The sequence below is a fragment of the Abrus precatorius genome, unplaced genomic scaffold (genome assembly GCF_003935025.1).
Source record: "Abrus precatorius isolate BTA unplaced genomic scaffold, Abrus_2018 Scaffold11, whole genome shotgun sequence".
Taxonomy (NCBI): domain Eukaryota; kingdom Viridiplantae; phylum Streptophyta; class Magnoliopsida; order Fabales; family Fabaceae; genus Abrus; species Abrus precatorius.
In genome coordinates this window covers 8,239,539-8,301,847 of record NW_020874303.1, presented here as the reverse complement: position 1 = coordinate 8,301,847, position 62,309 = coordinate 8,239,539, and the positions used below count along the sequence as shown (strand labels likewise).

The window sequence follows — 62,309 nt, the reverse complement described above, 5'->3', positions numbered from 1 at the left end:
GAATATAATGTCTCAGCTTCTTTTATTTTTGACTTGTCTATGTATTAATGAATTTTTTTGGATAAATTTTATTGTGAACAATTGTGTACCATTAATGGAATGCAATAAAATGGACTATTTATCCATGTTTTGCTACTATAGTTAAATATTTTTGGATGAGTAAAATTGACTTTGATAACAAATTTTACAAAATTTTACCCTTTGATAATATGTTGTCAGTTTCTACATAATTTACCCTTTTTCTACATAATTCGCTTAAGCCATTGTTAATTTGCTTAAGCCGTCCAAGCGAATGAGGCTCATGTTCCCGCTAGAACATGAGAGGATCCAAATCCACCTCAAAGGGCTATTACACAAAGGTAAGCGAGATTTGAGTTAGATTTGATGACTATCATGACATGTTTAAAAGGATGAGTAAAAGCCCCAATAATAAAACAAAAAAGAAGTCAATTATCAAGGCTAATAAGAAGCATGATGTATTTGGTTCGGACCATAGATTGTAACGCCCCAAATTTTAGTAATATTAATTATTATTATTATATATATGTATATATATTCATATGTGTGTTTATTTATTTGATAATGATATTTATGTGTATTAAGTACATAAATGTGTGTATTTATGTGTATGCATGATTGGATAGGACTAAGATGGGCTAAGTGCCTAAGTGCAAGGCGTGATACTGGGTTGTTCTCGCTATAACAAGATGATTCTCGCTGTAGCGAGAGGGCCCTGAGAGGAAGAATCAGAACTGTCATCTTCTTGCTGTAGTAAGAGACGTCTAGCTATAGTGACAGAACGACAGTTTATGGTGCATTTCTAGGTGTAGTCTCATTGTAGCAAAAGGGTCTCGCTGTAGCGAGATTCAACCAGGGTGCAGTTTCGTCTTATATTTTTGCTGCAGCGCGCGATAATATCTCGCTGTAGCGAGAGTGTCGCAACCAGAAAAGGATTTAAAGGGAGTTTATGGTTTGATAAGTTATTTCTCAAAAATCCCTTCGAATCCCTCGACCCAGAACCTTTTTCCATCGATTAAATTGCCTCCAAAACTGTTCAGGAGCTTGATTGAAGGTTGAATCCGTGTAGAGAACGCTTGGAGGTGAGTTTTAATGATTAGGGTTCTGTTTCTCATCCCTTTTTCTTTGTTTCTCAGTTTCTTAGAGTTCTCATGGAGTTTTTTCATGTGTTTTATGCCGAAATCTCTGTAGAGAGCACGTCCGTGGTCGAATCTGAGTGTGGGACGTCAATCCAAGGTAAGGGGAGACTCTACCCTGTCTCAATATATTGTAATTCTTGTGTGTTTTGATGATTAATGCAATTGTGGCTGAGATAGAAGATAGAAATTATGTGTTTGATGGAAATTGATATGCAATGTGATGTGTGATAGAATAATTAGACCCCGTGAGGGTGATTGTGTGTGATGGAATGCCATTAATTGGTGAATTAATGATATTGTGAATAAATGTGGGTTATGTGTTGTGTAATGTGAAATGAACGTGGGCCTGGTGCCGTGTATTTGAGTGCCATGTGTAAGCATGACTATTGCATGCGTGAATGAAATATGTGTGAATAAGCGTGTTAGCGCCGTTGTAATGTGCTATGAATGGTTCAACGAGTGACTCGTGACTGCCCACGTGATATCCATGAGGCGGGGTAACCGGCGACCATTCATGGTGTAAATCTATGATCACAGTACTGCAGTGAATTTGGCTGGCGTGTATATGCATAGGTTTATGAATTATACTTATGGATGTGGCATGATACTTGTGAATGTAATTGTTTAATGTATTAGAAAAGTACTGGAGGTGAGACTCTATATTAACTGCGTGTTTTTGGGTAGTGTAGAGTACTACTCACTTTTACATTCATTTTTCAGGTAATCAAGACGATTAGCAGCAGACTCAGTGAAGGGACAGATGAACTGTTATAAGACTTATATTTTATTTTGAAATTGTTGTAATTGAACTAGTCCTATAGCAGTTATTTGATATTAATTTGTAACTATTCACTTATTTCGAAATCTTTTATGAAAATTTGGTTATCTGATTTGCGAAATTATTATTTAATTAAAATTAAATTTAAGGTGTTACATAGATCCTCTTATTTTATACTTTAATATGACATATTATATTGATAAATTTAAACTATTTAATTAAAAATTAATCAATGACAAAAAATAAGAAGAGATAATTGTTTTACTTTCTCTTTTATTTTGAAAAAAAATAGAGAAATATGAGACTTATTTAGAAATGAAAAACAGAAAATATTGAAAAAAAAGATAAATTAAGATAAACATATCCTTTTATTTTTAGTCAAATTAATTTTTAATTAAATTAAACAGTTGAGATTTATCTACATAATTTATCATATTAAAATAAAAATTAAGAAAATTTATCATATTAAAATTAAAATTAAGAAAATATATTCCTGGCTAATTCTTTAAAGTGTACAATAATAACTTAAGATTAAGATAATGTGAAACAATAAAGGTTAAAAATAAACATATAATTTAACATGTTAGTATGTTAACATTTCTACGATTAAATAAGTAAAATTATTATGAATAGAATTTTTTTTTTGAAATATTTAATATAATTATATTTTTAAAAATGAACTTAAAATTACATGTTAAATTAAAATAATCATACATTAATTGATTCATATGCTCAATAAATTATATTAGCGATTTATTGTTAACACTTTTATCCAATAAACTTTTTATTTTATGTGTTTCATGATACTAAATTTATTTCACATCATATATATTATATAATTTATAACATCTTATATAATAATTAATAAATATGAGAAGTAATATATTTAACCCATGTGACTTACGTACCGTTTAATTGTATTATTTAAGTCAATTATATATTATATTCATTAAATATAATAGTATTAATTAATGTTACATTAATGTTATAATATAGTTAATTTGATTTATATAAATAGATAGACAAGTAGATTAATTTTAAATGAATAATTAAAATTACTTTTTAAAGTATTATATAATTACTTAAAAAAATACATGATATTTTTAAAAAATTACTCCGTGTATTTAATTGATTATCTGCTCTCATGTTCATGACTCATTATTTAACGTACTCATGTTTGTCTGTGTACAACAATAATTTAAAATTAAGACAAAATGAAACAATAAAAGTCATAATAAATATATAATTTTTAATTTTTATATCATCAATAACTTAATATAAAATATACTTTTATTTATTTAACTGTCATGTTATAATTATATCTTATCTTAATATCTAAGTTAATTTTATTAAAATTAAATAACTATAAAAATATAATCAAAATTTCATTATTTTTATTATATTTCAAATATCTATATATATATATATATATATGTATATTAATATTAACTTAATATTTTTAAATCATATAAAAATAAGAATCTTTTTATTACATTTTTATAAATGTTATTTTTTATAAAATTTGATACTATTACATTCATATATAGTTAGAATTTAATGGTTCAATCAATAAAACTTATATTTTGTATAAAATTATTGATAGAATAGAAACAAATATAACTTACATGAGGATAATTTATATACATTTAAAGTATATATATATATATATATATATATATATATAATTATAATAAAAGAAGTTTTATTCATAATATTAAAACATGAATTAGAAAATAAAATGATACAAGTTAGAGTAATCCTAAACTTTAAAGTGTATTGAATACTTTTTCTATATTATATTAATATATTAAAATATATTTATGTTTTGTTTAAATATACTACTAATTCTATCATTAAAATTAACAATTATTATACATATGCAAAAATATAGAATAATTTCTCATTTTTTGAGAACACCGTAAAATTTACTAAATAAAATTCTATAATTTGAAAACCAGATAAGACTGGTCGGTCCGACAGATCATCCAAGTAAGGTTCAAATTTTTACTCTAACTTAGAAATAAAGATTTTAAACACTAAACCAATATATTATATTTTTTCGTTTGAATATAATAAAATATTTATGAAAATAAAATATGATATTTACTATTAATATGTAACAACATTAATTAATTTCAATTAAATATTATTTTATTATATTAATTTTAATTAAATATTATATATATATATATATATATATATAATATTTGATAATTATCACTGGTTCGACCATGATTTAACCACAGTTAAACCAATAAATCATAGACGAATATTTTCACCGGTTTAATAACTAATCCAGTTTTATAAACATTGCCTGTAACTAATTTAAAACAATAACATGGCTTCTTTTCAATAATTTAATTTTAATAATATTATATTCCTTTAACCAATATTTTAAAAATATAAGACAATATTTGTGTTTTCTAATTTTTAAATAAAAATTGAAATAAGTTTTTGATATATATTTACAAACACATTGTAAGAATTATTTATAATAATTTTAAAAACTATATAAAATATTATACAATATAATTTATTAATAATATTAAATATAATAATTTTAATGAAATTTTTATTTATTAATTTTATATATTATATACTTTTAGAGACACAATTAAAAAAAATTTAAAATATCAAAATATTGATATTCTATTTATCAACCTTAACACACGTAGAAATGTAAAGATCCCCAGTAAATATTCTTCGAACTGGCAATGGCCTCATGGGTGTCACTTAGTACACCTCAGCCTTTGTTGTGTGGGTTGGCGCCAATCACTCCCCTATTCTATACTAATTTACATTGTCTTATAAAATTATTTATAGTAGACATGCACCTCGGTCTTTTCCACACCTGCACTTGAAACTAGTCCCTGTCCAAACACAGCAACACTACTCACTGTGATCCTACACTCATGTCTCTCTCACGCTTCATCACTCCTCTCTGCTGCACTTCTTCAACTTCAGGTACCTTTCTGTGCTTGCAAATTGGGTTGTGTTTTTTCCATAAGGGCTATGCTATGCAATATTTAGATGGAGTTCTTTTCCTTTTTAAATTTTCATTGCATGAGTTTCGTGAAGTTGCTACATTGAACAAGTATTTGCAGTTACAAACTTTATTAAATATAATTTTGGGTCTATCAATTGCTAGCTCTAGATTACGTTGTTTATTACTTGAATGGTTGATTCTTTGTTTATGTTCCTCAAATTAAGGGGGTAAATGGTTATGTTATATTAAAAAAGTGAGTTGCATGTGCTATAGTTCTTTTTTTTTTATATTATCTCAGTGATGGTCTAAGCCTTGAGATAGAAGATTATTCTTGGTAAATCTATGTTTTTCTGTGTACACATTAAATCAAAGGTTGAAACTTTGAAGTGCATTAAGCATCGCTTCTTTCAGAATAGTTGATCCCCAAGTAATTGGGATTTGGATATGACGAACCTGAAGTGTTTTACTTTGCATGTTTTCTTACTGCTTATGACAAAGTATCTATTTACTTCTAGGATATCGAAAGTCTAAATTAAATAATTTTACTTCAATGTTTGCTATCTATTGTTCTATGTGCTTATATAACAATGCACACATCTCCTTATAACCATACATGTAAAGTTTGATATGATTTCCTTTTTGACAGATTCTTTGGTGACTGCATCAAATGTAAAGAAGGAAATGAACAGTACAGCCTTGGTATGACATGCACATTTTGGAAATTTATATAAATAAAAACGCGTATCAGATGAAAGAGAGCATGACATCAGTATATCTCAATTACACAATTAAAATGGAGGGTTTAAAATTAAATTTATCTAAAATAATCTTGACCATTCATGTGTGATTGTATGACTGAAATTGAATCTCTACGCGCACAGGACACACATACACACACACTTCTTTGTAAGAACAAGAAAGAAAAGAAAATGAATGTTTTCGTGATTACAGAGCCTTGAAGAATCTAAAGAAAGAATTAGGAACATGTTCAACAAGGTTAAACTTCCTGTTTCTTCATATGATACAGCTTGGGTGGCAATGGTTCCCTCGCCAACTTCTCCTCATGCCCCATTTTTTCCTCCATGCTTGAATTGGTTGTTGGACAATCAACTCTTTGATGGCTCTGGGCTCTTCCTGGTTGCCATCCATTATTGATGAATGATGCTCTCTTATCCACCTTAACATGTATCCTTGCATTAAAGCAATGGGGTGTTGGTGAAGATCAAATTCACAGGGGTATTTTACTCTCCTAGCTATTGCAGCGTTGCTTTCTGGTGTCATCTACATGAATTTCCCTGATATTTCTGTAGGTATTCAGTTTATTGAGTCAAACATTACTTCAATCAATGATGAAAAGCAACACCCTCCAATAGGATTTGATATACTTTTTCCTTCTTTGATTGAATATGCAAAAAATTTGGGCATTAACCTTCCAATTAGCGCCACTACCTTGGAAGCAATGTTCCAAAAGAGAGAGAGAGAATTTCAAAGGTAGTATTTTGGCTTTCTCTTGTATATATTTCATGATTTTTCTTGTCTTTGAAATATTTCCAGTTTTTAAGATTCTTTAATTAAGTTCTAGGTGCTATGAATTTAAAAGTGATCTTATTTTCCATTTCATGTAAATTCCCAAAGCTGACTCCTTTCTTGTACATTTTGTCTTACCTTAGAGGCAGTCAAAGCAACTCAGAAGGGTGGAGAGCATATCTAGCGTATATTTCAGAAGGAATGCGGAAATCAAAGGACTGGCAAACAATCTTAAAGTATCAAAGAAAGAATGGATCTTTGTTTAATTCACCTGCTACAACAACAGCTGTTTTTCAGCACCGTAAGAACGCTGAGTGTCTTCATTACCTCCAATCTGTATTAGAGAAGCTTGGGAATGCAGGTATGGCTTCAGACTTATTGTTTCTCTGAATTTAATTATAGTTACTATTTCTGGTAGATTAATCGGTCTTTCTTTTTTTATTTTTTAAAAAATCAGTTCCAACAGTTTATTCTCTAGATATATATGCCCGTCTCTCTATGATTGATAGTCTTGAAAGGTTGGGTATTAATCATCATTTCAAAGAGGAAATTCGAAGTGTTTTGGATGAAACGTATAGGTATCCATTTAAAGTTGCATTCACTTGTTATGGTAAATAATAATACCTCAGTAACTGCAGTAGTAGGAAAGCAATTATAAATGTATGTGAATGAAAATAAGGAGATACCATTCTATAAAACACTCAAACCTTTGTCCAAGCATAGGAACTTTTCATTTTCATGCAATGATTCTGGGAATTTAATTTGTGGAATAATAATAAAAAAAAAAAAACAGATATTGGCTACAAGGAGAGGAAGATATATTCTTAGACCCCACCATCTGTGCAATGGCATTTCGTATGTTGCGCCTCAATGGTCATGATGTATCTTCAGGTTGGATGATTTGCAACATTTAAGTAGTTTAGAGTTTTTGTTTTTCAGATTAAGACCAAAGAAGCTAATATGTACATTTTGTCTCTGCAGATCCATTTTATCAATATTCCGAAGATAAATTTGCAAATTCCTTGAAAGGGTACTTGAAGGTGTTGGTGCAGTTTTAGAGCTATATAACGCTTCACAAGTCATGGTACATCCAAATGAATCAGTTTTGGTGAGACAAAGTTTGTGGACGAGACATCTTCTGAAGCAGGATTCATCCCCTTTCGATTGTATGCTGATAAACTTCAAAGTTATGTTGACCAAGAGGTAGTTACTTGTCTTAATATTTCAAAATATATACTTGTACAATTTTATAATCATTCCTGATGGGTGCAATGTTTTTGTGTTTAGCTCAATGATGTTCTTAATTTTCCTAATCATGCAAATTTGGAGCGTTTATTAAACAGGAGGTCAATAGAGCATTACAATGTAGAGGAAACAAGGAGTTTAAAAACATCATATAGGTTGGCCTCTGGTAGTTTGTTCCCCTTGTCTCACATTCCCCTTTCTTTGAGATCAAATTCTTGATTGTTAGTATGGTCCAGATCTTGCAATCTTGCAAACCGAGAAATTCTAAAGCTAGCAGTGGAAGCTTCAATATCTGCCAATCAATACACAGTGAAGAATTGAAACAACTTTCAAGGTATTTCTTTTATATTTCTCTTTTTAAATTTTCAAAGATATTGAAAGATCATTATCATAGCTGAAGTTTTGGCAATGAAAACCAAACGTTAGTTTTATCTTTTAAGTGTATCTCCTCATGCTTTTTCTTCTGCCTTGAAGTTATTGTTGAGGAGCCTGGGTTCTTTTATTCATGCTATGACTTAATTTTGGTTTTGTAGGAATATATTCAAATAAGTGTCATGAATTAAGTATCCTGCTCATATTTTCACTGAGGAACATGCACTTTGTTAGACTTAAATGTTGAATGCTCAAACTGGAAACAATTTTTTGAAAGAATTCAGAAATTAAACCAGAATTTGTTGGAAAGAATGCCTAAGCCCTAACACGTAGTTTCCTCCTTCGACCAAACTTTAGCAAATTAACACACAATGAATAAGAAAACTGTCACACGTGCTTAAGAAGCACACACCTAACGGTTGTAAAACACATCACATAACTGTCCTATCAGGTTTCCCCAAGTTTGATCTATCTATACTACACTACCATATGCAGGTGGGCTGTTGAGAACAGACTAGACAAACTAAATTTTGCAAGGCAGAAACTGGCGTACTGTTTCTTCTCCAGTGCAGCTACTCTTTTCTCCCCTGAACTTTCTGATGCTCGCATATCATGGGCTAAAAATGGGGTGCTCACAACAGTTGTTGATGATTTCTTTGATGTTGGAGGTTCTGAAAAGGAGCAAGTAGACCTTATTCAATTGGTTGATGAGTACATTCCTATTCTTAATTGGAACTACGCCATCTCTTGATTTCTATTTGAATCCTATCACAATTTTCCTGCACAAACAGTGATGGTATGGAAATTGAGCTGCAGGTGGGATGTAGATATCAATACTGTTAACTGTTCTGAGACAGTTAAGATAATATTTTCTGCAATTCACAGCACAGTTTGTGAGATTCGAGAGATATCAGTCAAGCGACAAGGACGTAATATGAAAAACAATATTATCAAGACTGTGAGATGTTTTTTTCATGTTTCTGCATACATTTTCTGCTAATATTATTTGATTTTCCTGTACAGTCAAATGTCAACAGTGGTCTGTAGGAGAATATGAAAACCCTGAAACCTTTTTTGCCCCTCCCTTGAATTATAAAAGAATTCTAATGCTAAATAATGTAGCTGCAAACCTTGACAATAATGATATGTTCTGCATATTAGTGAAACATTAGTTTGACACTTTTTAAATTTACTTCAATGACATGAAAATGTACATTGTATCATAAAGTCCTAATGGAGTTCTCTCAGTTAAGATAAGTTTTCTTAACCAATGAGACTTTCTTTTACTTTACAGTGATTGAATTTCATCCAGTCTATGTTTAGAGAAGCTGAGTGGTTGAGAACCAAGACTGTGCCAACAATCGATGATTATATGGACAATGCATACATATCGTTTGCATTAGGTCCAATTGTCCTTCCAGCCTTCTATCTTATTGGACCTAAGCTTTCAAATGAAGTTGCTGAAAAGCATGAGTTGAATTGTCTGTATAAGCTCATGAGCACTTGTGGGCGTCTTCTTAATGACATTCACAGTTTTAAGGTACATAGTCCATTCCTACTCCATGCATGGCCCTGTTCCCTGATGCATGGCCCTGCTTACTGGTATATGGCTCTGCTCATATTACAGATTCAAAATTCAATGTTTCTAGCTTTCAGAACCTTAGGATTTTCAATTATTGAATCCAAAACAATTATTCAACATCAAAATAATGCTAATCCATCATATAAAATACCTAGGGTTAATGTAATTTGGAAAAAACTTTAATGGAGAACCAATCTCTTATGGAGAATCAACTAAATTCACAACCTAACTCTGATACCAACTGTTAGAATTTTTTTTAATCTATTATGTAATTTCTATTATGCAATGACTATTATGAAATTACCTTTTCCCTTTGAGATCTTGAATTACGTTGCTCTCACAACACAATATATGGTTCTCATATAATTAAAAGTTTAGAGAGCACTAACCTGAATCCATTGTTCCTTGATGTTACCTCTCTCTTTGATGTCGTTGATTCCTTGGTATTTTTTCCAACTCTTTCTTCCTCAGCTCCTATCGGATAGTTGAGAGAAAGTTCCTTTATGCATTTATCGTGAGTTCACTCAGAAACCGTGAAAGTGAAAAATAGGGAATGTCGTAACCTTCATTTGGTAACCTCTCTTTAATTTATATGAAGAGAGAGGGGAGGGTTTCTTTATAATTGTATTTATAATTATACCCTCAATAACTCTATATTTTATATTTAACCACCATTACATTAAATCATTAATTAAAGTCATGCTATAAGTTACATAGGCCACTATAATAAGATTATTAAAATAATCTAACAATCTCCCATGTGGCTTATGTGATGACTTGAAGATTCAATGAACTGTAAGTGCACATATCATTAATAATATCAAGTTATCATCTTTTTTAATGATTTAAGTTGATCGGATCATGGCGGTCATAAGTCATTTGACGACATGATTCCTTCTAAGTATTACAAAACCAACTCAAATCAAAACAGTTTTAATCAGTCATACTACAGACTATAACTCTGGTGTGTTTTTAACACTCAACCTGTTATCAAACTCAAACCATACATATACATTAACACAATTCAGATAACAAGTAAACAAGCAGAAACAATACTTTTATTGAATTCTCAAAATGTCTACAATAATATTAGCAAAACAATCTATACACATATATGTGAATCACACAATCATGCTAACAAGGACTTGTCTATAATGTCAATTCTACTAACATGGCCATAAAATATTTTAGGAGGCAATCCCTTAGTTAGCGGATCCGCTATCATTAAATCAGTACCAATATGATCAATAGACACTTTCTGTCTTCGCACTTCTTCTTTCACTGATAAGTATTTTAAGTTCATATGCTTTGCTCCCTTTGAATACTTATCATTCTTAGAGAAGAAGACGACTGCAGAATTATCACAGTACATTCTCAGCGGCTTTTCTATATTATCAACAATACCAAGCTCTAAGACAAAGTTTCACAACCACAAAGCATGAATAGTGGTCTCAAAGCATGTCACAAATTCCGCTTCCATGGTAGACATAGCAATAATGGACTCCTTTCCGCTTTTTCATGAAATCGCACCTCCAACTAACAAGAAAATGTAGACAAAGGTCGATTTCCTTGAGTCTACACATCCAGTATAGTCTAAATCCGAGTAGCCAACCATTTTCCAGTTGACTAGATCTCCTATAAGTAAGCGTGTAATCCTTGGTGCCTTGTAAATACATAAGGACTTTCTTTTCAGCCTTCCAGTGGTCCATTCTGGGATTACTTTGATATCGGTCTAACATTCCAACAGCAAAACTGATATCAGGTCGAGTGCATGTCTGAGCATACATTAAACTCCCGACCACTGATGCATAGGAAATAGATTCCATTGCTTTCTGCTCCAACTCATTCTTGGGACATTACATTTCACTAAACTTGTGTCCCTTTTTAATTGGAACTACCCCTGATGAGCACTTTTTCATTTTGAATCTCTCTAATACTTTGTTGATGTAGCCTTTCTGAGACAATCCTAGTAATCCTTCTGATCTATTATGGAATATTTCTATTCTAATCACATAAAAAGCCTCACCCATATCTTTCATCTCAAAGTTCTTAGAGAGAAATTCCTTTACATCATGCAACAGCCCAACATCATTAGTAGTAAGAAGAATGTCATCAACATACAGGACTAAAATGATGAACTTGTTCCCACTGACCTTCATATAGATACACCGGTCAACAGTGTTCTCTAAAAAATCATATGACGTAATGGTATCATTGAACTTAGGATACCATTGTCTGGAAACCTGTTTCAACCCATATATTGATTTCTTTAACTTACACACCATACTTTCTTTACTTGCGGTCAAGAAGCCATCTGACTGATCCATATAAACTTTCTCTTCCAAGTCACCATTCAGAAAGGCGGTCTTTATATCCATTTGGTGGAGCTCTAAGTCATAGTGAGCCACCAAAGGCACAACAATTCTTAAAGAGTCCTTCTTTGAAACTGGAGAAAAGGTCTCTTTATAGTCTATGCCATCCTTTTGAGTGTATCCTTTAGCAACAAGTCTAGCCTTATATCTCTCAACGTTGCCTTTTGAGTCACGTTTGGTCTTAAAGACTCACTTGTAGCTGACTCGTTTTGAACCTTCAGGCAACTTAACTAGATCTCATACCTTGTTGTCACTCATTAATTTTAACTCTTCTTTCATGGCATTCAACCACTTTTCAGAATTGTAACATTCCATGGCTCGCTCAAATGAGACTGGATCCTTATTAATACTTAAGTCATATTCATGCTCAAGTGAGTAAAATACATAGTCATTTGAAATAGCAGGTCTTTTATGCCTTACAGACCTCCTTAATGCTATCTCTTGTGGTTTACCTTCCTCTTACTCACTTGTGACTTACGCATTTTTAGCTGGTTCATCCTCTATATGTTGTTCTTGTGGGTTTAGAACATTAATTTGTTGTCTCCTTATGTTGTGTGACCATGATACAACAAGAGGAACAATAAGTAGAGAAAAGACACCAACTATAGGAGTTTCTGCACGTGTCTCTTTAATTTCCACCTTTCATGTTTCACCACTCCTACTAAATTGACCATTTTCAATGAACCTTGCATTTTCAGACTCAACTATTCTCATACTATGGTTAGGACAGTAGAATCTGTACCCCTTTGATTTTTCAAGATAGCCGATGAAATAATCACTTACGGTTCTAGCATCAAGCTTTTTTTCATGTAGATTATACACTCTTACTTATGTTAGACAACTCTAGACATTAAGATGTCTTAAACTGGGTTTCTTTCCTGTCCACAGTTCATAAGGAGTCTTTGGAACTGCCTTACTAGGAACTCTATTAAGCAGATACATAACGGTCTTTAATGCATACATCCACAAAGACATAGGTACAAGACTGTAGCTCAATACTCCTAACTATTTATATGATAGTATGATTCCGCCTTTCAGTCACACCATTTTGTTGTGGCGTACCAGGCATAGTATACAGTGCACATATGCCTTGACTTTCCAGAAGTTTTGCAAATGGACTTAGAGACATTGTCCACTTTCATCAGATTTTTCATAATATTCACCACCTCTATCTGACCTCACAACCTTTACCTTTTCTATCGAGTTGCCTTTCCACCTCATCAATGAACACTTGTAAGACATCCAGTGATTGAGATTTTTCATGCAACACATACAGACAACAATAACGTGAGTGGTCATCAATAAAGGTAATGAAATATCTTTCACCACCCCAAGATGGGATGTTAAACGGACCATAAATATCAGTGTGTATCAACTCTAAGAGTTGACCGCTTCTTGTGGCTGCATTTTTTGATGCGTGTTTAGTTTGTTTTTTAATACAACCCACACATAAATTCCAGTCAACAAAATCTAATTGAGGTAAAATTTCACTTTTTATTAACCTCATCATCCTTTCTTTGGATATGTGACCTAACATTTGATGTCACAAGAAGGCAGAGCATTTATTACGCACATTCAAATTACTACTAATAGCACTTTCAACATGAAACAGAGATTCACCACCAAGTATTTTTAGGTATCTCAATAAGATTTGATTCAAAGCATACTGAAACATAATATATACCTTTCCTTTCGCACCAAACCTTTCTCTTCGGACAATCTTTCTTGAAGTGACTAGTCTTCTTGCAGAAGAAGCACCTCTAGCCCTTCTGGATTCAGTCTTCATGAACCTTTAATAAGGCCTTATCCTTCTTGTCCTTGTTGTCCTTTTTACCTGGCTTAGCCTTGCTACTCTACTAGCCCCTTCATGAAATGTGAGATGGACGGAGTGTTCTTTCACCTTCTTTAGCCTCCCTTCCTCCTGAACCAACATGGCCTTAATTTCCTGTATGTTCCATTTATCCTTAATAGTGTTGTAATTCACCTGGAACTGACCAAAATCAGGAGGAAGTGAGTTTAAAATGAACTGTACTAGAAAGAATTCCTTTACCTCCATGCTTATTGATTTCAACTTTGCCGCTTGATTGATCATGTCAATCACATGGTCATGAATGGGCCGTGACCAATCAAACTTCTTAGTAGTTAGCTCAGTCAACAGGGTGCCTGTAATGGACTTGTCAATAATGTCCGAGTGTGCATACTCTTTTACCTTTGCCATAAATTTCCTAGCATTTTTAGTCTTTGGCATTAATGGTTTCACATTTTCAGCCATAGCCATCTTCAGCAAGCTCAAGCTCAGCCTATTCGACCTTTCCCAAACCTCACGAAGAGTTCTTTCCTCTTCAGTACTGGTCTCTGTGATGACTGCAGGCTCTTGTTTCATAATGATTGCTAGGTCTAGGTCCATAACACCTAGCTGGAATCGAACTTGTTTAGCCCAATCATCATAATTAAGCCCATTGAACTTGACTACGTCATTGCTCATGCCATACACATTCATAGAGACTGAAATATTTAACACATGCTTAAACATTTATGCTTTGAATAAACTTAATAGATTCAGACAGTCAACTGTCATCAATTATGCATCTAAGTTTACCTTTGGGTAATGCCTAAATACACAATTTATCTATAATGATGCTAATAAACAACTTTAATTGACAACCAGTCACTCAAACCAATATGCAAGTCATCTTTGGATATACAAACATATTATGAAGTGCTTACATGTCTCCTTAATGTCATTAATCATATGTCATGATTCACTTTTGGGCGATCTCCTAGTGTTATAATTAATGAGCTAAATTGTTCACTCTTTGTTTCCATATAGCATCAAACAATTTTGAACAATTTATAACACACAATTAAATGCTTAAAGAACTTTTAAAACTAGGCCATTTTGGTGACTAACAAGCTACCCTTAAAATTAAGTACTAAATTGTGAAGTTCTCATTATGATAATGTAATTTAAAATTAATTAACTTGAGAATTTAATCATTTTGGTGAGTAAAATTTACTTTGATGTAATTCTAAAATTATCTATATATTTTATGAATTATATTCCTTATTCTGCCGTAAAATTCCTATGCATGGTCGTGCTTTTACTTAATGCATGGCCGTACTTTGATGAAGTAAGGCCATTCTCATTTCTGATGCATGCCTCTGCTTCCTGAAGCATGGTCGTGCTTCCTGATGCATGGTCGTGCTTATAATTGATGCATGTTGTGCTTATAATATGCAAGGTCGTGCTTCTATCATGCAAGGCCGTGCTTCGTTGAAGCATGACCCTGCTCCCTGATGCATGGCCCTGTGCTCACTGATATATGGCCCTGCTCACTAATACATGGTCCTGCTCATATTACAAATTCAAAATTCAATGTTTCTAGCTTTCAAAACCTTAAGGTTTTCAATTATTGAATTCAAAACAATTATTCAATATCAAAATAATGCTAATCCATCGTATAAAATACCTAGGGTTCATATAATTTGAAGAAAACTTTAATGGAGAACCAATCTCTTATGGAGAATCAACGAAATTTACAACCTAACTTTAATACCAACTGTTAGAATTTTCTTTAATCCGTTATGTAATTTCTATTGTGCAATGACTATTATGAAATTATCTTTTTTCTTTGAGATCTTCAATTACGTTGCTCTCACGAGACAATATATGATTCTCATACAATTAAGGGTTTAAAGAGCACTAACCTGAATCCATTGTTCCTTGATGCTACCTCTCTCTTTGATGTCATTGATTCCTCAGTATTTTCTCCAACTCTTTCTTCCTCTTTCAGCCCTCTCGGATGATTGAGAGAAAGTTCCTTTATGCGTTTACCGTGAGCTCACTCAGAAACCGTGAAAGTGAAAAATAGGGAATGTCGTAACCCTCATTTGGTAACCGCTCTTTAATTTATATGAAAGGAGATGGGAGAGTTTCCTTATAATTATATTTATAATTATACCTTCAATGACTCTATATTTTATATTTAACCACTATCACATTAAATCATTAATTAGAATCATGCTATAAGTTACATAAGTCACTATAATAAAATTATTAAAATAATCTAACAGTGACTTTGCGTATAGCTCGTGGCGGTGGAGTTGCAAGTGCAGAAGGTGCCATTGAAGAGATGAACGGTATTGCTGAGGAGAAGAGAAGAGAACTCCTCGGATTAATTTTGCAGGAAAAAGAAAGCTTAGTTCCAAGAGATTGCAAGGATTTGTTTTGGAAAATGATGAAAGTGTTGCACCCATTTTACGTGAAGGATGATGGATATTCTTCACATGACATGTACTCTAGTGTAAATGCAGTAATTAAAGATCCTTTGGTCCTTAATGGTCAGCAAAACCATAGTTCTCTGTTAAGATGATCTTGTTGCAAATGTAATCATTTCGACTAATTGCAGTGACCCAAGACATGGAATCGCTCTTGTAGTAAAACGTGTCTTCGAAACTGCGCTCACCTTTGATTATTGTTACAACCGGTTAATCCAGATTTAGTTCTTATAATTGTCATAGATTTATCTAAATGTTGGTAGTCTGTTACTGAAATTATTAGAAACAACTTTATGTAATTGCTAGTTGTTATAGTTGTTTACGAGAAAATATCAATTTGATTCAATTCTCTGCTATTATAATTTCAAATGATAAAAGATATTTAAAATTTTATTTTGATACTGTCGAATAACCAATCAAACACTTAGTCTTTTTAACATTTTATAAGAATTAATTTGAAGACATATTAATTTTTTAAGAGATTTAATTTATCATCAAGTTAATACTTTTCATCATTTTAAGAATTTTTAAGAATTAATATGATGATATTTAAACTTTTGAGAAACTAATTTGATGATAAATAAAATTTTTTCAAAGATTAATTTGATAACAAAATTTTTAGAGAAAATGCGGTAACAATTTAAATATTTTAAAGCCTAATTAGATGGTACAAAGTACAAGGTAAAATAAATTGGTTATTTCTATTAATTTTACTTTAAAATATATAACTAATCATCATTAATGCATTTTTTTACCGACCTTAGAATATAGTAACATAGGAGTTTTCTAACAGGACTTGCAACACAATAAAGTGACATTGGTAAAAAATTGTTTTAATGTTTTAGTTTTAATTTAAGATAAAATATTGTAATTTATAATATTTAACTTTAATAACTTGATATTGAAACTTCATATAGCATTTTTTTATGCTTATTATACTTTACCATATACTTAGAACATTTTTTAATTAATATTTTATATGAAATCATTAAAAAAATATAAAGTTTATTTTAACTAACTAAAATGCAAGTAATACGGATGAATATGTAGATTTAGGTTCTCAACATATATACCGATGGTATTAAAGATATTATCCAAGAAATTTGAAAATATTATAGACATTTTTTATGTTTATTATAAATTTTTAAATTACGATAACAAAAATGAATATTGTAGCACCTATTCATTGTCATTGTTAAAAGACAATAGAATTGTGCTTATAAAGAATATTTTGGTCATATTTTTAAAAAATATTGTGACTCATTCTTCACAGTTGAATAGTTAATACCTAACATTTGTAAAACCCATTTGTAGATAAACTAACATTCAAATCGGTTAGACTTTAATATCATATTAAAAATTTAAGCTAATTTAGTTTTAAAAATTTACTTAATAGAGAAGAATTGTCTAAATTTTATAAGAGATATTTTAGCTATATTTTAAAAAACATTTTAACTTACGTAATAAATTTGAGTATCACAATATAGTTTAAGTTAAATTATATTCACACTCTTTAAAAGTTAGCACAATTATAAATAATAAAAATTCCAATTTTTTTCATATCTTCTAATCCCTGCAAACTCAAATTTAATCAATAATGAAAGATAAATCTCAATATTATAAAATTCATCATTTATTTATGTAAACTTTATTTTTCATTTAATTTATACTATTTTAATAAATTATTCTTAAACGGGTCATTTAACCCATTTTAAGAGAGTAGAATAATCTATTTTATTATTCCTATTATAAAATTCTTTTAATTCATATAACAGTAACAATATGTGTATCATTCTTTTTTACACAAACCTCTCTTATAAGTGTGAGCATTTCACTGCATTTTAGTATGTAATAAGTGATAATCACATATAATAGAGGATAAATCATTCATCTCTGTCAAACTCTTGTGCATATTTCAATTTTTTATTTAGTTCAGATTACTACTTCTCAAGGGTTATTACATATAGGTGTATGAGATTTGGGTTGGATTTCATGACTACTGTGACATGCTTAAAGAGTCAGGTGAAAGACCCAATAATAAAGTAAAAAGGAAGTCAATTATGAAGGCTAAGAAGCATTGTAATGATTGTATAAGATCCTCTCATTTTATATTTTAACATGATATACTATATTGATAAATTTAAACTATTTAATTTAATTAAAAATTAATCAATGGCTGAAAATAAGAAGAGATAATTGTTTTACTTTCTCTTTTTATCTGTTTTCAAATTTTCTCCTCTTCTGTCCTTTTTTTTAATGCTCCATATCAAATTCATATTTCGCTAAAATTTTGTTTTCAATTAAAATAAGATTTTTATATTATTTTACTTGAAATATTATTTTATTTATTACAAGAAAAAAGAAACGATATATTTTTTTTTTGCTTTGAATGTAAAATGAAAAATTATGGATATGATAACTTTTGTGAAAAAAAAAAAAAAAAGCTTATAGTCAACACCAAGCAATTCAATCGTAGGACAACTCCTTTTATTTTGAAAAAAAAATATATTTTTTAGAGAAATATGAATCTTATTTGGGACATTGAAAAAAAGGAAATTTGATAAAAAGGATAAAATAAGAAAAACATATCCATTAATTTTTAGCCATAAATTAACTTTTAGTTAAATTAAACGGTTGAGATTTATCTCCATAATATATCATTAAAATAAAAAATTAACAGAATATGTTCCTGCCCTATTCTTTAACCTACTCATGTTTGTGTACAATAATGACTTAAAATTAATACAATATGAAACAATAAAGGCCAGTAATAAAAATATGTTAAATAACATACTTGTATGTTAACATTTTTTTTTTCTAAATCTTTGTGATGATAATTATGTTTATGTTAAGTAAAATTATTATAAAGGAAAATTTTTTCTTTAAAATATTTAATATAATTGCAATTTTAGAAGAAATGAACTTGAAATCACATGTTAAATTAAAATAATTATACACTAGTTGATCCACATGCTCAATGAATTATATTAGCAATTCATTGTCAACACTTTTATCTAATAAACTTTTTATTTTATATATTTCATTATAATAAATTTATTTCATCTCACATGTATTATATAATTTATAGCATCTTTATATAATAATTAATAAATATGAGAAATAATACATTTAACACACGTGAATTAAATAAATATAGTGTTTAATCGTATTATTTAAGTCAATTTTATATTATATTCATTAAATATAATAGTATTAATTAGTGCTACATTAATGTTATAATACAGTCAATTTTATTTATATAAATAAATAGGTAAGTAGATTAATTTTAAGTGAATAACTAAAATTAATATCAGGAAACGAGTCGAGTAGTTCTAGTTTTGTAGTGGTTTTAATTGGACTTACGTGCTTAGGTTTGAGGCTTTTTCGCAATGCTTTGTTTCTTAGTTTTTTCAGAGATTCATTCGTACTCCTTTGTCTCCCTTCATCTGTCTATTCTTTTAACCTTAATCACATCATACCAAAGAACATCGTTACTTCTTACTTCCAAACACACTTTGCTTACCTAATCCTTTTAGCTCTAGACCCCTTTGTGTTGCTTTGTTTGTGTTGTATGCCATTTTGCTATTGAAACCTTAGCTACACCTATAAATGATGTTGATGTTGAGAGTTTGATTGCTAAAGGCTCAATTTGCAACAAACCATTGCCCGAGAGAAGGCAAGAAAATACTGCATTTGGTTTTCAATAGATTTACTATTTTAGACTTGAATTCATCCAATACACAACCATGATCGAATAGATATTAATTAGTCTTAATCATGGTACATTCAACCTTAAGGTAGGTAGGTGTGTTGAGAAAAAAGAAAGAACTTCTTTTTCTTACTACTTTTTTTATCTTTTTATTTCCAAACTCAAACCAAACAAAGTACTTGAGACTATAACAAAAAAATTAGTAAATAAAATAAAATAAAATAAATATTATTAAATTTATCTCATTTTAATCGTTGAAATATATAACGTAATCAAAGTTAATTTTCTAAATTTTAAATTTTAATTTTCAAAATTAACAATTATCAATCCCTTTAGTTTTTATCCTTAAAAAATGTTAAAAATGAGTAACAAAATAATAATTTATCATAGTAAATGACATGTCGAAGGATACAAAATAATGTTATTTTAATATTTTTTTTAAAAATAGTTTATTTTCGTCATTAACTTTTAAGATTTTTGAGCAATAATGTCTTTTCCTCTTTTGGTTGATCTTCTTCCATGATGTCTCATTTTTCTAGCAATTTCTTTTGCCTTCAACAATCGAAAACTCCCTATCATCAACACTATTGCCTCAAACCATCATTAACATTTTTTTAGTAGTCTCATCTACCTTCAACCATCGTGAATTATCTTCTTTTTTTTATTAATGTTGTTATCATTTGGTCAATACATTATTGACTCTTTTCCTCTCTCACCTAAATCTCACATCATAAATTACTTTGTCATTGTCGATATTTTCAACACCATCTCCTTTATTTTCAATTACCGCGAACCACCCTAGTGTCATTTAAGCAAAATACTATTGACCTTCTTTCCTCTCTCATGCTTAAGCATTTTGTTTAGCATAATTGTTAGAAGGTAAATGTCACTGCTATGGTGGTTGAAAAAGATGTTATAAAAGAAGAAGAAAAGAAGAGAAACGGACAATATTGTTCAAAAATCTCAAAAGTCAAGGACGAACATAAATTATTTTTGACAAATTTTAAAATGATATTTTTGTATCTTTTCATGTGTTATTTAACGTCATAAATCATTAATTTGTGACTCATTATTAATATTTCTTAATAATAAGGATTAAATTGATTAATTGTTGTTAATTTCATATACTCTAGTTTAAAATTTTAATTTAAAAAGATTAATTTGAATTGTATACTTCAAAAACTAAAGTACAAGTTTACTTAATATAAAAATACGGAATAGTTAGTCAATTTATTACATAAACCTTTTTGTGTTATTTAATTACACAAAAGACAATTACTTATATATATATATATATATATATATATATATTTTGTAATATCCCTTATTTATAAAAAAAAATTCTCCTTTAAATATAGAAATATCAATATGATGTGATTAAAATAAGTGAAAGATAAATAAATATAAGAAAAATTTTTGTGAATGTAAAATCTGGATCACCAAAATAGTCAAAATTAAAAATTTTATACATATAAATTTTGTTCTAATAGCATTGAAGACATAATTTTGCAATTATAAATTTGCAATTAAAGAAAAGCTAAAAATTTTATATTAATAATTAATTACTAAATATTACACCTATACTTTGAATTATTATTTAAAATGATAAATCTTATAAATAACTTTGAATGGAAACTCAATTAATAGTATATTTACAATTTTTTCAATAAAATAAATTTGCAAAGCAGTTCCTTTCTTACCATTCTTTGTAAGTATGATTCTAGAACGGATCAATCACCTTTTTATCACTCCATTACATGAAAAAATTTGTAAGGATGAGCATTCCTCGTCCTACAAGAATTCTTATTTTATAAAATAATAAATAATAGTGCAAAAGCATTTTCTAATACAACATGTAAGAATAACAATGTTCCATACTTAACAAATTTAACCAGACAAATTACTCATACGTAATTCATTTCTTATTTAATTAACCCAATCAAATTCAATGCCACAATTCATACTACTTTACTTATTCATACAATTTTAATTAACAAAAATTATTCATGAATATTACTCCACATTTAACCAAATATCATTATCCAATCTATATCTTTATGCCACTTTATTCATCTCAAGTCTGAATATCTCATCAATTAACAGTACTCTAAGTACTCTCGGGTCCCTAAATCGCTGCCAATGCACACTCCTTAGTTACGAAAGACTTATGTAGCATGGATAGTCGATAGTCAGCTAAACCGCACACGGATACAACGTATGCATTCACAGCCTTCCAAGCAAAGGTATAGTTAGGAGTTCGGTCAAAAAATGTGTGTGAGGCTTGTAAATTACTTTTACATTGTGTACACATTAGTGAACTACATTTACCACTCTCATTTCTACCATATTTCTATAATCAACTTCAGACCCTATACTCCAGTGTATCCCTAAACTGTTCATACAGTATCTTAATAGTGGCACATCAATTTATACCATTCTAATACATATGTTGTAAACACACTAATCGATGCACTACAACACATGTGTTATAATCTTACCTGTTGGTGTATTACAACGCATCTATCATAATGGTACTAATCTGTGTATTTGTAACACACGTACTAGTGTCCCTTTCTCTACACATATTCATCACCTTTCAATTTTCACAATTTCCCTTTCTCTCATAATCAATTGTATACTTTCTTAAAGATTCTCAAACATTCACACTTATTCAAACTTAACCCAACTCACACATTATGATACAATACCTTTTATATCACTCTCACACAACAACAAACTTCTCAATTACGTATATAATCACAAGGTAGACACATATCATCACATAATTACATACAATATGCCGAAAGTCAGACACCCTCAAACTCAGCCCAAATCGTGCAGTCTAGAATATACTGTCGGAGATCACATTCTCTTGGTCTTAATGACTTTAACTTGTGTATTTTTGCTTAGAATATCCTACAAAACTAGTTCAACAACAAAACTACATAAGAATTACTAAAAATAAAAATTAAATTTATTGAACAATTAGATATTTTTGTACAATTTTCATCTTCCAAATTACTCTTTTATATTAAAAAGATCCTAAAAAACTAACTAAAAACTAACAAAATATGGATTTATCATTCTGTAAGACACTTTCACACTGATCATGGGTGCCACCATCGACTCATCTTCTTGTTTGAGTTGGTCACTTAAATCGACACGACTTTGATACCATTGTTGGGGAGTTAAGAAAGGAAAGGAGAGCCTCTAAGTGTAAGACACCATAATGCAACCCATAAACCTTAAGGTATTAGGTGCATGACTCTATCTCCTTATAAACCCTTAACTTGTCCTATCCTATCCTATGTGAGATTTCCTTCTATATTCACACTTGATTCCAACACCTTGAACTTCCACTTCAAGCCCTCAAGCTACAAGACACTTTCTCAATTAGGGATGGCAATGGGTAGGATACTATAGTATCCATTCCCATACCCGCATTTAAAAAAAATACTCGTATCCAACTCTATACTCGCGTAGATAGTAATTCTAATCCTTATACTCATATCCTTTAGATACCCGCCCTTATTACCTGCGTTTGTTTAAAAAAAAAAAACACATAAAAAAGTATGTTTATATAATTTTATATAAGTAGTATAATAATATAAAAGTTTGATATATAATTACCAAACAAAGTTTAAGCGTAGATAGAAAACAAGATCTCTTCTAGACTTTTATGTGAATATTCTCTAAACTCCAAATGGTCCACTACAGCAAGTGGATACTCATGAATTATTATTATATAAGCAAGATCTCTTCTAGATTTTTCTGAATCAAAGTGATAATTACTCAAATAAGTGGATGATCCGTCTACTTTCTTTTGTTCTCTTAATAAAATTGATTGTCTTATATCCTTATATGGCCTTCTCTTGCAAGTTTGAAAGTATTTATGCAAATGACTTGTTCCGTCTGATCTTCTATCTATTAGTTGCTCGTTGCAATAATTGCATATAGTTTTTTATTCTCCATTAATAATTTTTTTTCTTCTTAAAGTGATTCCATACAATTGACATCTTTCTTTCTTTTTTATCATCAGTTGTATCATAATCATCTCCATCTATCGAAATAGGAAGTGTATTAGATTGTGATTTAGATTGACCTCTAATATTAGAATTGTCATCCAGTCTATAATCATTAAGTACACTTTTAGGAGCATTTGCAAGTTGTGTGGGAGTAATGAAAATAATTGGAGAAGAGCTACTTTTAGATTAAGCTGCTCCACATACAATTTTCATTTGTTATTACGTGTATCAAAGCAAAAACTTAAATAAAAAAATTTATTCAACTTAAGTCAATATAATATCACATAATTTTAATCACTAAACATTTTGTATGTATCATATATAAATATTTTTTTTAAAAAGTCTGTCTCATATCAACCATGTAAGAATTAAATTGTATTAGCTTAGATAAATGATATAAAATATAAAATAAATTTTTCTATTAGAAATATGAAAAAAATTTATAATTTACTTTATTGGTAGATATATTTTTATGTTAATCTTATAAAACAAATTTAATTAGATAGATTCTTATTTTTTTAAATATGCATTTTTTTATTTAAGTAACATAAATATTTATATTAAATTTTTTAATCTTTTATTTGGCATAGAAAAATTTTGAAAATAGAGAATTATAAATTGAAAGACAATATTACTCAAAAATTTAAAATAGAAAATTTGTCCATTAAAAAAATAATTATAGCTTATAAAAGAACTTGAATTGAGTAAAAAATATAAGACATGAAATTATATAAAATAAATAATGAAATCATTATCTTGATCAAAATTTTACAAAAGTATCTACAAAAACCTTTCTAAAAACTAAAAGTGAGTTATATTCTTGTTTTCTTAAATTCTTAGTTGCTCCATTGTAAATAAAATATTTTCTTAAATTCTTAAATTTTCAATGACTATAGAGGAGACCTAGCTAAATATATAAAGTATTAACCCAAATTTTCTCCCATCTTGTGTTTGGGTTAAGGCTTCCCTCACATAAATAGCATAATTAATAATTATATATATATATATATATATATATATATATATATAATTACTTGCTAAATAAATATAGGTATGAATATAGGAAATACACACAATTTCAATAGAAATGGGTGCGAGTATGGTATAGGCACCTAAGTACCTATCTTTCACATACCTGCATATATATATAAGTATATAAGTATAGTAGATATCTTCGTTAGTATGAAGCCTTTTGAATAAAGTGAAAAGATAGAGAAGAGAAGAAAGAGAAAAGATAATAATGAGAGTGAACATGAAAAAAATAACTTAACATATGTCATCCGTACTAATCAATGACCAAATAAAAATCATGTAATAAATATTTTTTATGTTAATTATTTTTAAAAAAATCAACTACAGAAGCTGTAATTAATATTTTTCTAAAAGTAAAGTATTTAAAGGAGATTATTTGAGAAAGTATATACGCGGATGGAGTAAAGTCAAATTTGTTTTAAAAATTGAAAAAATAAAATAAAATAAAAGGAAATTCATTTAGAGCAGCGGCACTACAAGCGTGCGTAATTGCATTTGTATCTGTTTGACTCTGCTGTTGTTGTTGGCACCTTCACCACCACCACCACCACTTTTTTCTGTGTTTCTCTCTCCTTTCATCGTCAATTTCACAGCACAGTTAGAGAGAGACAGAGAGTAAGCAATTTCACACTCACACACCCGCTTCCCGTAATTCCCCATTCTCTCTCTTTTCCCCTCTTAACTTTCGAGGGTTTTCAGTTCCCAATTTCAATTTCATTGCCATCGCGAATCAAAAGGTTTCGGGATCGAAAAGGTAGAGTTTTTGTGCAATTCCGATTCGGCAAATGGCGTCTTCGAGTGTAGCAGGCGCTGGATCCACCGATTCCACAGCTGCAAGAAGAAACACCAAGCGACCCAAGTGTAATGCCCTCTGAATCTCTCTTGATTTTTTTTCCTTTTGAGCTCAATTTTCAGTGACCCTTTTTCCTTTTTTGTTGAAGTTTTCCGTTTATTATGGAAATTTCTTAATTTTTTTTATTTGGGGTTAAATTGAGAGTAGGTTTGGTCCTTTGAAAGGAAAGTGCTAATGGGTTTGTTGTGGTTCTTGTGAAGGGTGTGTATGTGTGGTGTGATGGTTTCACTGTGTAAGTATTTTGTCCATGATAATACCTAGATAAGGTATCTGTTGCTGAAATTCTATTTTATGAAAGATATAACACTTCATGAAAGCAAATATCCACTTGATTTTGTTTATTTATTTTGAATTTAAGAGTTGGTATTTGTGTTAAGAAAGCTTTTGGCGTGCATATTGGTTGTTTATTGACCTAATGGAAGAGTTCAATGGAGTTGGATAGTATGTGCTGATTTAACAACAATGCTTTTGTTTTGTGTGTTTTTATTGGTACCTCAAGAAAACTGAACTGAAAAGTGTTTTTTTTTATTTCTTTTTTAAATTTATTGCTTTTTAGATTCAAAGTTTACCCAGCAAGAGCTTCCAGCATGTAAGCCGATTCTCACGCCACGAGCGGTAACACTACCTATTACTTTTTTTAATGCGTGGCTAATGATTGTATATGTACCTATATGAATCGTTATTTATGTGGTGGTAATGGTATAACTTCTGCTTATTTTAAGTCCTTCACTGCAGGTTATTTCGGCATTCTTGCTTGTCAGTGTTGTATTTGTTCCTATTGGAGTTGCTTCACTAATTGCTTCAAGAAAGGTAATGTTGAGTGCTATATTGTGTTGTATTCATGCTTAAAATTATATATAATGATGAGTATGACTTTCATTTTCTTGTATCTATCAGGTAGTTGAAATTGTTTATAGGTATGAATCTAAGTGCATACCAAACAATGTTACTGACAAAATAGCATACATTCAGAGTTCAGCAGATAAAACATGCAACATAACTCTTAAAGTAAGTCTCCTTGACACCAGTTTATCTGTTTCATTTAAAGTTTAAACATCATCTTTCTGTTAACTCTGTTCCCATATTGACAATTAATTGAGGTTATATTGCAACAATCTATTCTTATCTTAAAATTTGCTCTTATAAAAAGGTGGAGAAGCATATGAAATCACCTATTTATGTCTACTATCAGCTTGACAACTTCTACCAGAATCATCGCCGGTATGTTAACCCATTTTTCTCTCATGCATCGCACATTCTTTTTATCTGTTTCAATGTCTCATTTACAAAGTGAGGGAAAAGTGTGATTTTAAGGAACAAGGATCTCCTGGTCCTTTCTTCAGTGGTTCTTACTTCTTGCCCAATGTTATGTTATCAATGGCAGATGGCGGGTCATGGCGGAAAACAGAAAAACTGCCATAAAATTATGGCGGATGCCATGGCGGGTTATGGCGGAATAATGGCGGTCATATATATTGCAAAATGTGATATAAAATTAGAAAACTAACTACATATAAAAAGAAGGTTTTGAGAAAAAAAGAATAAAATGGTTGTACAATAGTGAAAAAAAAACTGAAGTTATAAAAGGAAAGTAGAGAATTAAAATAAATATGGAGAAAGAAACTTGGAAGTGAAAACAGAAAAATAGAATCAAGAAAACAAAATAATAAGGAAAAACGAAAAAAATGGGAGAGTAAAACAGAATGGGAGAAGGAAAAACAGAACTGAAAAAAAAAAAAAAATAGGAGAGGGAAAAACTAAGAAAGAGGGAATAATAAGCTGAAGTTATAACAGAAAAGTAGAGAATTAAAATAAATATGGAGAAGGAAACTTGGAAGTGAAAACAGAAAAATAGAATCAAGAAAACAAAATAATAAGGAAAAACAAAAAAAATGGGAGAGTAAAACAGAGTGGGAGAGGGAAAAACAGAACTGAAAAAAAAAACAGGAGAGGAAAAAACTAAGAAAGAGGGGCAGAGTCCAGAGACACAAAATAGAAAATGGACTTCGGAAAATAGGGCCTTCCATTCACAGTTGCCGGAAAACAGCCGGAAAGGATGTCTTCTCCGGCGAAAATGGTGAAGGAGAAAATGGCTTTAGAGAAGAAGGAAGAAAAACAGTGTAGAGAACCCTAAATATTTTACCCTTCAGAAAATTGACCGCTTGAGAAGAGAAGGTAAACCCTAAAAATTTTAAGTGGAAAGAGTCTATTTTGCCCTTAAAAAACCCTAAAATACATAAAAACAAGGACAAGATTGGAATTTCGCTATCTATTTTGCCCTTAAAAAACCCTAAAATACATAAAACAAGGGCAAGATTGGAATTTCGCTCTCTTTCTCTATTACACTTCAACACGCACACCAAGACACTACAACTAGGGCTTAACCCCTGCGAAGAAATACTTCACAGCAGCAGCAGGTGGCGGACCGCCACTCCATTGCGGCACAACAGCAATGAAGAAAGGAAGAAAATATGTGATTTAGGGTTTGGGCTCACGGATTATCTTTTTGGAGCAGGTCCAATCAATGGCCCAACTCAATTTTTCCCACAAAAACGCCGTTTTTTTACATTTTCCGCCATGGCTGCCGTTACCGCCATGCGCGTAACGGCCGCCATGGCGCCGCCATTGAAAAAGGCCAGAAAACGGTAACGCTGTAACGGCGGGGTCAAAAACCGCCACCGAATTCCACCATGGCGCCGCCATGGCTGCCATTTAACAACACTGTTCTTGCCAATTATTGGAGGGGGTGGGTGGGTGGGTGGGGGGGGGGGACTGCTAAGAAACTGCCACTTTTACTCCCTGTCTTGTTTTGAAAGCTTCTGTCAAGCTTATTCTCTTAACTCAGTCTAGTGAAATTTTGAATGGCCAATACAAAACTAATTTTCCATTTTTACACTATATCATAGTAGGTAAATCCTGGATAAGCAGCGCAGAGCAGCCAAACCCAAAAATGCAGTTATGGTATAGCAGATTACAGAGCAACCCTTGCACAAAATTGCAAATATAGTGCATGTGATTTTAATAGACACATTTAAATGCTCAAAACTCAAAGCTTAGACATTTTTCATTAGTAATATTTATTGAATTTAAGTTTCATTTAAATTGTAGTCTATTGTGTTAGGAAACAAATATGGATATTACAGGTTATATGATTTTATTTAAGGGAAAAGTAGCTGCAAGAGCTATTACAGTGAGGAAACATATCACCAGGGCAAGAGATCCTTCAAAGAATGCAGTTTCACTGCCCAGCCTAATTGTTACACAAAATGATTGACTCTACACCCTACAACAAGCATGCCAAATCCTTCCCTTTCCAGAACCAGAATTCACTACCCCTCCTTGACTAACTGCTAGTCATAAAACTAACTAGGCGGCCCACTTGTCTTCTTCCTTGTACACTTTCCACACCTTGGAGCTCGTGGGATGCAGGGCCAGCATTAGTTGACCATTATCCACTCTCAATTCATCTTCCGTTATAGGTCCTATTCCTCTTGCACTATCATGAATCTAATTTGTCTTAAAATCTTGAGTAGAACTAAAATTTTGAGTCATTTAGAAAGTTATTAATGATGTTTATAACTCAAGTCAATTTTTCTTTATGTAAAATAGGTAGATAGATTATATTAGAATCTATGCCTTTTTTACATGTGAAAGATTAAAACTATTTTCTAGATAGTAGATACTATAGCCTTAGCCTCTCTAGTTTTAGCACTTTATACCTGCTCCGTTAACTTTAGGAGTTATTGTGATGTTAGTAATATCTTAAGAGATAACAAAAAGCAATATTTTTAACGAACAAACAATATATAATGCAAACAATAAAGTAAATATATGTAAGAACAATGTCAATCTATAGAAGGCAATATAATGCATGTGGTTTTGGCTGCCAGGCAATAAAATAGAGCCTCTGATATAACATGCTACTTCACAAACTCAGAAAAAACCTCCACATCCATGGTTTGCAGTGCATACAAAACTGAAAAGGTGGAGCAAAAATGTGTAAAGTACTGCAACAGAGCCTTGGACAAAGCAGAGACCAGCAAACAGAAGCTGGTTCTGCCAGAAAAAGAATGGCTTTGGTTGGAGAACTCATGGAGATGGCTGGAAAATGTTCAAACAGGGGCTGGAACTGCTTGGCTTCCTGTAGATGTGCAAACAAGGAGGTGGGGCTTTTGGGTTTTCTTGAAGATTGAAGTGATTCTAAACCTATGTTAAGGCATCTGCCAATACAGATGATTAAATGGATGATGAACCTCTGCTAATTTGGTAAAGAAGAACATGTTGCCTGGAGCACTGTACCCAAGGTGGTGTGCAGAAGCACTAGGTCCCATAGACCTAACCTAACTGCCACTGGAGAGTTTTGGAATTAGAGGAGGGATAAGAATGTAAATGTGAAGAACCTAAGTTGAATCTGAATCATCTTCCTCCTTTCTCTTCATCTGGAATCTGTCTTATTGCACTCTTTGGGCTCTTCCCTCTGTTCACTTTCCTGATACTTCTTGGCACTTCTAAGTTGGTTGCTTATGATGGGATTTATATGTTCTTACATAAACTAATTTCATAATAAGATCAGTGTGCATCATCTAGTTACATTTATTTCTGTGATCGCTGTTAACAGTTGCTGTTTTTATAAGCATCCTTGCACCATAAGATTCTTCTGATGCAAAGGGTGTAGAATAACCTAGATCGCCCTAAAAATTGGGTAAGCAAACCCCTTAGGAGGGTACTACTGCTCAGTTGTAGTCTGCATGAAAAACACTATGCAGTGGAAATTTTCTAGCAGCCAGAGGCTGCTATACCATGCAATGCCTCTATAGTGGGACAATTTACTTCTGTTAATTACTCTGCTCTATAATTTGTCAAAGGTGTGACAAGTCTGGGGAAAATTTACTTGTAAACAATTACTTTTTATTTCTATATATTTTTTGTTCAAGCATTGTACATCAAAGTTGATGGTTGTGCTCCCCAACCTGTGCCATTTGTCTTAATTATTTTAACAATTAAACTTTGCCTTGCTTTAAATCATTGAACAGTTCTTTGAAACCATTATACATTGCTTAGTGATGGCGTTGGCATGAAAACTTGTTTCTGACTTTTTACTATGCAACAATTCACCTTGACAAATTGGATAGATGGCATTTTATTCCTGTAAAGTTGTCTTATGTCAGACTTCTACTTTATGTTAATAGAATGAAAGTTTCAGTAGTCAGAACATATTAAGTCAGAGCTATGTATCTGTTAGCCCTTGGTTTAAAGATATACAAAATTATATATACAGAATGGACTTATAATTACACAAAGCAGAAAAACAAATGATTTGCCAACTGGCATGAAGTTTATTTGCAAGCAATCATCTAAAGTCTAAACTTGCAAAAATCGTTTTTTAGGTAACAAATTACAAATATATTATTATACATATTTAGAGTTGTATCAATGATTCTGTTATCTAACATCTAGATCTTTGGGGAAGTGTTGGAGATAACATATTACTATTTGTATGGGATGTAATGTAATTTATGTTCATTGTAGTTTTGTGACTTCAATGTCTTTGACTATTTGGTTCCTTCAACTATTTTCAGTCTTGATATATTTATAATTATAGATTTCATTATGTATGATTATTTATATTCTTATAATTATGGTAATATTCTATATCTATAATGTAGGTATGTTAAGAGCCGAAGTGACGAGCAATTAAGGGATCCCAATGATGAGAATTCAACAAGTGCTTGTAAGCCTGAAGACACTGCCAATGGAAAGGCAATTGTACCTTGTGGTCTTATAGCTTGGAGTTTGTTCAATGACACATACAGCTTCTCTCGTGACAACAAGAATTTGACAGTGAATAAGAAAGGCATCTCCTGGAAGAGTGACAGAGAGCACAAATTTGGAAAAGATGTTTTCCCTAAAAACTTCCAGAGTAGTTCTGTTAGAGGTGGTGCAAATCTCTCTGAATCTGTACCAGTAAGTAGTAACATGAACTCGTTTTGATTGAAATAAACTTCTTTCTTCATGCATAGTTATCTTCACAAGGTTCAGCAATGTAATTAGAGGTTGTTTTGGTTAGTGGAGTCATAATTTAGCCTTATTTACACCAGCATGTTTTCTGTGTTAAGCTTGCATCTTTTGATTTATTATATGTTGCTTTGCTGCTATACTGCAATTGTTATTTATTTTGTTGTTACTATTTTTATTGGTATTCATATTGTACATATAGTAATAGTTGTTCACATGGCAAATTATTCCACTGATCCACATAACTCCTCCATTTCAAATTTTCAATTGCTTCCAGTATTTCCTTTCTGACCTTGTGATTAGTGTGGGTATTCTCAATCAATAGCTTGCGTCAATGGGATATATTGCTCACTTTTTGAATGTAAAATGGAACAGTTGAGTGAGCAGGAGGATCTTATTGTTTGGATGCGAACAGCTGCTTTGCCAACTTTTAGGAAGTTGTACGGAAAGATAGAGATGGATCTTAATGAAGATGATACAATAAGCGTAACTCTGAAAAATAACTACAACACATACAGTTTTAATGGCAAGAAAAAGCTCGTACTGTCAACTACTAGCTGGCTTGGTGGGAAGAATGACTTCCTTGGCATTGCCTATCTTACTGTTGGAGGATTGTGCTTCTTTTTAGCTTTGGCTTTTACCATTGTATATTTTGTCAAGCCAAGGTAAATACTAAATACATAAGTTTCCTCTATTGCTTTAGAGTTTAGACCATGAAAGTTCCTCTCCAAGTGGGAAAATTCATGTGGTTGTTTGCATGGGCTTACTTATTTTGTTGCTTAGTGTCTTATTTGTTTGGCCAAAAATGGTGTTGGATGCATTTATTTGTAGCATACATTAGCACATGGGAAACTTAAATTCTTGGTGCTGTGTACTTACCAACAAACTTGGTACAGAACATGACTAATAACTTCTTACCAACAAAATTGGCACAGAACATGCCATTGGTTCGACAGACTATATGGAGTATTAGGTTCGAGCATTTAATTTCAACCTCTTCTTGCTCTATAACTCTTCAAATCAGGATTGATTACATTAGTCAATTTGATTAGAACCTAAAATATTTGGGTAACTTCCATGTCCGGTATGTTGCAAATTCATTGTGCATTTATGAAATCTTTTTTGCTATGAGGGTTTCCTTTAACATATGCAGAAGCTTTTATTATAACTTGCATAGGAATTAGGAAGAGGTTGGTTTAAATGTGATGACAATATTTTATTACACATGATGCATATATTGGTGCTTCTATTTCACAGTGTCCATTGTACAACTTAAAATTCATATCTGTTGGATTTTATAGGGGTAAGTCTTGGTGCAGTGGTAAGGTGGTCGTCATGTGACTTGGTGGTCATGTTATTATTTATTTATTTATTTTGGGGGGGGGGGTGTCCAAGAGCCAAGAGGTCATGAGGCTTTAATCATGCAAACAGTTTCTACTTGTAGGGGTTAAGGGTGTATACATCTACCATCTCTAAACCCCATGAGGTGGAAGCCTCATATTAGATTTTGGGTAGTTTATGGTCTAAAAGATGTCTAAAAAATTTATAATAATTGTTTTTCACAAAATGAAAAACCCTCAATAAAAGGCTGATTTTTTTTTTTTTAGAAGTAAAAAGTAGCAGCTTTTGAAAAAGAATTTCTGAAAAAGCTGTCATAGAAATAAATAACTTGTAAATCTTAGACAAATGGGCTCTTATATTAGATGATAAAATTTCACTTATAAATGAACATCGCTTAAATTTTCAATTATTACTGTTAGTTCATAACCTATCTTCCTATCTGTCTTTGTAGGCAACTTGGAGATCCCTCATATTTGTCATGGAATAGGAATCCGGGAGGGCACTGAGCAAAGAAACTAAATATGCTTGTTTGTTATTTTCATGAATACAAGGCTTTGGTATTCTAAATTAGCGGGTGTAGTTTTTGTACATCTATGTTACCTTATTGCTAGCAGCACTTGTGAATTTAGTTGTTCTTAACTTCATATCCCCCACCTCTTCCCCACATAAGAACCAAAACACATTTTTTCTTCTTTTTGTACTGTGCATGAAAATTGAAATATGATGTATGCTCTGATATATAGATATATATATATAGCTTCCAATATATCTGCTAGTTGCATTTCATACAACCTGGGAAAAATAGTGGTTCTTGTTTGGTTTACCTTTCTTTGTCTTTTACTAAGCTTTACGTAGGTCAGGAGTCTTGTGGAGAGAGGTAGATTTGTCAAAATGGGTACCGTATTCAGTCAAGGTTACGAACAAGTTAACCCATAAACTATTTGGATTTTTTCTGGCCCAAGGCCCTTAACCGACCGCTTCGACGGGTCAACCTGTTGTGAATCTCTCCTTTAATAGTTGGTTAGAGGGATAAGATCACATTCAAATCCTACCACATACAAAAGATAACACTTCTGTGCCCCCTCTCTCATGTCAACAATTTAAATTATTAATATAAAGTAAATATAAAAATAATATAAAAAATTAATGATTTGAATATTAGACACTTAGAAGATATTAGCTATTAAATAATAATGAATAAATTTTATGATGGTTTTTTTTTCTGGATATATATATATATATATAAATATAAATATAAATTTTTTTTTTAAAAAAATTCATTTTAAATTTGGTGAGTTTATTCATGAGCCAATATGTCTGGATAGTGAGTTGCATAGTTTTAGCATTTTTTTTGGACTCATTGCAAAAGTGAACTGCGTTGGTTTGACTCACTGTTGAGTCTAATTCTAACCCAAGCAAAGGTGAATGGGTTCATTTTAACAGCTTTAGAGTAAGGTGAAGTTTCCCATGAGAATTAGCAAGACCTTCTTTATTCTTGACAAGTATCTTAGGTTTTGTTAATGTTATTGTTTCTCAATCGATGAGATTAGCTTTGGTACTAAATATGATGCATGTTGGATGGCAATGAAAAATTTCTCCAAAGATCGAATGGAATTTCAACAGAATACAAGTAGAGCTTTATATGCTTGGTGGTTCATCTCTACATCGGTGCCTCAGTCACTGCTTATGTGGTTACCTTTCCTTTCTTTTCATTCTTATACTTTGGTGAAAGTGTGCCTATTATCTTAGTGTGGTTATTAATGTTGTAACTGTTCTGGCATATGTAGGTTTGTAGGTGTACATGAGGATGTGGATCTTCTTAGAATGTGTGTTTATAACATTTAATTGAGTTTAATGTGATTTTGTAGAATTAGTTTTAGTGAAAGTAAGTTTACATTAATTTGGTTTTTGTTTGGATAACATATATTAAAAAAGTGATTTTGACTAAGAATGTTACTTAAATATTTTTGGTCAAAATTGTTTTTAGTGTGTGTAAATTATCAAAATGGGTTATTAATGTTTATTTATAATTATTTTGATACATACATTAATAAATGAAAATAAATAGGTTTGCACAACACTGGTTTTATTTATTTTTTAATATATATTGTATTATTATCGATTCAACTTTAATTCAAAACGGTTAAATAATTAAGTAAAATTTGAGCTAGTATCTTCAATGATCAGTAAAAATATGCAAGTAACTATCTAATGCTTTCAATTTTAAAAATCAAAGGAAAAAAAGTTATCTCTTCCAATGTGACATGTCTCAAATTTCAGTAAAGACCAGCTGTAGGACTTAAGTAAAAAATTATAATATATATGAGTCAGATAAATTACGAAATGAAAAGGTTAAAATTGTATAATGATTAAAAACAAAAGATATAGTTATATAATATATTAAAAAATATTTCTTTATTTTTAGTATCCATTTATAGCTCTAAATTTAAATTATTATATAATTATACAATTTAAAATTACATTACATACTCACTTTCATATTATTTTTCAATAATTTTAAATATGTTTTAAACTTGTGTCTCACATAAACACTACATTAATTATGTTCTAAATCACCAAATTGATACTAAATAATCAAAATTTATTTATCCAATTCAATTTGATCTCAATACATAAATCAAGACTAAACTAAATAAATTAATTCAGTTTAATGTTTAAAATTCTTTGAGTTGATGCAAACTAATGGATAATTTTGCTTCCTATACTTATTTCAACAATATATATATATATAAACATGAATTAAAGAACAAAATTCTATAACCTATGTTTTGAAAACTGGTGGCTTAAGAACCGCCAACCTTAACCCGAACGGTTTTATTGTTAGAACAAATTAAATTTGAGATATGATAGCCAAACCAATATATTTTATTGTATAAAAAGATAATATTTAATATATGTTATATTATTTTGTTTAAATATAATAAAAATAAAGTTATATAATAAATATATTTATAAAAATAAAATATAATTTTTTAATATATATAAAAGTAAATAATTTTAATTAAAAATATTAATTTTTAATTAAATATTATATCTATATTTAATTATCACTAATTCAACCATGATTTAACCACAGTTAAATTATTTTCACGGTTCAGTAACCAGTCCTATTTTAAAAACATTGCTTATAACTAATTTAAAATAATATGAATTCTTTTTAATATTTTTTTATTCCTTTAAGTAATTTTTAAAAAAAATATAAGATAATATTTGTGTTTTTTAATTTTTTTAATACAAATTGAAACAAGTTTTTAATATGTATTAAAAACACATTGTAAAAATTATTTATAATAATTTTGAAAAATATCAAATATTATATAATAAAATTTATTAATAATATTAAATATAATAAATTTTAATATTTTTTATTTATTAAATTCATATATTATATATTTTTAGAAAAAATTTAAAAATTAAACATAAAATTTAAAAATATTAAAATATTGATTATTCTATTTATCAGCCCTAATACAAGTTAAAATGTAAAGATACAAAATAAATATTCTTCCAACTGGCAATCGCGTCATGTGTGTCGCATAGTACACCTCAGCCTTTGTTGTCTTGGTTGGTGCCAATCACTCCCCTATTCTATGCTAACAAAAATAAAAATTAGTATTCCTCCTCTTTTTTAATGTAATATTTTTAATTAAATTATATAAACTAAAAACATAATTAAAAGGAAATTTTTTTAATCTTTAAATGAGTATTTTAATATGTTAATTTTATTTTATTTAATATTATCAAATTTAATTATATTATGAATATTCTAATTTCAAAAAAATTACCTTTTTAAGATCTCAAATTTATGATTTTTATAAATAAGAAAAAATTAACATTGTATAAAAATATAAATTTAAAACAAATTTAAACAGTGTCTTATAAAATTATTTATAGTAGACATGCACCTGACTACCTGAGTCTGTTGCACACTTGTACAATTGCACTTGAATCGCTGTCTGAAACACAGCAACGCCCGTACCTACTACTCACTGTGATCCCACACACTCATGTCTCTCTCACGCTTCATCACTCCTCTCTGCTGCACTTCTGCAACTTCAGGTACCTTTCTGTGCTTGCAAATTGGGTTCTATGTTTGTTCCATAAGGGCTATGCTATGCAATTTTTAGATGGAGTTCTTTTTCTTTTTTAATTTTCATTGCATGAGTTTGGTGAAGTTGCTACATTGAACAAGTATTTGCAGTCACAAACTTTATTAAATATAATTTTGGGTCTGTCGATTGTTAGCTCTAGTTTGCGCTGTTTATTACTTGAATGGTTGATTCTGTTTATGTTTCTCAAATTAAGGGGGTAAATGGTTATGTTATATTAAAAAAGTGAGTTGCATGTGCTAAAGTTCATTTTTTATATTATCTAAGTGATGGGCTATGGCTTGAGCTAGAAGATTATTCTTGGTTAATCTATGTTTTTCGATGTACACATTAAATGAAAGGTTGAAACTTTGAAGTGCATTGAGCATCACATCTTTCAGAATAGTTGATCCCCATGTAATTGGGATTTAGGATATGACAAAACCTAAAGGGTTTTGCTTTGCATGTTTTCATACTGCTTATAACAAAGTATCAATTTACTGCTAGGAAATAATAAATCTAAATTAAGTAATTTTATTTCAGTGTTGGATTATCTATCTTTCTATGTGCTTATATAACATTGCACATCTCCTTATAAGCCTTCTTGGAAGGATTGATATGATTTCATTTTTGACAGATTCTTTGGTGACTGCATCAAATGTAAAGAAGGAAATGAACAGTACAGCCTTGGTATGACATGCTCATTTTGAAAATTTATATATATCTAAAACACGTATCAGATGAGAAAAGAGAGCATGAGATTAGTACATCTCAATTATAAAATTAAAATGGATGGTTTAAAATTAAATTTATCTAAAATAATCTTGACCATTCACGTGTGGTTGTATGACTGAGATTATCACACCTCACCTCTTGCGCTCTCAGTAGATGATGCGTGCACACAGATACACGTACACACACATATTTTTTCTAGGAACTAAAGAGAGACGAAAATGTATGTTTTAGTGCTTGCAGAGCCTTGAAGACTCTAAAGAAAGAATCAGGAAAATGTTCAACAAGGTTGAACTTTCTGTTTCTTCCTATGACACAGCTTGGTTGGCAATGGTTTCCTCGCCAACTTCTCCTCATACCCCATTTTTCCCTCAATGCTTGAATTGGTTGTTGGACAATCAACTCTTTGATGGCTCGTGGGCTCTTCCTGGTCACCATCCATTATTGATGAATGATGCTCTCTTATCCACCTTATCATGTATCCTTGCATTAAAGCAATGGGGTGTTGGTGAAGATCAAATTAACAGGGGTATTTTACTCTCCTTGCTATTACAGTATTGCTTTCTCTGGTGCATATAAATGAATTTCCTGATATTTCTGTAGGTCTTCAGTTTATTGAGTCAAACATTACTTCAATCAATGATGAAAAGCAACACCCTCCAATAGGATTTGATATACTTTTTCCTTCTTTGATTGAATATGCACAAAATTTGGGCATTAACCCTCCAATTGGCGCCACTACCTTGGAAGCAATGTTCCAAAAGAGAGAGAGAGAATTTCAAAGGTAGTATTTTGATTTTCTATTGTATATATTTCATGATTTTTCTTGTCTTCGAGATATTTACAGTTTTAAAGATTCTTTAATTAAGTTCTAGTTGCTATGAATTTAAAAGTAGTGATCTTATTTTCCACGTTTTGTAAATTCCCAAAGCTGACTCCTTTCTTGTGCATTTTGCCTTACCTTAGAGGCAGTCAAAGCAATTCAGAAGGGTGGAGAGCATATCTAGCATATATTTCAGAAGGAATGCGGAAATCAAAGGACTGGCAAACAATCTTGAAGTATCAAAGAAAGAATGGATCTTTGTTTAATTCACCTGCTACAACAGCAGCTGTTTTTCAGCACCTTAAGAACGCTGACTGTCTTAATTACCTCCAATCTGTATTAGAGAAGTTTGGGAGTGCAGGTATGGTTTCAGACCTATTGTTTCTCTAAATTTAATTTTAGTTACTGTTTTTTGGTAGATTAATTGGTCTTTCTTTTTTTATTTTTGAAAAAAATCAGTTCCAACAGTTTACCCTCTTGATATATATGCCCGTCTCTATATGATTGATAGTCTTGAAAGGTTGGGTATCAATCATCACTTCAAAGAGGAAATTCAAAGTGTATTGGATGAAACGTACAGGTATTAATCCATTTGAAGTTGGATTCACTTGTTACTGTAAATTATAATATGTCAGTAACTGCAGTAGTAGGAAAGCAATTATAAATGTATGTGAATGAAAATATGAAGATACCATTCTATAAAACACTCAAACCTTTGTCCAAGCATAGAAACTTTTCATTTTTCATCCAATGATTCTGAGTATTTAATTTATGGAAAAAAAAAAAAACAGATATTGGCTACAAGGAGAGGAAGACATATTCTTAGACCCCACCATTTGTGCAATGGCATTTCGTATGTTGCGCCTCAATGGTTATGATGTATCTTCAGGTTGGATGATTTGCAACATTTAAGTAGTTTAGAGTTTTTGTTTTTCAGATTAAGACCAAAGAAGCTAATATGTACATTTTGTCTCTGCAGATCCATTTTATCAATATTCCGAAGATAAATTTGCAAATTCCTTGAAAGGGTACTTGAAGGATGTTGGTGCAGTTTTAGAGCTATATAAGGCTTCACAAGTCATGGTACATCCAAATGAATCAGTTTTGGTGAGACAAAGTTTGTGGACGAGACATCTTCTGAAGCAGGATTCATCCCCTTTCCGATTATATGCTGATAAACTTCAAAGTTATGTTGACCAAGAGGTAGTTTCTTGCCTTAATCTTTCAAAATATATACTTGTACAATTTTATAATCATTCCTGATGGCTGCAATGTTTTTGTATTTAGGTCAATGATGTTCTTAATTTTCCTTATCATGCAAATTTGGAGCGTTTATTAAACAGGAGATCAATCGAGCATTACAATGTAGAGGAAGCAAGGAGTTTAAAAACATCATATAGGTTAGCCTCTGGTAGTTGTTTCCAGTGTCTCAAATTCCTCTTTCTTTGAGATCAAATTCTTGATTGTTAGTATGGTCCAGATCTTGCAATCTTGCAAACCGAGAAATTCTAAAGCTAGCAGTGGAAGACTTCAATATCTGCCAATCAATACACAGTGAAGAATTGAAACAACTGTCCAGGTATTTCTTCTATGTTTCTCTTTTCAAATTTTCAAAGATATTGAAAGATCATTATCATAGCTGAAGTTTTGGCAATGATTACCAAACGTTAGTTTTACCTTTTAAGTGTATCTTCTCATGCTTTTTCTTCTGCCCTGAAGTTATTGTTGACGAGCCTGGGTTCTTTTATTCATGCTATGACTTGATTTTGGTTTTGTAGGAACATTATTCAAATAAGTGTCATGAATTAAGTATCCTGCTCATATTTTTACTAAGGAACATACATTTTGTTAGACTTGAATGCTCAAACTGGGAACAATTTTTTGAAAGAATTCAGAAATTAAACCAGAATTTGTTGGAAAGAATGCCTAAGCCCTAACATGTAGTTTCCTCCTTCAAACAAACTTCAGCAAATTAATACACAATGAATAAGAAAACTGTCATACGACTCATACCTGCTTAAGAAACACACACCTAATGGTTGTAAAATATCACATAACTGTTCCATCAGGTTTCCTCTAGTATGATCTAACTATACTACATTATCATATGCAGGTGGGTTGTTGAGAACAGACTAGACAAACTAAATTTTGCAAGGCAGAAACTGGCCTACTGTTACTTCTCCAGTGCAGCTACTCTTTTCCCCCCTGAACTTTCTGATGCTCGCATATCATGGGCTAAAAATGGGGTGCTCACAACAGTTGTTGATGATTTCTTTGATGTTGGAGGTTCTGAAAAGGAGCAAGTAGACCTTATTCAACTGGTTGAGGAGTATATTCCTACTCTTAATTGAAACTAGCAATCTCTTTGATTTCTATTTGAATTCTATCACAATGTTCCTGCACAAACAGTGATCTATGGAAATTGAACTGCAGGTGGGATGTAGATATCAATACTGTTAACTGTTCTGAGACAGTTAAGATAATATTTTCTGCAATTCACAGCACAGTTTGTGAGATTGGAGAGAGATCAGTCAAGCGACAAGGACATAATGTGAAAAACAATGTTATCAAGATTGTGAGATGTTTCTTCATGTTTCTGCTTACATTTTCTGCTAATATTATTTGATTTTCCTGTTCAGTTAAATGTTAACAGTGGTCTGTAGGAGAACATGAAAACCCTGAAACCTTTTTGCCCCTCCCTCGAATTATAAAAGAATTCTAATGCTAAATAATGTAGCTGCAAACCTTGACAATAATGACATGTTCTGCATATTAGTGAAACATTAGTTTGACACTTTTTAAATTTACTTCAATGACATGAAAATTTACATTGTATCATAAAGTCCTCATGCAGTTCTCTCAGTTAAGATAATTTTTCTTAACCAATGAGACTTTCTTTTGCTTTACAGTGGTTAAATTTGATCCAGTCTATGTTTAGAGAAGCTGAGTGGTTGAGAACCAAGACTGTGCCAACAATCGACGATTATATGGACAATGCTTACATCTCATTTGCATTAGGTCCAATTGTCCTTCCAGCCCTCTATCTTGTTGGACCTAGGCTTTCCGATGAAGTTGCTGAAAAGCATGAGTTGAATTGTCTGTATAAGCTCATGAGCACTTGCGGGCGTCTTCTTAATGACATTCACAGTTTTAAGGTACATAGTCCATTCCTACTCCGTGATTCCATTGCTGACTTTAAGGTGATTAATGTTTTTGTTATGGTGTAGAGAGAATCCGAGGAAGGGAAATTGAATGCGGTGACTTTGCGTATAGCTCGTGGCGGTGGAGTTGCAAGTGCAGAAGGTGCCATTGAAGAGATGAAAGTTATTGCTGAGGAAAAGAGAAGAGAACTCCTGAGATTAATTTTGCAGGAAAAAGGAAGCTTAGTTCCAAGAGATTGCAAGGATTTGTTTTGGAAAATGATAAAAGTGTTGCACCTATTTTACATGAAGGATGATGGATTTACTTCACATGACATGTACTCTAGTGTGAATGCAGTAATTAAAGATCCTGTGGTCCTTAATGAATTGTAGGTACATGATTAGCAAAGCCATAGTTCTCTGTCAAAGCCACTGGTGTGATGCCTTAGTTCAATAGGACATAGACATGACAAGCCATAACTGCAATTACTTTTGGGTGATCATTGTGTATGAATAGAAATGGCCAAATCTTTCCTAGCACTTGATAATTTTTTTTGCTTTGGTTCTCTTTTCCCCTTTTAATCTTTTGTATATTTCGTGATGCTTATTTTCTCCGTCTTGGCCATCTCATGAATTTGGTGTTGTGCGATCAGCTAGTCAAAGATTGGTGCTAACATGAATTTCATAAGATAAATTAACAAGCTTTAGCTAATCCTAAATCTTGAGTATGCAGTCTAACAAACAGCAATACTAAGGTTTTTGGAAATGCTAAATAACTAATCATGAGTGGATCGAGAAAAATGGTAGAAAAGTGAGTCGAGACACATTATTTTGTTTTTCTTCTTTCTATAATAAATTCACCTGGTAGATATAGTGCAAAAAATAAAATAAAAATGGAGACTCTCTTCATTTATGTATGATCGCTTTCAGACTGTGTCGCGACAATATGTTTGTCATTTAATATATATATATACAGCAGAACTGCGTCTACTTGATATATACGATGTTTCAACATAGTAGCAGTTCTGAGCTTCCTCCTTTTATAAGCTTTTATAAAGCAAAAAAGCTGAGATGCAACATTTTCTAACGTGTCACTGTAGATACAGAATAAAAAATTAATTTGATAAAAACTATTATCAATACATTATAGATCATGTGATTTTTGATAAAAACTTATTATGCCTTTTATTGTGTGTTCAAATTCATTTGCCACTATGAAATTATAGTAATGTTAGAGCTCTTTCAAATTACTTGTAAGTTGAGTTTTATCAATAAAGAGAAACATAGATGCTAGATCTCGATCCAGCCATGTCGGTATCTAACCTGCGTTGTTTCTGTTCAGCAGGTATCTATCAATCAATGTCCAATTTCCTTCCATGTGCTAAATAAATAAAACTTATAGCGCACGAAATTATAAATTTTTTTTACCAGAAATTCCTAGTGAGATTATCCTTTTTGCAATAGCCTTTCGTTTATTTAGCTCTTGTTAAAAGCATCAATTGTAGTACATCATACAAAGTTAAAACAGTACATAGAGAATAAACTTAGTGCCAATGCATAGAACAGACAGTACTCAGTGAACTGAAGGGAAATTAGGAAATTGAAAGGTCACTGCCCTGGTCAAACTCAAACAGACATTCCATGATTTAAAAAATTCCAAAAGCCGTTACCAGTAGAGGAGATCTTGGGAATTACTCACCTATATCACTCATATTTCGTTAGTTCGAATGTAAGCTGTCAAGATCCTCAGGTTCCATATCACCATGCTGAATGTGAACATGAGTTACTTCATTTAAAAGATTAAAAAAGCTAGCTAAATCCAATTCAAAAGATGAAGTTCATTTCCTTGGTGGATGCTTCTCCTTATGGTCCTAGTATTAAGGTTCACTGGTTCAAATATTGAATGCATCAGTGGCTGGTAACCGCAACAAAATTCAACTGATACAAGAGCAGGTCTCGAAAACACTAATTTGCTTGTAGAAAATCAAGTTAATGAATGCGTTTGCAAATTAATACTGTAAGTAGGAATACTACTCTTATTCTATTATGAGGTAAATGAGGAATAACAATAGCAAAATTTGCAGTACCTCGGCCAAAAATATGAAATTTTCTAAAGTTCAGACAGTTAAACTTGGGAAAAAATTGAATATTGGAAGAAACAACATGAGTCACTTCATTCCATAACAACTTTTGCACCAAGAGCTTTCAATTTCTCTATTATTTGTTCTCCTTCTTCCTTTGAAACTCCTTTCTTTATAATAGAAGGTGTTTTTTCCACTAAATCCTTTGCCTCCTTCAAACCTAAATCAGTAAAACCTCTAACCTCCTTGATGATTTTAATTTTGGAAGCCGCTTCATACGACTCCAGTTTCAATTCAAATACAGTTTTTTCTGGCTTTTGCTCCTCCTTGGCTGCTGTTGGTGCTTTTGCTGCCATTCCAGCCAAATTTGCAGTTCCTGCTTTCATAAAACCCACATTAGGCATCTCCTTCACCCCCATTTTCTTCATCAGAAGGAGACCCAATTCTGCAGCTTCAGCTACAGAAAGAGATGCCATTTCATCAACAAGCCTGAAAACTCTCTCTGATGGGGGGCCTCGGTGGTCATTGGGATCAAATGTTGCAGGATCAAAATCAGCTGGGAGACTTCTTTGGTCAATTTCCACTTCCTCTACATCCTCTTCCTCTTCTTTCCTTGCAGGTTGACCAAAATTTCTTGAAAATACATTTAAATTACTAGCATTAAGCCGTACTACCGTCGGATGAAGAGGTTGTCTACATAAACCATTGGGTAAATAATGCCTTATTCTGAAAAGCAAGCTCATTCTTGACTTTTAGGGTAGCTATCTCTCAGAACAGAAAATCAGCCCAGCATGACACACATTGTGAACTCCTATTGCAGCAAATAAATATCCTGACAGCAGAACAAAACAAAAAATTTTGTTTAAGGATTATCATTCAAAGCTTAATGAAATATTGTACATCTTATATTGGATCAAACTTTCAACTAGCATCACCAGATAACCAGCAAAATCAAATCCTAGAATCACAGAAAAATAGCCGCGCAAGACTCCTCAAAATTTGCATATTGTTTAGAGTACATCACAATCTTGAGAAACGATGGACCCCCATACTGTGCATATTCTAATGTCACAGATGATTTCAGAGAAATGAACAGTTCTTGAAGCATTTAGAAACCACTCAAAGTCAGCAGCTTAACAAAATGGAAATATAAGAATGACAAGCATATAGGGAAAAAATGAACCACAAATCTCACAACTAACAAATTCCTAGCATAACTGCCAAACCTTATATCAGCCAAATCAAAGTCAAAACTTTCATCACACTCCCACAATCAAATCTTATGTACCTTACAACAATGAACATGCACTCCAAAATAAAATCCAATTCCAAAATGCTAAAACCCAAAACAAATATTAATATGCCATTATACAAAGACCTTCAAACATGCTGACAGACCAATATAAAATTATTAAAATCAGCATAGTAGTGGGGAAGAACAAAGAGCAATTTACAAATGCTAAAATTTTATCTTTTTTTTTTTTTTTTTTTTTACAAATTAAATTTGATCTTCTATCCAACAAAAAATTAAACTCAGTCACTAGGATGCAAACTTGGCAAGTAATATCTCACAGTTCATAATCAGTTCCACAACAAAGCGATTCATTTCTTCCAAAAATAAAAATAAAAATAATGAAATGTTTAGAATGACACCACAAGTGAGATAGTTTATGTTTATCACATGGGAATCAATGAGCGAAGGAGGAAAATTATTTTCCAAAACGCTGAATAATGAATATTAAATTTTAAGTGTTAATCTAAGAAGAAGAAATAGACAAGATTAAAATTAATGGTTCAACTAGTGGGAGATTGTATGTACTGAAAACCATTCAAACGAAGCCCATTACAATGACTTCGCAATTGAGTTTGGTACCGTTCCACAGAGAGAGAGAGTAAGAGAGAGAGAGAGATTACAGAGAGTAAGAGAGAGAGAGAGATTACAGAGAGTAAGAGAGAGAAGAGACGATAATCTTTCCTGACCTGTGACCTAGAGAGAGAAGGTTGGAGGGAGAAGAGGTAGTGCACACCCCACTAAAGGTTAGGGTTCAGAAGTGAAGATGAAACCAAGGTGTCGAATTAGAAATTCTTAAACTTTACTGGGTACATTTCTTCACTTTATTTTTAGAATTATGCATCACCAAAAACCAAAGTTATCCCTATGTGACTCTTCTTCTTTTTATTTTTTATTTTCTAAAAATAATTAAAATTAGTTAATGTATTAGTTTTTAAAACTCAACTATAATTTTTTAGGTATTTCTTTATTTCAAGTTGAATTTTATTATTGTGAGAGTATTGTGTTGCATAGTGAAAATTTAAACTCACATTAATTGATTCACACAACTAATACGGTATTCATAAATTTATCTAATTGAATGTAAATTATAAAGATTGAATTAGGAAAAAAAATTTAAATTAATTACAAAATTTTAAATTTTAAATTGTAAAAATTAAATTATTTTATTAGATTGGATTGAATTTCATATTCAATTTTAAAAAATACTCAATCTAAACACAATTTATGTGTATATATTTAGTTTTATTTATTAAATTCACTTTTTACATATATAATAATATTATCATAAAAACAGAAAATAGTTTTTTTTTCAAAATTTTACTTTCAAAGTTAAATTTTATTATTATTATTTTAGTAGAATTTAAAGTTGTTCTTTTTGTTTCAACTTTTATTATATAAATTTTATGTTTTATGTAAAAATTAAGTTCAAATATAAAGGTAAAAGATATAATAAAAAATTTATTTATCATATTTTGACTAAATTAAAAATATATAAAAAAATAGAATCATCTAATCCAATTAAAACTACTTTTAATTAAATTAAATTATATTTAAATCAATATAAATCAAATTACAATTTACTTTTATAATTAAATTTAATTTTTTTAATTAAAAATAGATCTAAACCAAACTACAAATTCTATAGTTATAATAAAAATGTGTCAACGAGTATAAAGAGACAAATATGAATATAAGTTTGAAAGTATATATTTTAAAAGAAAGAAAGAAAATGAACAAGAAACATTTGAAAAAAAAGAGAGATAAATTTTTAATGTATTTTTTTTGTAATTTATTTTTATTTTTTAAAATTTGAAAATAAATTGTGACAAAATAGTAGAAAACGTTGGACCTATACTTTTTTAAATTCATCATATTTCATTAGATTTTATTTTATTTTAATTATATTTTTTATTATTTTAAATTTTAAATAAATTCAAACAATATACATTACTTATAACAATAGAGAAAATAGAAAGAGTATATTGTATATGTATAGAAATAGATATAAAAAATATATATCAGTAAAGAAAGATAAACATCAATTTTTCTTTAGAGAACAGAAGAATTGATGTTTCAACTTTATATTAGACAAATACATTACATTAGATAAATAATAATTAGAATAAAGAAGAATGGGTGAAAGATAGAAATGTAATGTCTTAACTTTAATTTTTAAGTAATAAATTTGTATAATGAGAATAATAAAATTTTTATTTAAATAAAAAGATCTCATCATAGAGTTTCATAAAACAGTTTAAAAAGATAAAGGATTACAAATTTATATCAAAGACTGCTATAGGACTAATTCAATTACATCATAATTTTAAAAATACAAACTTAGTCTTATAGCAGTTCATCCTTCTTTCACTGAGTTTGGTGCTGATCGTCTCGGTTACCTGAAAATAAATGTAAAGGTGAGTACTCTACACTATCCAACACACATAAACATAGAGACTCACCACAAATACTACACATTTACTATCATATTTAAATCATGCATTCACAATATAAGCATCTCAATCTCAATCACAATCACCATTCATCATCTATTGAAATTTAAAACACAACCGGTGCATTCATTGCATCAACATTTCACACACGTTCGCTTATCACACTTAGCCACGCTAACTGTGGCACTGTGATCACAGTTTCACACCATGAATGGTCGCCGGTTACCCCTGCCTCACGGATACTGCATGGGCAGTCACAGGTCACTCAACAAAGGTAGTGGTCAGAGGTCTAGTCAGGAGGAGAGTGTGTAGCCTGTAGTGCACTCACGCTCACTGTTGGTGTCACCACCATTGTCTCTTCTCCAAGGTATTTCTACCATTTTTATCTTCTATACCTCCAGTGTATCGTTGAACCATTCACAGCACACGACATAATTATCCATAGTCATTAACATTACACGGCACAAGTGCCTGCATTCATTCATGGCATACAGCCTATTGGCCCACATTCATCTACCACACACGACACACATGTCCATTTCATACACACAACATTTCAACATGCCATCTATACTCAATTCCATCCATTTACATCATTCAAGAACATGCAAACACACCTAATATCACCCATATTAGGCTCAATAATTTCACTCATCACATTTTCAATCAAGGGTATGTCAACCCCACAATCAATTCACACATATCCTACTCCCTATCTCAGTCACTTCACAACATTCAATAGAATAAACGGTGAATTAAACACAATAGGACAGGATAGAATCCCCTCTTACCTCGAATTGAAGACCCACACACGAATTTAGCTCTAGGGAGTGTTCCTCATGCAAACTTAGTCCTAAATACATAGAGGAATCTCATAAGGATAAAAGAAAACCAAGAGAACAGAGAATGAGAGAGAGAGATCGAAACTCTAACCATTAAAACTCACCTCTAAGCATTCCCTACACAAATCCAACCTTCAATCTTACTCCCAAGCGGCTTGGAGGCAATTTAATTGGTGAAATAGGGTTTAGAAGTGAGAGAATTGAAGAAATCTCAAAGGGAAAGTGAGAAATAACCCTTCCCTAAATCCTAACCCCTTTAAATCCTCTTTTGATCGTGACACTCTCGCTGCAATGACACCCTCTCTCGCTACAGCAAAAATATCAGAAAAAACTACATTCTGGTTTCTGCAGAATCTCGCTACACTGAGACCCTTTCGCTACAACAAGATTGCACCTAGAAATGCACCCCAAACTGTTGCTTTGTCACTACAGCGATACAGTCTCGCTACAGCGACAGTTTCACGCCTTCCTCCCAGGGCTTTCTCGCTGTGCAGCGAGAACACCCTGCACCAGAACACTTAGCCAAATTCCAGTCTGATTCTAGCATACACATGTATTCTCATCACCCTATATATATATATATATATATATATACACACACACACACACACACACACATAATAATTAATAATAATACATGAAAGTCCACGTAAACACTTATATTAATAATTAAACTATATTACAAAATTTGGAGCGTTACAACTCTCTCCTCCTTTAAGGAATTTCGTGCCTAAAATTCAACCAAATGCATAGAAGTTATATAAACAATCCTGAATATAACTCTCTCATTCTACTCTCCATTTTCCAGGTGACATCTCCCTTATCACTAGAGCTCCATATCACCTTCACCAATGAGATCTTCTTACCCCTCAGCTGTTTAACACGGTGATCCACTATCCTCACTGGATACACGTCATATGACAACTTTTCTCTTTCTTGAACCAGGTCAAGATCAATCACATGGGAAGGATTCGACACATATTGCCTGAATTGTGACACATGGAACACTGGATGTAGATTCGAGAGGTTTGGAGCAATGTTATCCAGTATGCTGCAGGGCCAACTCTACTCAGCACTTCAAATGACCCAATGAACTTAGGAGATAGTTTCTGAGATTTCAGAGTTCTCCCAACTCCAGTCATAGGTGAGACCTTTAAAAACACATGGCCACCCACTTGGAATTCCAAAGGCTTTCTTCTTTTATCATAGTAACTCTTTTGTTTATCCTGTGCGGCCTTCATCTTCTCCACCAATGGCAGGCACTCCTTCCAAGTCCCGTGCTGCTCAAGCACACAAGCTCTCAATAAGTCCTCCAGGGACTGGATGGTTCTCTCTGTCTGGCAGTCGGTTTGGGATGATACGCCGAATTAAGCTTCAACTTCATGCCCAACGCCCTCTGTAGGTTTTTCCAGAACCTTGAAATAAATCTTGGGTCCCTATCAAACACCACACTAGTCGGCACCCCATGCAGCTTGACTATCTCCCTTACATATAATTTTGCAAGTCTCTTCAACTTATACTTCATATTAATCGGGAGAAAGTGTGCAGCTTTAGTCAATCGGTCCACAATCACCAAATAACATCATGATTATTTTTGGTCCTTGGCAAATCGGAGACAAAGTCCATAGAAATATTGTTTCATTTCCACTCAGGGATCTCTAATGGTTGCAACAACCCAGGTGGACGCTGGTGCTCTACCTTTGCCTTCTAGCAAGTTAGGCATTTAGCCACATATTCAGCACATCTCTCTTCATTCCATTCCACCAAAAAATCTTCCGAAAATTCTGATACATTTTGGTTGCACCAGGGTGAAAACTCATCCTGCTCTTATTTGCTTCCTTAAGTATCATTTGCTTTAACTCATTCACTTGGGGAATGCACACTCAGTTTCAGAACTTAATCACCCCATTTTCATCACAGTGGAACTCCAAATTCTTTCCCTCATTCCTCTGCCTCATCATATCTTGCAGAAAAACATTTCTCTGTTGCTCATTTTGGACATATATCAAGAAGTCATTATGGATTGTTGTTGTCCCAAGGTACAAATTCCCCGGTCTTGCTTCCATGGCCAAATTCATGTCTCGAAATTCCTCAATCAACTTCATTTGTTTCACCATCATCACTACCATATGCAATGATTTCTAGCTGAGAGTGTTGGTTACCACATTTGCCTTGCCGAGGTGGTAAAACAAAGTGAAATCGTAGTCCTTGAGGAATTTCATTCATCTCCTCTGTCGCATGTTCAGCTCTCTCTGATCAAACAGGTATTTCAAACTCTTGTGGTCACTGAACACCTCAAACCTTGCTCTATACAGGTAGTGCCTCCATACCTTAAGAGCAAAAACCATCGTCGCTAACTCCAAGTTATGAGTTGGGTGATTGACTTCATGCGAGCGTAACTGTCTTGAGACATAGGCAACCACTCGTCCGTCTTGCATCAAAACACACCCAAGTCCTTGTCCGGACTCATCATAATACACATCAAACTTTCTCTCTGGGTCGGGTAGATCTAACAGGGGCACTGACGTTAACCTTATTTTCATCTCTAAGAAACTAGCTTCACACCCCTTGATCCACTTAAACTCCCTTCTCTTATGGGTCAGCTTCGTTAAGGGCAATGCTATCTTGGAAAATCCTTCAATGAACGTCCTGTAATAGCCTATTAGTCCTAGAAAACTGCGGACTTCAGTCACATTTGTCGATCTCAGCCATCTAGCCACTGCCTCCACTTTTGCGGGGTCTACCATAATTCTTTCCTTCGACACTACATGCCCCAAAAATTAGATCTCTGACAGCCAGAACTCACACTTGGAGAACTTTGCATATAGTTGTCTTTCCCTCAAAATCTGTAGAACAATCCTCAAGTGCTCGACATACTCTTCCTAAGTCTTTGAATAAATTAGGATATCGTCGATGAACACTAGCATAAACTTATCCAAAAACTCATGGAAGATCCTGTTCATATAATCCATGAACACTGTTGTTGAAATTCTCTAAACACTAGCAAGTATACTAGGAATTACAGCAAGTAATGAGTAAAATTAAGATCTAAGTATCGTCTCCACAGGGAATTAGGAATTCAATTACCACTTCACAGAGCAAGAACTATTTGAGTCATACAAATTTGGAAAATTAGTAACATGTACAAGCAATAAATTAGAACAATACAAGAATTAAACTTACAATAAAATAGAGAATGAAAGTTGTGTTGAGATGAGATATGAATGAAGGATAGTTAGGAATTTACTTCACAAGAATGTCAATATCAATTCAATTATACTTCTGAATATTCGAGCAATTGGTTAATTGACAATCAATTTCACATATAACTAGCCAAATGTTAATCTCTTAACTCATTGACCCTAACAATCCACTAATCCCCCCTAATCCCTTAGGTGAAGTTTAATTTCATGTTGCATTAAGACTTAGAACTGTAGGATTGCAGAATCAAGTGTACTTATCTCTAAAAAACCCCTAATTCTGGTTGTTAATTCAGATCAGAGAATCAAATCCAATTCCCATTGGCAAATGTTCCTTTTTGATTAATCAAATGAATTCTCATTCAAAGATCACGTAAAGTGCAGAATTAACAACTCAATTAATCCAAAAACTCAAATTTCAGAAGCAAGAATCAAATCAATACATCAATTCGAGTTCCATAAACTCCTAACTATGGAGAATTACACAGACATTGTGACAGAGAAAGAGAAAGAAGGAGAAGAAGAGAAAAAACTCAGAAAAGCCATAACCACGAGCTCCAATCTAATCCCTCTTCTTGAAGCTTCGAGGTTCGACCCCACTCCTCTCTCTCACTCTCTCCCAACGAGAATCTAACAAAAAAAAAAGAAAATGAACAAAAGACCTCAAGTTCTGAGCTTAAGACATGTATTTATAGAAATCCTGAATCTGCGCTTTGTCACTCTTGCTGATAAGAGTGGCCACGCAGACGCTCATGTGGTTTTTGGAAACTGGAATTATCACTTTCGCTGCTAAGAATTGTAACGTAGAAGGTCGAGATGTTGTGCGTAATCACTTTTATGAGTAAAAGTGGTCACGCACAACTTGTCAAGTTTGAGGGCTCTTTGAAACATTCACTTTCAATGATAAAAGTGGTTATGCAAAATACTCTGAAATTTTGCCTTCTCTAGAACGCTCACTTTCATTGGCAAGAGTGACCACGTAGAGCTCGCTGAAATTCTACCTTCTCTGGAACGCTCACTTTCGTTGATAAAAGTGGTTACGCAGAGCTTGCTGAGTTTGATGCTTCTCTGGAACACTCACTTTTGCTGGTAAAAGTGGTTACGCCCAGACTTCACTTCTTCCTTGAGCTCTGGAGTGATCACTTTCACTGACAATCGTGATCACGCCCAACCTGCATTCCATTGTTCTTGTGTTTTTGAAGTCCAGAACTGTCATTCTTCCTCTTCCTTTCCATTGATATTCCATTTCCATGAACCTTGCTCAGATTATTCCTACAAAAACAAGTATAAATTTCACAAATGTTAAGCTAACTACATAATAAAAGAAAACCTTCAATCATTCTATTTTTCTAGTTTTTCTGCTGTTTCTTACATGTTTTCCTTATTAAATGGGTTAGAATTACACTAAAATATGAGTCAAAATATGGATTCATGAAACACCGTAGGTGCATTGGTCACTCTAAACAGCATCACTAAATACTCGTAATGACTATACCGTGTCCTGAACGCCGTCTTGGGCACATCCTCATCCTTTACCCTGATCTAATGGTACCCTGACCTCAAGTCAATCTTAGAAAACACTACAACTCCCTTAATTGATCCATCAAATCATCGATCCTCGAAAATGGATACCTGTTTTTAATCGTCACCTTGTTCAACTGTCGGTAGACCACACACATTCTCATGCTGTCATCCTTCTTCTTCACCATGAGTACTGGTGCTCCCTACGGTGACACACTCGGCCTCACGAACCGCTTCTGCAACAAGTCTTCCACTTGCTTCTTGACCTCTGCCAACTCCACATGTGACATCCTATAAGGTGCCACAGAAATTAGACTTGCTCCTGGATTGAGGTCAATGGAAAATTCTATCTCCCTCTCAGGTGGTAACTCAGAAACATCTTTAGGGAAAACTTCCAAGAAATCTCTCACCGCTGGAATATACTCTGATACCACCACGCTCTCAACCTCTATGGAAAACATGACCATAAAGGCCTTAACATTTATTGCATTCTCCCATGCACCATGACTTAATAGCCTTGGAACTTCTCACACCGATACACCAAAGATCAATGTCTTCTCTCTGTAATCCAGCAGCACATGGTTGGTAGCAAGCCAATCCATTCCTAATATTACATCCAGTTGAGAAAGGGGTAAACAAATCAAATCCACTTCAAATTCTCTACCATGCACCATTATAGAGCATCCCAAGCATACCCATGACGTTACAACCAGCTTACCCGTAGGGGTAGTCACCACAACATTGCACTATAGTTCAGTCACATACAGACCCAGACTTTTCACACAGTCCACAAAAACAAAAGAGTGCATAGCACCTGAGTCAAATAATACATCAAGTAATCTGTCTTTAATTACACATTTACGTCAGATCAGTTCCTCTGACTGTGAAGCCTCTGCCTCACTCATGGCAAAAACTCTACCCGAAATGCTCGACTTTGGCCCCGTACTTGGCCCTGTGCTCCCTCTAGATTTTGGTCTCTGAGTTGTACTTGAACTGCCACTCCTCTTGGTGGCCCAGCACACAGTAGCAGTATGCCCTAGTTTCCCACAATTACTACAACTTATCTTTGGCTGTGGGCAGTCTCTCACCATGTGTGGCCCTCCACACCTAAAGCACTTGATCGGTCCTTTGAAAGAGCCTGATCCTGAGCCACTACCACTACTCTTCTCTTGTGATGAGCTCTCTTTAGACTGAGAATTACTCGAGCCTAAGTATGGCCCCTTTGAGAATCTAGGGGGTCTTCTGTCTTGCCTCACTGGACCGGCTCCCCTAGTATCCACTGTCTTGCCCCTTGAGTTAGCTTCAAAGATTCTACTCTTGCTCACCAGAGTGGGCAAGTTTGTCAACTGGAACACACTGACTGCAGCTCGGATGTCTGGCCTCAGCCCGTACTCAAACTGAGCACACAAGTCCTCCTCACCATCCCCATGTTGGTAGTAAGGTCAGTACTTCATCAGCTCTTGAAATTTTGCTGCATATTCCCCCACTGTTATGCTTCCTTGCTTCAGCTCAAAGAATTCACGGGCCTTTTGCTTCCTCAGATCCCGAGGAAAGTAGTTCCCTAGGAAGATCGCCTTAAAGGTCTCCTTTTGAATGTAGCTACCCTCTTGTGGCAATGTCTGACCGGTAAACCTTCAACAGTCTTCTGCCACCCCACACAGCAGGTAAGTGCCTAGTGAAGACTTTCTCTGCATCTGCCAACCACCTATGGGCTCCCTAGGGGTTGAATCCTCCCTCAAACTTTGGAGGGTCATGCCTAGTGAAGGCAAACAATCTTCAGTATTCGGCTGGCTCTCCACCTTGGTTATGCACCAAGGTCTCCAAAATTTGAGCCATGCGCTCTATGAGGTGACTAGTATCTCTAGCTCCTCTACCTCTACTAGTCATGCTTACTCTAGCTATAACAAATCAACAAACCACAATTTAAGCCATCAGATCACAATAACATTTATAATTCAGGTAAGCAAAACAAATCAACACTCAGCTTGGACGCTTCAGCCCGTTACCCTAGTCTGGTTGGATGAACTGCTCTGATACCAAAATTGTAACGCCTTAACTTTAATTTCCAAGTAATAAATTTGCGTAATAGGAGTAATAAAATTTTCATTTACATAAAAAGATCCCATCATAGAGTTTCATAAAACAGTTCAAAAAGATAAAAGATTACAAATTTATATCAAAGACTGCTTCAGGACTAATTCAATTATATCATTATAATTTCAAAAATACAATCTTAGTCCTATAGCAGTTCATCCTTCCTTCTCTGAGTCTGGTGTTGATCGTCTTGGTCGCCTGAAAATAAATGTAAGGGTGAGTACTCTACACTATCCAACACACACAAACATAGAAACTCACCTCAAATACTACACATTTACTATCATATTCAAATCATGCATTCACAATACAAGCATCTCAATCTCAGTCACAATCACCATTTATCATTTATTCAAATTTAAAACACAACCGGTGCACTCATTGCACCAACATTTCACACACGTGCACTTACCACACCTAGCCACGCTCATTGTGGCACTGTAATCACAGTTTCACATCATGAATGGTCGCCGGTCACCCTGCCTCACAGATACCGCATGGGCAGTCATGTGTTGCTCAACAAAGGTAGTGGTTAAAGGTTTAGTCAGTAGGAGAGTGTGTGGCCTGCTGTGCACCCACGCTAACTGTTGGTGTCACCGTCACTCTCTCTTCCTCAAGGTATTTCTACCGTCCTCATCTTCCACACCTCCTGTGTATTGCTGAACCATTCACAACATCATTACAACAACAATCAACATGCCCCTTTCACACACACATTTCAACAACGCATATTGCTCATTCACAGCACACGGCACAATTATTCATAGACATTAACATTACACAACACAAGTGCTCGCATTCATTCACGACATAAGGCCCACTAGCCCACATTCATCTACCATACACGACACACATGTCCATTTCATACACACAATATTTCAATATGCCATCTATACTCATTTCCATCCATTTACATCATTCAAGAACATGTAAACACACCTATTCGCCCATAGCAGGCTCAATCATTTCACTCATCACATTTTCAATCAAAGGTATGTCAATCCCACAATCAATTCACACATATTCTACTTCCTATCTCAGTCACATCACAACATTCAACAGAATAAACTGTGAATTAAATACAATGGGATAGGATAGAGTCCCTCTTACCTTGAATTGAAGACCCACACATGAATTTAGCTCTAGGGAGTGTTCCTCACGCAAACTTAGTCCTAAATACATGGAGGAATCTCATAAGGATCAAAGAAAACCAAGAGAGCAGATAATGAAAGAGAAAGACTGAAAGCCTAACCATTAAAACTCACCTCCAAGCGTTCCCTACACAAATCTAACCTTCAATCTTACTCCCGAGCGGCTTAGAGGCAATTTAATCGGTGAAATAGAGTTTGAGAGTGAGAAAATTGAAGAAATATTGAAGGAAAAGTGAGAAATAACCCTTCCCCAAACCCTAACTCCTTTAAATCCTCTTCTAGTCGCGATACTCTTGCTACAATGAAAATATAAGAGAAAATTGCATTATAGTTTCTGCAAAATCTCGCTATAGTGAGACGACACCAAAAAATGCACCCCAAAACTATTGCTTTATCGCTACAGCGAGACACTCTCGTTACAGTGACAAGGTGACAGTTTCACGTCTTCTTCCCAGGGCCTTTCGCTACAGCAAGACATCTCTTGCTGCAGTGAGAACACCCTGCACCAGAACACTTAGCCAAATTTTAGTCTGATTCCAGCATACACATGTATTCTTATCAGCCTACATATATATATATATATATAGAAACATATGTGTAAATGAGTTGAACTAATCATAAATTATTTGAATTTATCTTCTTAGTGACACACATATATTCATACTTAGACAATTTAATTTTATTTATGATATTAAAATTTATATGTTTTTATTATCACTACATATGTATATTATTTTTTAATTTTAATTTTCTCCAAGTCTCTCTTTATCCTTTACCCTTGTCATTGGTCATTGTAGTCCTCTCAATGCTTTCAAACTTTTATCTTTAACACCTTTTTTAATTCCCATCAATCATTCTTTTTTCAAGAGAATTTGTCTTTATATCAAAGAGAGATAAATCAGATGCATTAAAAGTAACACTAACACCATATTTACTTGGTAATTTCACTCTATATGTATTATCTCCAATCCTCTCTAAGACTTGGAATGATCCATTTCCTCTTGGTTGGAATTTTTGACTTCCTTTGCATGAAAAACCTTTCTTTGTGCCTAAACTCAATCCCTGGTTCAACTTTCTTTTCAATTTAAGTTTTCACCTTTTCATGCAACTTTCTAACAAATTTAGCTTTGGCATTATCATTCTTATGCACTAAAGATGAAACATTAGATAGTGACAAAAAATCAAGTGGGACGAGGGATTAAATCTATAAACAACCCTAAATGATGAATGCATAGTAGTCAAATGAAATGTCCTATTATATGTAAATTTAATATGAAGCAAACATTCATTCCATGATTTGAGATTTTCCTTATAATAACCCTAAGAAGAATAGTTAAGGTATAATTTACCACCTTTTGTTTTTTTATCTGTTTATGATTGACATGTGATAGAGAATAGAAGTTTGGTTCCAAACTTTTTCCACAGAGTCCTCCAGAAGTGACTCAGAATAAAAACTTAGAGTCTTTATCTTAAACTATACTCCTTGACAAACCATGCAACTTTACAACTTCCTTGAAGTATAGGTTCGTAATATGTGTAGCATCATCAACTTTCCTACATGGAACAAAATAAGCCATCTTTGAGAAGTGGTCTACAACTATAAATGTGGAGTCCTTACTATTCTTTGTCCTTGATAAACTTACAATGAAATTCGTAGAAACATCAATCAAAGGGTAATCCAAAATAGATAATGGAGTATAAAGGCCATGGAAATTTACCTTAGATTTTTCCCTTTTGCACACGACATACCTTTCACAAAATTTATAAACACAATGTTTCATTCTAGGCCAAAAGAAGTGTTCTTGCAAGATTATTAAGGTTTTATATTATTAAGGGTTTAGGTGCACCACATTGTTCCATCAAGCCACTCTCACGAGCTTCTTTCACAAGAAAGTCACGAATTGAGCATTTAAGCTCACATAATTTATTCTTATTAAACAAATATCCATCATGCTTATAAAACCCATAATGAGCCCCTTTTTCACAAAATGCATGTAATTCAGCAAAGTCAACATCATGCACATAAAGTTCATTAACATGTTCAGATCCAAGCAATTTTGTATCAAGCATAGAAAGTAATGCATAATGTCTAGATAATGCATCAGCTGCTATATTCATTTTTCCTTGCTTATGCCTGATAACATAAGAAAAGTGTTCTAGGAACTCTATGCACTTAGTATGCCTTTTATTTAATTTTCCTTAACCCATAAGATACTTTAATGATTCATGGTTACTATAGACCACAAACTCTTTAGATAAAAGATAATGTTCCCATGTTTGAAGTGCTTTAATCAAAGCATAGAGTTCTTTGTCATAAGTAGAATACTTCAAATATGCCCCATTAAGTTTTTCATCATAGCAAGCAATGAGATGTTCTTCTTGCATCAAAACAGCCCATATCCCAACATTAGATGCATCACACTCCAATTCAAAAGGTTTAGCAAAATTAGGGAGTGCAAGTATGGGTGCATGCATAAGCTTATTCTTCAAAGTATTAAAGATTTTTTATTGAATTTTTTTTTCCTATTTAATACTCACATTTTTCCTAACAACTTCATTTAACAGTGTAGTAATAGTACTAAAATCTCTCATAAAGCGCCTATAAAGGTTTGCTAACCCATGAAAGCTCCTCACTTCACTCACAGTTCTAAGCACATGATTCATTAAACACATAAAGGTACTAGGTGCATTAGTCAACCTAAATAGCATAACCAACCATTCATACAACCCATATTTAGTCTTAAAAAAGTTATTTTTCATTCATCCTTCTTCCTTATTCTTATTTGGTGATATCCATTTTTAAGATCAATCAAGATAACAAGTACCAAACAATTCATCAAGTAAATAATCTAAATGGGGTATGAGGTATTTGTACTTTACTTTGATATTATTGATGGCACAACAATCAATGCATATCCTTGGATTGAAGGCCTATTGAAGATATCTAAACATATGCAATTGACCATCTTTGAATCTTCTAATTCTTAATTGGGTCAACTTTTAAATAGGACAACAATCATCTTCCCCAGGTCTCCCTTTATCCTCTTTGCTTTTATCCCTGTTATTGGTCCTTAAAGCACTTATATTTTCTTCAAGTCTTTGTCTTCAATGAGGCTTCTTTGATTCTCATCAAAGATAAATTTCAATAGGCCTTGAACATCACCATTGGAATTAACAATGAAGGATTAGAACATAAGTAGTCATGCATTCTATGTCGTATTGGAGTACACAAAACTACAATACCTCTTTCAATTTCAATAATTCTCTCTAACATGCCCATTGGATCCTTTTGTTTTTCACTTGAGCACTACCCAAAATGTGATTCCTTTATTTCTTTTCCTAATAACGATAAGTATTGCATAAGCAAAAATACAATATAGATGAAAGAAGGAGAAGAAGGACATATGAGAGATGAAAGTGCATTAAGGATTGGTGACATGGAGAGGTGGACCTATACATACAACTTTTTGAATAGTAAAGTTTTTTAAATAAACCGTTAATATAATTTATTATAATAAATGTTTCCATTAAAAAGTATTATAATAAATTAAACACTTACTTTTATATCACTTTCTTATTAAACTTATTTATATTCAAATTAATATTTTCAGTGTGACAGTAAAAAAGTGTAGCATGCCACTTTACATACAGCAATATGTTGCATTACTTTTCATATTTTATGACAAATTCTATTAAATGCACAAGTTCTTTTTCAAATGCTCCTAAAATTTTACCAATATTTATTGGTATAAGTGGTGAGGAATTTGATTTCTCATTAACAAGGTCTTGATATCATGCCTTAAAGTAAATTTTGTATAACTTATTCATGATCAAATTCATAATCTATTCATTGCAAAGATGCATTTATTAATTGATGAAAAAAAAAGTGGCATGTTACTTTATTAATTTTAATTTTGTGAATAAAAAAGATATTAGAAGAGTTTTTATCTTTTGTGACTTGTGAGTCTTTTAGATTTATAAAATTGATTCTTACACCAAAAGTAATATATTCTTAAGAAATTTTAGTGCAAGTTATTTACATTCATATTTATTTCTATTATTTAAAATACAATATTTATAATCTAACAAACAAAAATATTAGTGACATATTGCTTTATATGGAGTAACATGCAAGCAAACTTCCATATTTTACAACAAACACTATTTAATGTGCAAGTTCTTTTTTTTTATGCTTCTAAATATTTACTGATACATATTGATTCAAGTAATAAGGAACTTAATTTTTATTAAATAAGGTCTTGAATTTGGATTTTATGGATTAAAACAAGACACTAAAGACTTTTCACTCCTTAAGAGTAATCTATATTCAAGACTGATTAATTGGTATCTAATATGACTTTTAAATACTAAGGCTATATTTGGTAAATGTAACTTATAAATTATTTAAGAATTTATAATTTATTGTCTTAATTAATAAGTTTGTATAGCCATTTGCTAAATACAAACTAAAAGATGCTTGTAGTTTTTGAAAATTAACTTTTCAAAAGTTAGCTACCAAAATTTCTTTTACAGTTTTACCATTCATTCTTCTGGAAAAAGACAACTTCTCACTTATACGATTAAAATTTTAGTACGTTAATCTTCTTATTATCATTTGTTTTTTCATTTTTTTTTCTCCATATTTTTCATCCTTTTTTTATTATTAATAATTAATTGTATATTTTGTTAGATAAAATAAATTAAGTATATAAATAATATTTTTAAAATATAAAAAGAAATTATTTAAATCACTTTATGTAATCTTTATTGATATAACGTGTTAAAATTAATAATTTTAAAAATAAATTTAAGTTATTATTTGAATAACTAATGTCATTTTTATTAATAAGATGTGTTACAATAAGTTATATCTCATTTAAGTAATTTAACATAAATTAGTCAATTGCAGAACTAGTTTGTCAAATAATTTAATTTCATAAGTTACTTATATAGTTATAAACTTTCAGTTACAAGTCTACAACTTTTAGCTAATTTCACATCTAAAAGCTACTAGTTCATAACTTTAAGCTCATTTTACCAAACAAGGCCTCAGATGTTGAAGTCACAAATAAGCTATTTCTAGCATTTATTTAACACTTTTCAAAAACTATTTAACTCATATTTATTTAATTTTTTTAATCTAAATTCATATAATAATCAATGTTTATAATTTTTATCTATGTTATTAAACATTTTAGATTTCTAATCCAAATTATAAGAGAGTTGTATTAACTATTGCTTTTTTCTTTTTATTATTATTGTAGGACCAAATGACAAAGAATTCAAGTTAAAGGAGTCCAAAAAGCACAAAGATAAATAGTTAAAATTATCACTTTGGGCATTCCAATGCAGATTTAGAAAAGCAACGTAAAGGTCTTTATCTTTGGGTATTCTAATACCTAGATGTGAGTGTTCTAATGCTGAATTAACATAATAGAAAAGCAAGTATTTAACTGCCCACGAGTGACCGCTCCAATGCTTGGTGCCTGAACTGCCAACCTTGCCTGTATGTTCCAACACCTAGTATTGGGGGTTTCAATGTTGAAATTATGCAAAAATGTTATTTGATGACATGATGCTATCATTCCAATGCCATTGAA

The 62,309-nt window shown here is 32.1% G+C and overlaps 3 protein-coding genes and 1 pseudogene across 7 annotated transcripts; 3 read left to right on the top strand and 1 right to left on the bottom strand.

Annotated features, from left to right (window-relative positions):
• The first annotated feature begins 4,817 nt into the window (after positions 1 to 4,817).
• Positions 4,818 to 16,392, top strand: LOC113855584 (annotated as a pseudogene).
• Positions 16,393 to 25,535: 9,143 nt separating this feature from the next.
• On the top strand, positions 25,536 to 34,034 carry LOC113853974 (ALA-interacting subunit 3). Of its 3 annotated transcripts, none has more exons than XM_027484726.1 (9): positions 25,551 to 25,678; positions 25,763 to 25,924; positions 26,473 to 26,531; positions 26,652 to 26,726; positions 26,814 to 26,924; positions 27,067 to 27,137; positions 31,583 to 31,880; positions 32,307 to 32,596; positions 33,724 to 34,034. In XM_027484726.1, exons 2-9 carry the CDS (start codon positions 25,849 to 25,851, stop codon positions 33,776 to 33,778), a joined length of 1,035 nt encoding a protein of 344 aa, XP_027340527.1. In that variant the 5' UTR covers positions 25,551 to 25,678; positions 25,763 to 25,848; the 3' UTR covers positions 33,779 to 34,034. The 3 variants fall into 3 exon arrangements, with proteins under 3 accessions (XP_027340525.1, XP_027340527.1, XP_027340526.1); XM_027484725.1 differs by having other exon boundaries at positions 25,597 to 25,730; positions 25,767 to 25,924; positions 33,724 to 34,033; XM_027484724.1 differs by having other exon boundaries at positions 25,536 to 25,924; positions 33,724 to 34,008.
• A 3,202-nt stretch (positions 34,035 to 37,236) lies between these two features.
• LOC113855184 (ent-kaur-16-ene synthase, chloroplastic) lies at positions 37,237 to 42,619 on the top strand. 2 transcript variants are annotated; one of them, XM_027486705.1, is made up of 14 exons: positions 37,237 to 37,352; positions 38,019 to 38,071; positions 38,357 to 38,642; positions 38,717 to 38,897; positions 39,080 to 39,297; positions 39,396 to 39,516; positions 39,728 to 39,825; positions 39,916 to 40,139; positions 40,224 to 40,336; positions 40,417 to 40,515; positions 41,050 to 41,265; positions 41,370 to 41,511; positions 41,846 to 42,091; positions 42,164 to 42,619. In XM_027486705.1, the coding sequence occupies exons 1-14, from the start codon at positions 37,301 to 37,303 to the stop codon at positions 42,467 to 42,469; spliced, it is 2,355 nt and encodes a 784-aa protein (XP_027342506.1). In that variant the 5' UTR covers positions 37,237 to 37,300; the 3' UTR covers positions 42,470 to 42,619. The 2 variants fall into 2 exon arrangements, with proteins under 2 accessions (XP_027342506.1, XP_027342505.1); XM_027486704.1 differs by having other exon boundaries at positions 38,348 to 38,642.
• Positions 42,620 to 43,542: 923 nt separating this feature from the next.
• On the bottom strand, positions 43,543 to 46,245 carry LOC113855217 (50S ribosomal protein L7/L12). Of its 2 annotated transcripts, none has more exons than XM_027486759.1 (2): positions 46,138 to 46,245; positions 43,543 to 44,989 (listed from the first exon to the last, which is right to left on the bottom strand). In XM_027486759.1, exon 2 carries the CDS (start codon positions 44,898 to 44,900, stop codon positions 44,250 to 44,252), a length of 651 nt encoding a protein of 216 aa, XP_027342560.1. In that variant the 5' UTR covers positions 44,901 to 44,989; positions 46,138 to 46,245; the 3' UTR covers positions 43,543 to 44,249. The 2 variants fall into 2 exon arrangements, with proteins under 2 accessions (XP_027342560.1, XP_027342559.1); XM_027486758.1 differs by having other exon boundaries at positions 43,543 to 44,994; positions 46,138 to 46,220.
• Positions 46,246 to 62,309: the final 16,064 nt, after the last annotated feature.

What these genes read in the sequence shown, in the direction of transcription:
- LOC113853974 (XM_027484726.1), top strand. Translation starts at nt 25,849, where the DNA reads ATGGCGTCTTCGAGTGTAGCAGGCGCTGGATCCACCGATTCCACAGCT. An exon ending in CACTAATTGCTTCAAGAAAG is followed by an intron (nt 26,727 to 26,813) that starts GTAATGTTGAGT and finishes TGTATCTATCAG; the next exon opens with GTAGTTGAAATTGTTTATAG. An exon ending in TTCTACCAGAATCATCGCCG is followed by an intron (nt 27,138 to 31,582) that starts GTATGTTAACCC and finishes TCTATAATGTAG; the next exon opens with GTATGTTAAGAGCCGAAGTG.
- LOC113855184 (XM_027486704.1), top strand. Translation starts at nt 37,301, where the DNA reads ATGTCTCTCTCACGCTTCATCACTCCTCTCTGCTGCACTTCTGCAACT. An exon ending in AGAGAGAGAGAATTTCAAAG is followed by an intron (nt 38,898 to 39,079) that starts GTAGTATTTTGA and finishes GCCTTACCTTAG; the next exon opens with AGGCAGTCAAAGCAATTCAG. An exon ending in AAAACAATGTTATCAAGATT is followed by an intron (nt 41,512 to 41,845) that starts GTGAGATGTTTC and finishes TTTGCTTTACAG; the next exon opens with TGGTTAAATTTGATCCAGTC.
- LOC113855217 (XM_027486759.1), bottom strand. Translation starts at nt 44,900, where the DNA reads ATGAGCTTGCTTTTCAGAATAAGGCATTATTTACCCAATGGTTTATGT.